The sequence below is a fragment of the Hyalella azteca genome, unplaced genomic scaffold (genome assembly GCF_000764305.2).
Source record: "Hyalella azteca isolate HAZT.00-mixed unplaced genomic scaffold, Hazt_2.0.2 contig278, whole genome shotgun sequence".
Taxonomy (NCBI): Eukaryota; Metazoa; Arthropoda; class Malacostraca; order Amphipoda; family Hyalellidae; genus Hyalella; species Hyalella azteca.
In genome coordinates this window covers 304,453-372,628 of record NW_025930633.1, presented here as the reverse complement: position 1 = coordinate 372,628, position 68,176 = coordinate 304,453, and the positions used below count along the sequence as shown (strand labels likewise).

The following is a 68,176-nucleotide window of genomic DNA, read 5'->3' as shown; positions in this document are numbered from 1 at the left end:
ATTTTGTGACGTTTCATCATTGCTGACGCGTAGTGAAGTGTTTTGAGAGTCACGTGAAGGCAACAGAACTTACGTAACGCATACGTTTTTTTTTTTTAGTTTTTCATTTCTCGATGCGTCCTTAATATGTCGGAATATACCCATTTACCCTACTTAAGAAATTGGTTAAAATCTTGAGTTTTTGAGGAAATTAAAAATGAACTGATTCCAAAAAAGCTCTGGTTTGCCACTATGTAGTACTACAGACAGTAATGAGTAGTTGAGTACTACTAGTAGGCAGTAGGCCTAGCCACAGGCCAGTGGGCAGTGGTCACTAGTCTACTAATTTCCTTGACAACTAACAAGCATCAAGCAGTAAGTTAACAGTTAACTAAACAGTATAAACTGAAGTAGGCTGTCTGCTCATTTTGCTGGCTAGTGGCTGATTCCTGATTCCTGGTCTACTCAGGTCTCAGATTTAAACCAATTTCTTAAGTATGATGATGCTAGTATCCAGGATACTTTACTGGTCTACTTATAGGACTCAAAAATGAACTTGAGGGAGAGTCTAAAAAACTCTCTGCTTTGCCACTATGCCTGAGTGTGGCTCAAGTTCATTTTTGAGTCCTATAAGTAGACCAGTAAAGTATCCTGGATACCAGCATTATAATACTTAAGAAATTGGTTTAAATCTTGAGTAAATGAGGAAATTAAAAATGAACTGATTCTAAAAAAGCTCTGCTTTGCCACTATGAGTCTGACCGCTTTGACATGACCGCAACTATGCGCGATCTTTAACAAACGTTTTGTTTATTTGTTTACATTACGATGTTTATGTTTTTTCTGCAAGATATTTTTGGCGGAAACGGTAAAGCAATGCGGATTGCGGAAGTTGAAAATTTTATGAAATGACATGTTTGCGAGGTGCAAACCACGATTTTTTAATCAAACAAAAATTTATGACATTCAAGCCGCGAGATTTCATACCTACTGAAATTATATGATATTAGAGCCGCGATATTTCAGACAAAAATAGGACTTTTCCAGACTAGCCTACTAGTAGGTAAGTGACAATTTGACAAAGCTGACTTCATGACTAGTACTCATGATAGTCAGTCAGTCACGACTCACGAGTCACGGGCCTGTCAACTTGTCAAATGTCACGCCCTAGGAGTAGGGGGCTGGGGCTATGGGCAGCATAGTGGCAAAGCAGAGAGTTTTTTAGACTCTACCTCAAGTTCATTTTTGAGTCTAATAAGTAGACCAGTAAAGTATCCTGGATACCAGCATTATCATACTTAAGAAATTTGTCTAAATCTTGAGTAAATGAGGAAATTAAAAATGAACTGATTCTAAAAAAGCTCTGGTTTGCCACTATGATGGGCAGTTGGGCAATGGGCACAGAGCCTAGCGCCATAGCCTGCCTAGGTGACTACTCAGTACTCACTACGGTAGCTTGCATTCAATGTTCATTATTGTATGCAGACTGTTAACTTGACCAACATGGAGAACTTTCTTCATTATTGACTAAAGAAAAACTTGAAGCCGAAGGCAGATTCTAGGTAGATTGTTAATTGTTATCTTAAGACTTGAACATTTAGTAATACAATAGTGAATAGGCTGGAAGAAAAGTTTATCCCCTTAAAATGTTCCTACTATGGCGCTTTTTCCTCAGATTAAATAGTGAATCACTTATGTATGCAGGTATTGCAGGATGATTTATTTATTCATAGTAAATTTAAAAACTACGCGAGGAAAGGTGAAAAAATCCTTAGAGAATTAACAGAGAGCGATTAAGCCTGATCGGGATGTTACTCCCATAAGAACTTCTGAAGTCGAATAAAACAGTTCGAGGCTTCGAGCTTCATATTAGAATATAATAGATCTCTCTCCCATAGTCTGTACTTTCACCGATATCTTTTTAGGTCTGTTTAAATAATTCAAGTTCACCTGAACAATTGAAATAACAATTCAAATTTATCGAAACTATTGAGTGTCTGCAATCGCAAATGGTAATAACTTTTTAGTAATACTTCGAAATCTAGCAGGAATAACATATATGACAGCTTTTCAAATTAGAAGCATTGTAGTCCATAAACACGAGAACCAGTAATAATAATAGCGGTTCCAGCATTATTAGGCCGTGAGCCTGTCGCCGATTTTAACATCGCGAAACATTCACAGCTTATTGCGGCCTTGAACACGCAACTCACTGCCTCAATTCTACCGCCCGGCCTTCTCGCCGATTCTGACCAGAAACTGACGCACAGAGCTGGGATCGAACCCGCACCCATGGTTGAGTATATTAATTCAACCATGACCACACCTCTCTGCTTCAATACTGGTACTCTGAACTGTTGTAATCACTGGGTCACCCTGCCCCACACATTCATTAGCTGCGAAATGTCACTTTTAGGTCGTTTTATTAAAAAATTCATCTGGAAAAAATATTTTTGAATGCAGGGGAAATCACTTTCTAGAAAAGTTATGAGGTTTTAATTAAAACGAATTTTAATTTTAGAAGTGTTAACGAAATTTTTCTTAAAATTTGCTGGATGTTAGATAGAGTACGCAGATAACTTTTAAAGCAGATATTATGATTATTAGCGTTATTGTAATCATCAACAAATAATCATTAGCCATATTATTATCCAGAACGATAGAATTGTTATTTATTGACATCCTCTTAATGTTGCTGTTTATCGAAAGGAAGAAGGATTAAAATCGGAGAATGCCTCCAATTTCAAAAGCGCACAAATATGATGAAAAATATAATCGGTTAGCATACAATAATTCCCCATAAATGATATGTATCAAATTTTGTATAGTCCACTCAAATAGTATTGATGTGAGCTAGGCCTAGGTTAAATATTTCACTATTAGGTTAAAAGGTTAAAAGGTTTCACTATTAGGTTAAAAGGCCTAGGTTAAATATTATTTTCACACTATTGAAATATTATTATTAAATATTTCAATATTAATAAATATTCAAATATTTATTTAAATATTTCACAAATGGAATCTTTGTGAAATATTTAACGACTTAACATAGGTTGAGAAAAATAAAGAAATAGCATGTATAATCACAGTTTGACTAGAGACCTGGCGTTGATATAATTCACTAAATTATTTCTGTAGAAAAATTTCATCGTTTAACATCACCGATAGAACCATAAACGATGAAAACCGCATAGTTATCGTTTAGTCTTGTTCCTACACAATTGCTTGCTTGACATCTATTATTCAAGAGGACAACAAAGAAAACACTCCGAAGTCGACACCGCTCCTCACATAACAATTGTTTTCACTTTCGACGAGAACGTGGATTGTAGAAGGAACTATGTAACTGTTCCCAAACATAATCTATTTGTTATGTCCCGATATGGCATGTGGTAAAGGTCGTCAAGTTGTAGCGCTTTCTTCTGACCATAGAAAGAATCGAAAAAACACGTCACGTTTTTTTTTCGCAGTGAAAGTACGCTGCGTATATCTAAAAATTGTGGTTAGAAAGGACTTGAAGTCGAGTTTTGGGAAGTTTATTGAGCTAAGCTGAAAGCGGGTTGAAAAGTGAAAGTATAATGACTTCACCATTAGAATTTTATTTGACATCAAATAACTGAAATATTTATTTCAAAATCTCAAATAATTTTGCAAAAATATTAAGTAATTCACAAAACATGCGCAAAATGGATGCTACTCAACAGATTTGTTTTAAAAAATTAAATAAATGTCTAAAGACTAATGCTGTGAAGGTTGGTTAGTAACTTAGTTATATACTGAGAAATGCAATAAAAATAATTTTCCAGCTTCGACAAGCTGGACAGGCTGATTTTCAATGCAATCCACACAGACACTGATTTTCAATGCAATTCTGATTAGTGATTTCTTCTTGAAGCCGAGCAGTTATTGAAGAAAGATTTATTTCACTAAATGCCCTTATTAGCTAAGAAAAGTGAAGAAAAGCTGACCTAAATAGGTAAAGTTTTTCCTAATAGCAAGAGTACGAGAGAAATTTCACTGTTCATGGATCATTGACCATTACTTTCCATTTTACTTCGTCGCATTTTCTGACGGTCGCTGCGAAAACATGTCGTGGCTGCTTGTGGCGTCAGAATACATTCCCGCAAACAGAGCATGCATAATAAATTTTATGCGTGAATATACTTTCAACGTTCAGCCACCCCTCGGTCGCTCAGTACACAGCTGGCTTATGGTGTTGAGATGTCATTATCCCTGGCAGCGGTGAAAACATCGATCTTCGCAAAGGAAAGCTGGAGACGTCGCAGCAGAATATAATTTGATTCGGTAGTTATAAGATCGCAATACAATAGAGAGCTGTTGCCTGTGTCCGTGGGGATCCTAAAGTAGAGAGCTGCATCATCTTCTCCATATCGCCACGACATCAAGAAAGTACAGGCGGTTGGGCACTGAAGGAGTTGCAGTCTTGGTGGCGACTGGCGACAGCACTTCAGAAACGCTGTGGCAGTAGTCGGGTGAAGGGGCTCGAAATGAGCTCGAGTTCCTAGTGATATTCCGGTGGGCATTTTAGTGGAAGCGAATAAAATATCGTTTTATTTGACATGTTTCGGGTTAGCTTCTATTGTGGAAAGAGAAAACCAAATAATTTCCGAACCTTGAAATATCGTGTAAAAATTTGGTGCCAGTTGTTGATGAACGTTAAATACTTAACACTGCTGATATGAAGTCAAGCATGATAAAAAAATTCTGTAATTTTACATAACATCTTAGATACGAAGATCATTTCATTCTATATAAGTGATCTAGTAAAATAACTACGAAGTTCTTTCACGCCAAGAGTATTAATTTTAATTTGAAGTTATTTTAATGCGCCTTTCTAATTTTGAAAGACAAAGAAAAGAAAGCAGTCAAATGTTAATTTATTGCAATAGAGTAGGACACGGCTATCACAACATACCAATTGTAGCCCATCAGCGTCCAGCTGTACATATATGTCGCCTTTAAAAATGTTATTTTTTTTTTGTTTATGTATGAAGCTCATCGAACCAAATATTATCGCCTTTAATTTCAGACCACGCTGTAATTAGGTGGACAATTACATAGCTGTACGTCACCAGTTAATTTTTCACTGAATAAATTTCAGCTGTATAAATTTCACTGAAATTATTTCAGTGAATAAATTTCAGAATAAATTTCAGCATTGCTGTATTTTGCACTCGCAAAAACATTGGTCGTTCAAAAGGACTAGAATGATGTGATCCGACCTTGACTCTATATTTTAGTTATTATTTTATTTTAACTTTTCGTTCTTTGTTCGTTATTTTAGCACGAATTTAATTACCAATACGTGCCTTTTCGGGTTTTTATTTATGATACTTTATATATTTCACATACGTATATTTGGCAAATTTTATGGATTATTTTCTGACGCATTTATATGATCGATTGCCATGATCCGACCCTGACTCTTTAATTGAATAGAAGTGTCGGAGCTGAATAAATAGGCCCATGGCCTGTTCCCAATTTTTGTACTTTTAGTGACAAGATTCGCAGGAATTTTCGACGTATCCTTCACTGTATTATAAACTTTATGTCATAAGCATACATGGAGCACACGATAGACTGTTTCTGTCCGATCGTTTAAAAACGCAACGAATGAAACAGGCCAAAGAAACTTCATTAATTGCGACACTCCACTGTGCACTGTTGCCCAGTCTGATACGGACCCATTAATACTGACACGTTGTCGTCTCCCTACTAGAAAATCTCTGCTCCATTTGAGTACAGTCAGTCTGTACTCAATTGTACAGTCTGATTCGCCCTGTCAGTCTGACAGGGCGAATGGTGTAACTTGAGCTTCTTTCCAGTCGGCCGGCAAGATCCCTTCGTTCAAGGTTTTTTTTAATATACTGTCAAAGAGCCGGCTAGGACGGTTGCTAACTCTTTGAGCAATCTGGGGTGGAAGCAGTCAGGTCCACATGACTTGTTAGGATTCAGAGCCAACAGGCACTTGAGAACATTTTCTTTTTGTACTTCAAAACTTGTTAATTTCGAGCCTACTGAGGGCCCTTCAATAGCTGTAATGTTGCATAAGCCTTCATCTGTAAATGCACTGCTAAAGAACTGATTTAGAACGTTAGCCTTGCCCTCATCAGAGGATATCTTTCGTTTATCTACTTTCAAATCAGAGATACCTTGTTTGTCCGGCACTCAGAACTAGCGTAAAAAAAGAAGGCTTTCGAGTACAGTTTTGCATTTTTCTGCAATATATATCTCAATGTTTTTCACTGCAGTGCGACAGCTTTCTTTAGCTTTATATCGAGCTCTTGTGTATAGATTATAATCAGTATCACTACGAATCTGTAAATATTGCTTGTAGGCTTCATTTTTGGTTTTCCGCTAAGCTAGAACTATACTGTTCTGAGTCTGTTCATCCACTGAGTTTCTTTGAATCCACCGAACCTATATTCTTATTGCAACTTTTCGACGCCCCGACAAAATACGCCCCGTTGACATGCGTCAACTGCAGACATAACCTTGTCCATAAGAAATGACCATGACTCAGCCACATTAATGTCCGTAATACAGTCCGATATATTCACTGCATTCAATGCTGCACGGAGTTAATCATAGTTGCCTTTCGCAAAGTTCTAACGCTCACGCTTTCGAGGCGTCTTTTCTGTACAGCACTCGATAGTAAAAAACAATGATGGGCTTTTGCCCAACGGGGTCTCGTGGCGAAGCTCATCTAACATTGATTTTTTAACACTAGTAAACACTAGGTTTAATATATTGGGAGTCTATACGCTCATATAATGGGTTGGCATGATAACGTGCTAGAGCCTTGCCGCAACACTCAGTAATAAACGTAGAGTCAGCAGTACGGGAGCGCAGAACTAAATAAGGTTAAATTTTCTTCTTTCTATATCTAGAAACTCACGAGTGCTTTCGCTGGCAAGATCTGAGATGACCTCTTTGCGGCCCTTAACTTCTGTTTTATCGCACTTTTCTGTTTTGTTCAGACAAGCTTTCATTTCCACCAGCTCGTTCCGGAACGAGTTTAATTCGCTTCGCAACGCGCTCAACTGTTTTATTTTATTTTCTTCTATTTCGGCCCTATAGCCTGAGAACATAGAAGAGCACTTTTCTTCCATTAAATTTTCGCTTTTTACTGCACTAAGTGCAGGCTGCTGGCAGTCCTGACAATACCAAAGTACTGTCTCGTTTTTGCGAATAATGGGGCACCCTGCATTGCTCAGCTTCGCAGAGCTGTTGCAAATGAAATCCCCTCAACGATCACAGGCGACTATAACGTTAATGTTAATACACAATTTGATTATTTTTAATTTCTTTATATTTATAACCCGGTGACTTTGATTATCAATATGTGTGTTTTTACATCGGTATTGTTATCGTTACTAATTTCACAAATTTATGTGCCCGCTTCATATAATTTTTTTCAAAAATATTCAAGAAAGTTGCTGCAGCGGCTAAGCGCGACCACTAGTCTCAAGCGCCATGTTTGGTGCATGTTCACAGCCCTCGTGGCGCCACTTTTTCTGAACCAAACTTGATGCCAATCTGTGAGTGAAATTTTTTACTTTTTGCTGTAATAATTATCACAGGAAAAAGTAAAAAATAACACGATAATTATAATCATCGTGTTTCAGCGTACACATAACACGATGTATCGTGAGTTGAAAGAATTCTCTGAAATCGAGAGAATTAGTTAATGATGGGAGGAGAAAATACGCCTGGGGACTTATCAACTCAGTACTTCGTAAAAAAATTTTAAACAATATATAGCCGTGCCAAAGTTGATGTATGCTATCATACGATATGTGTTATTTCTAAAACATAGGATTGATTTAAAGTTAAACTTTGATGAATTATGGATATGAATTTATGGTAGCATGAATGTTAGAAATTTAGATGCGAAAATACATTCATTAAATTAAATTTTTGCAATAATATTTCGTATTATTAATTCCAATATATACGCTTAAAAACCAATATGAAAAATGCATGCATGAAATGTGCACACCTACTATTAAAAAACACTACTAATCTTACACTTAATATTCGTAACTTGCACTCAATAAAAAAAGTATAACTCAGTACTCACTGCAGTGAGTGACAGAGAGCGCATTTTCTCGTCGACGAAAACGTGAAGTCACGGACGGACCGACGGACGGACGGACAATTCAAGCATTCATTTAGTCACGAAAAAAAATGCTAACGCGTGAAGCAGTAACAGATTATTTGTTATTTAATTTACTCAGGGTTAAGAGTTAAAACTCGCGCGATTTCGGCCCATCTCATGATAACTTCACGATTACAGAGTTGTATTCAGGTCAAAATCCTAAGCTGATAATAAATAATGTATTTCAGAGCTGTGACAATGTCATCTTATGCAATAATATAATGGACACAGACTATCACGTTCTGCATGCTCGCATGCTTCATCCCATTGCAGTTGCAGAAAAAAAACTTGAAAGAAACTATTTGACCTAAGAGCATTCGTTTAATTTATGTCTTCGTATCATCGAAAAAATTTTTGCCGTCACGGTTTATAATAACATTCTTGATCGAATTTCAAAGGGAGTATGCCACTTCATTGTAAGAATATACAATGTATATGATACCGTGTGAATAATCTTGCATATATATTCAGGAAGCTGTGAACAGACTTGGCACTCTGAAAATAAGTCGGATGATAAAATTGTCATTTTCCGGACGATGATACCTGCATGGTAATTATAAGCAGACTAAATATTGTTAAACGAACGTCTTTAAACGGGGAAACTAAAACCTAATAGTCGATTAATCTTGACTAAATCAGCAATCGAATCGAACGTTAGAATGGAAATTAAATATATGATCGAGTCGCAGCTGTTCGAATTACTTGAAAGTGAAACCCTAAATCTATTTGTATCAAGAAGGCGAGGTTTCTTGAAGAAAAACGTTGCAGGGGGAGATAATCAAAAGTGAACTTTATTAGTTAACCCTCCCTGCAGCGGTCGAAACTGGTTCTTTGGCAAGGGAACATGGGACGAATAAAGTTACGTTCTAGGTTATAACCTAGTCAAAAAATATAACTCAGTACTCGCTGCAGTGAGTGACAGAGAGCGCATTTTCTCGTCGACGAAAACGTGAAGTCACGGACGGGCAGACGGACGGACGGACGGACAGATATACGGACGGACGGACAGATATGGCGAGCACAATAGTGCATTTTTTCCATAAATGAGAAAATGCGCTAAAAATTAACTAGCGAAAGGTATCATCAGTAATGGTGAGGCAATAGATTTCATGTTCATCGACCAATTCAGGTAGTATTCAGAAGGATTAGTTGGCGTTACTAAATAACAAATAAAATTAAAATATGATTGTTTCGAAAAATACATGTTTGCATTTTCCCCTCATAATTATGCCAATTTTGAAAATTTACAGGACAAAGATGAAGGCATCTATGAAATTAATTTCCGCTGTTCTTCATATTTTGTTTGTTCTTCATTTGAGTTACGTGCGTGCATTTAGTTACGTGGAAGATGAATTGCTTCAAGAAAGCGACCTGTTCAAACGTCTCCAAAAATATCAGGTAACACTTGCAATGAAAAAATTTTTAATAAAACTTTAAGTTAGTATCAGATAAGTAGCGATAAATTGTCGCATCTTCGTGTCTTTTTATTTAAAATGTAACAAACTGAAAAAAGTGCTGCTTATTGGTAATTAAATTTGTTCGAACTTGAAGGAACTTTTGTCTTTTCCCCTTCAATTAGAGGGCTTGTGGTCCTACGCTCATCTTCAAGTAAGAGCGTAATTTCATTTTTGAATATAAGGTGAAAATTCTGAAGATATAATACGATAAATGTAAATTTTGCGAATTTGTGTATGGATTTTTTAGAATGACAGAATCGAACAGCGGATGAGCAATTACTCAAATTAATACAAGACACAATATTAATACAAGACTCAAATTAATAATTACACAATATTCAAGATTATGATAAAAAACAATTTTTCAGGACTTGGACCTCCACCACAAACCACTCGTGTCTAATAATGTGGTAGCAAGCGATGCCAGCAAACTACGGGACAATTTACTTACTGAGAAACGCGACGCCATGAGGCTTCCTACTAACATCGTTCCCCATCATTATCATCTCAGCTTGCAGGTGAACTCATCTAAAAGTGCTCTTGGAAGTATGAATTTATCTGGAATGTGGTGTATGATTTGAAGAAGGACGTTTCCAGAGTGTTCTTATTTGTACCTTGTGCTAGATATAATGATATATTCATGAGTATATAGAATCAATAGATTTTATATATTATGAAACAGATACGTGGTTAAAAACTTTGTTATTTACGTTGACTTGTTTGTTATAAATAAGGCAAAATTCTTTACAATCAAAGTCGGAACGCAAACGTCAGTAACTACGTTGTAAAGTTGCTCGGTATCTCCAAGTCCGCTACGACAACAAATTTATATAAAATGACGTGCTTACTGATTAGATATATTATTCTAATCGTGGAGGTATTAAAAAACCAGAAGAGGAGGAAGAAGTTATTGTAAAAAAAATAACAGCTAACAGAAAAATATGCTTAATATATTATTGAACCTTCAGCTATTTACGCTTACAATTTTTTTTAATATGAAAAATCTTTGACCAAATTTATTTGTACCTAGTTTTCTAATCCGTTTACGCCTCCAATTTCATTCTTAATATGCAATTTTTGACCAAATTTAGTTATACCTAGTTTTAATTGCCATTTTTCCGGCTCAGGTGTACCAGTTCATTAACGGGACATTCCTGGGCCACGTTGACATGGACTTCCACGTGGAAAAAAGCACGCGGACAATCGTGCTGCATTCCGCGGACCTTACGCTGCCTCAGCACGAGATGAAGGTTAGCATGAATCCTGAATAGCCATGTTGAATGCTGTAACTAGCCATGTTGAATGCTGCAACTAGCAGTGTTGAATGCTGCAAATCATAGCGTCATGTTATAAGTTGAGAACTATCAAGGGCGGTAGGCCTACCTGGCCTATTTTTTCACGCCGATGTTGCTATGTTATATCTAACAGAACGCTTCAAATATTACCGGTTCGTTGAATTATAGCCCCATAACTGAACCAATACGGCAAATTGTATATTCAAACTAAAATCTGAGAACCACGTAATACACAACACACAAAATTAGACGGTAATACTGAATGATTTATAACTTGGAAAGCCCAAAATAGTCGAGAGATTTTCGTAGATGTATTAGAGGAAAATAAATTACATATATGCCTTCATCTAATGTTAAATGGCTTATAGAATAATATTTATTTTTCATGCCACGAGTGGCTAAGCTCAATAGTTTTGTCATTAATATTAATCTCAAATGAGGTGTGACACATTGTAATGTTTTCCCGATAGTTTAAGGAATTCATATGTAATGCTAATTCGGAACGTCCTAGACGGGAGAATCAATGAATCCTAGACAATGAATCTCAGAAGTCTGACTTTTTCGGGTTGACAAAAACATGAAAAATGAAAAAGTGTTTAAATTCGAACAGGTCTTACAAGCCATCATAATATGAAGTTACAATTCCTACAACAGAGTAAAATGCATTTCATTATGAAAAATTGCCCTTCATTCAAACAGTAAAAACCAGATTACATCGATACAAACTTTCTTAAATTTTACAGGTGATAGGTGTTCCAAACCATAGTATATGTATAAAACTTGAATTTGAATTTCCTTAATTTTCATTCAATTTGACTAAAATTGTTAATCCAATTTACTCAGATTGTTATTTAAATTTACTCATTTTTCTAATTGAATTTAATTAAATTATCATTTAACTTTACATGAATTTTTATCTAAATTTGCTTAAATTTCTATCTAGATTTACTTAAAATTTCTTTTAAATTCATCTAAATGTAAATGAATGTGACATGTGACTGACGGTACGAACCAGACCATACAAATAAAATCAAATTTATATACATCATCATTTAAATTTACATAAAATTAAACAAATGTGACATGTGACTGACGGTACGAACAAGGCCATACGTTTAAAATCAAATTAATATACATCATCATTTAAATTTACTTTAATTTAAATAAATCGGGCAGGTGACTGACCAAACGAACCAGACTATGCGTAGAAAACAAATAAAAAAATAAATTAAAACTTACTTTAATTTAAACAAAATTTGACAGGTGACTGACGGAACGAACCAGACGATACGCATCAGTGACGTCACTGCTATACCAGACGCAGAAATGCTGAACTTGACGACAGACAGCACGCTGCATCCCGGCGTAAATTACACTCTCACTATCCACTTTCTAGGAGCACTTCGGGACGATGGGTTCGGATTGTATCATTTCGGATACTTCGACGAATCCACCCATACCGTCAGGTGACTATTTCTGTTTGCAGCTTGAATGAATGATACGTTCATGGAATAAAGCTACTCTTTCTTTTGTGTTAACCGAATTTGTGAGACATATTAGATAATGTTAACATGAGTAAATTTCATCACAAGTCGATATTACGTTTTCTGGAGCTCGGTCTGTGATGTGGGGAGATTTTAAGATCTCACTGACATAGGCAGGACAGATTTCAACAAATCGTGCGTGTTATTAATACTCAAGAACAAACATGTACTCCGAAAAGTTCGCCGCTAATTTATTTTGTCTTGAATACCGCACAATTTTTCCAGTCCATATTCAGAATAATATTCCACGATTCAGAATAATATTCAGCAATATTCCCCGCTTCCAAGATCGTTCTCTATAATTGTTTATATTTGTACTGCATTTAGTATTATCCCTTAAATTTGTTTTCGAACAACGCGAGATGTTGAACAAAATTAAGTATATATCCTCTTACATCTTGTCTATAATCGTATTGTTGTAATCGTCTCACCATGTTACTTGTTTACTTTAAATAGATACATTTCTCACTTATGCAAGTTTATTCTCTCTTAGAGAGATAAAGTTACGCTTCTGGTGAACTGAATAAATAGTTACTCGATATATATAACATGCCGTGGCGATCACAACACTATTCTGTTAGATTCTCATGAAAACCCAGAAAAACTGTTAATATCTAAGTAAAACCTTAACAAACTTCTAATGTCTTAGTAAAACTCAGAAAAACAATTAATGCCCAATTAAAACCCACAGAAAAAAGGACATTAAATACATTATACATTAAATTATTCCGTGTCCTTTAATTCTTATACATAATTAAAGGACATTATACATTAAATGCATTTATTAACGCCCCCAAACAGGATAGTGGTGGGCACTCAGTTCCAGCCGACGCACGCTCGCTACATGTTCCCCTGTCTCGACGAGCCTTCATTCAAGGCGCGATTTTCCCTGCGCGTCGCCAGACCTACAAACAGCACCTGCATCTCCAACACACCGCTCAGCGTCACTGCTCCTTTGTAATTAATTAGCTATTGAGCAATTCAATCCTCTGTAATTAACTCGCTATTGATCAATTCAATCCTTTGTAACTGACTCACTATTGATCAATTAAATCCTTTTAACTAACTAACTATTGATAAATAAATCATTTGTAACTAAATTATTGATCAATTAAATCCTTTTAACTAACTATTGATCAATTGAATCCTTTGTAACTAACTCGCTATTGATCAATTCAATCATCTGTAATTAACTCGCTATTGATCAATTCAATCCTTTGTAACTAACTCGCTATTGATCAATTCAATCATCTGTAATTAACTCGCTATTGATCAATTCAATCCTTTGTAACTAACTCGCTATTGATCAATTCAATCATCTGTAATTAACTCGCTATTGATCAATTCAATCCTTTGTAACTGACTCACTATTGATCAATTCAATCATCTGTAATTAACTCGCTATTGATCAATTCAATCCTTTGTAACTAACTCGCTATTGATCAATTCAATCATCTGTAATTAACTCGCTATTGATCAATTCAATCCTTTGTAACTGACTCACTATTGATCAATTAAATCCCTTGTAACTAACTCACTATTGATCAATTAAATCCTTTGTAAATAACTCACTATTGATCAATTAAATCCTTTGTAGTTAACTCCCTATTTATCAATTCAATCCTTTGTAACTAACTCCCTATTTATCAATTCAATCCTTTGTATTTAACTCACTATTGATCAATTAAATCCTTTGCAATTAACTCACTATTGATCAATTAAATCCTTTGCAATTAACTCACTATTGATCAATTAAACTTTTTGTAACTAACTCACTGTTGATCAATTGAATCCCTTGTAATTAACTTATTGATCAAATAAATCCCTTGTAATCGACTCATTATTGACAATGTCAACCCCTTGGCACTGATTTACAGCCGACAAAGTTTAGCCTATGGAACTAACTCGTTTATGACGAAGTCAACTTTATGTAACTAATTTACTATCGACAAAGTTAACTATTTATTACTAACTCGCTATTAACAAAGTAAATCCTTAGTAATTAACTCGCTACTGACATGTTCGCCATGTTTGTTAACTTTCGACAAATCTTTTTCAATCAAAAAGACTATCAGTTCATTCGACAGAAATATTTTCCAAGCATATGCTAACATTTATATCTAATTTCTATTGAATTATTAAATTCAAACTATTAAATTCAATTATTAATTCAACTATTAAATTCACAGTCTGGGCTTCCCGGAGTACGAGTGGGACGTATTTAAGACAACAGTAAAAATGTCAACGTATTTACTGGCATTCGTCATTTCTCAGTTCGAGTTCCTCTCGAAAAAAGTCGACGGCATCGAGTACAAAGGTAAAATAGCATTTATTTAATATTTTTAGACATAAAAAGTAATTCAAAATATAAGTAACTTTAATCTGTCATGAGATCTGTCACTTTTTACTTTTGGTCTGGCCGCTGTTACTTTACTCACTCGCCTTTTTGAATATTTAACGAATTTTTTAACGACAACGAATTTTTGAATATTTTATGAATAATAAAAAATCTGTAGCAATTTATGTATATACTAGTCTTCCAGCTACGAAGGGCCTTTTGAAGACAGCAGCCGAATGAATTATATCTTTATAATACTTATTTAAGTTATTATAAAATATATAAACGAACTTTGCAGTGTTCATGAGGGACGAACACTATCTGGAAGGCCAACACGTTCTCGACAAGACGCCCAAATACTTAAACTACTTCCAGAACTTCTACAAAATTCCTTACCCTTTGGAGAAACTGGACTCTGTGGCGTTGGATACGATGGTGGCTGCTGGCATGGAAAACTGGGGACTTATAACATACAAGTGAGTCAAGGGACAAGCGAGTCAAGTCTACAAGCGAGTCAAAGGACAAATGAGTCAAGTCTACAAGTAAGTCAAGGGACACATGAGTCAAGGGACAAGTGAGTCACAGGACAAGTGAGGCAAGTCTACAAGCGAGTCCCTAAAATCACAAACAATCCAGTAGATTGACAATGAAGAATTCAAACGACGTCAATTGCAGAGAGAATCACTTTCACGATGATGACCGAAGTATGTTAAATGGTAAGAAGTCGACGTAAATTTGTTAGTATGGGATCCACTCGACTCTTTAAATATACTGATTGATGATCGCTATGCATCGCTCATCGACTACAGAATAGCGTAAGTCTACGACGTTATTAAGTTATTGCACTTACGTTATCGGACATATCTGTTCGTTGTAGATTTATAGGATTGTACGTGATTTTGTGCACTCTTAGTTATTTTGATTCGAAAGCCGACTGCCTCGATAATCGACACTCCTTCTAAAACAGATGAATGTCGAATTCCTGGATTTCACTGTGAATGACTTAGTTGCATGGTAGCTAATCTCTGAAAATAACTAACAATTGATGAACTAATAACTAATAAGCAGAACTTGTTGACGTTGGTTAAACTTTTACACCAAGGATTTACGTGAACTAAATTTTGTTTATACGTACGTTATCTGCTCATAAATATTTCGGTGAAGAGCAGAGACTCATAACTCTTATGCTGCCTTACTAATGTCGCCGGAACTCTTTTGATAATAATAATAATAAAAGCTGTTGAATATTACGCACAACTCAAATTTTTCTTCCGAGCAGCTCGGACGCAGTGAGAGTGACGAACGCGAGCACCTCCCGGCACCTGATAGCATCGTCGACGTTGATCGCCCACGAAGTGGCTCACCAGTGGTTCGGTAACTTGGTCACTGCGTCGTGGTGGTCAGGCTTGTGGCTCAATGAAGGATTTGCCACCTACATGGCACTCAAATGCATTCAAGAAGTGAGTAAATCCATTGCCAGAAGAAAGTAACATTACAATAGATTTTAATTTAACTAAGTTTTACAACGTGTAACGGGCCAACGGCACATCGTACTTAAAACGGATTCTGTGAAGAAATCATATCACTAAATAATTCAGTTCGATCGACTTTGGGAATTACAAAAAGATTCTGTAGGAACAAAGTATTCAACGCGAAATTGGAAGATTACAGATCTGTGATGCATTTACACAGTGTATTGAGACTCATGCACGTACGAAACTTCTTGAGGAAGCAGCTACTTTTTTTCTGTCACGGAATTGTGGAGGTACAAAATTTGTGCTATAAATAACGTGTAAATGGCTAGGCTTCTAAGCATTTACTTTACAGGTTGAACCGGTTTGGGACGCCATGAAGCTCTTCATCAGTGGTCACCAGATGACGGCGATGGAGTTGGACCAGACACAAATGTCAACCCCGATCGTACGAAACGTTTCATCCATCAAGGAAATTTCGGCCACTTTCAATCCCATCACTTACAACAAAGGTTCGATCCTATTCACCCACAAAAAATTCAAAAGCTAAATTCTGTTTTTAAACTTTATTCCACTCTAATAAAAATAATGTTTTTTGTTGATAATTCAGACTTGTTATAATTGTAGGTGCTGCCCTCATCCGCATGATGGACCACTTCCTAACCGAAGCCACATTCCAACGAGGAGTGCGGAACTACTTGAATGAACTGTGAGCACTGGTGTTTTTAGGCTGACATTTAAATACTATATGTTAGGCTGACATGTATATACTATATGTTAGGCTGACATGTATATACTATATGTTAGGCTGACATGTATATACTAAATGTTAGGCTGACCTAACCTCAAGAGAAATGAAAATTTATATCATTTTTGGAGAGGACTAGACTGGTGGGTTCCAGAAAATACATGAATGGCTCAGATTGACTCTAACGGCTCCTTGGTCACTCTATAAAATCTTGAGTTCTAAACCTATCTAATGCTCCTCCTATTAGCATATATACAAAAAATGCTATAAATTTGATATTATCATGCATACCTATGCAAGAAGTTTATGTTTAAATAAAATTAACATTACGACGATTTACCTTTGCCATCACAGCAACTTTTCGAAGAACCAAAATAAAGATTTCAATAACAAATTTTCAAAAATTTATCTTGATATTGGAATAAATTAAACAATTACGTTAAATGTTGCAACATAATTACGATTTTCTGATAACTAGGAATTAGAGCTGGAGTTTATCTGATATTTCTGAGTATTAGATTTGATGCTGACGATAATTCGTTAATTTTAATTTTTGCTCTGCAGTAAATATTCGAATGCCGAGCAAGACGATTTATGGAGACATCTAACAATAGTGGGTCAAGAAGATGACACGCTTCCACCAGATGCCACAGTTAAAGATGTAATGGATACCTGGACCTTGCAGAAACATTACCCAGTAGTCAACTTTGTGCGCCATCCAAATGGTTCTTGCACAGTTTCTCAGGTGAATAAGCTACCACTGTAAAAATTACAGTGAATTCGTGAGAAGTTTATTGTGCTCATTACCATAGGATAACGGAGTTTTTCTTTTATACAAATTCAATTGAAGACCGAAGAATGCGTTTTGTTTAGGATTTTCTTAATAGTTTCTCTAATGAGTAGAACGATAATTTTTAGTACTGACATTGGTAGATCGAATGACATTTTGTCTTTCAATGCAGCTTTCCGGATTAAATTTTGTGTATTGTAGATTACTCACTCATCCTATTAACTAATATCGTGATATCGGGAATTAATTGTTTAGTCCCTAAAGAATTTGAAGGAACACATTACAGTTTTTATGAGCAATCAGGAGGCTGGTCCTCTGCAAATGTAATAAACTTCGCCCCCATTCCACTTCAGAAACAATTCTCGGATTCGAGAAACAGTTCCTACCAAGGCCTGTGGTGGATACCAGTATCCATCATTACCGAAGGATCCATTGACATGGAAATGACCACTGCAACCATTTGGATCCCACCTTCATCCAAAGAAATGTTCGTAGCAGGTTTACCAAATTTGCCGCGATGGGTTCTTCTGAACAATAAGCAAGCAGCTTACGCCAGGGTAAACTACGACTATAACAGCTGGATGGCTTTGGCTCGGCAGCTGAAACAGAATCACTCGATATTTTCTGCCATAACCAGAGCACAACTTCTCGATGATGCTTACCATCTCTTCACTCTTGGAGGTGAGACTTGATGCGCTAGGTTCAGGGTAAGCTTGACCTGATGGTGAATTAGAAATCAAATCCTCATATGCTCTTTATTATTGAAATTGTGTTGAATTTGAAAGCAGATAATGTGTTGCTAATTGGTCATAAATGTGTTTCAGAATTAAAAGATCCTGACGTGCTATTCACGTTGATGTCGTACTTGTCCAATGAGGAAGAATACTTGCCTTGGCTCATTACTATGAAGAACATGGAACAAATTCACCAGCAACTACTCAATCAGCCTGAGTTTTTCGAGTTAAAGGTAATTCTGAATGTACAAAGTGATAATTATTATGAACAATGTTCGTCATGAATGTAAAACCGAATGAAGATATTTTACCAAAGTTGCTGGTTGTATTGTGAATTAAGATACACTTAAATAAATATTCGATGCTGTAAACATATATTGCCTGTTTTTCTTTCTGTTCGCAGGAATACCTTTTGAAGTTGTCGGATAAATTATACTTCAAGTTTGGGCTAGACCGGGAAAGTCATTCATCTTTCCAAGGCTTGTTCAGCTTACGTGCGCAGAAGTGGGCCTGTGCTCTGGAGAAGATGGAATGTGTACGCGATCTGCTAAGCTTTTTCAATGACTTCCAGGCAGCAAAAGATATTAGGTAATTCAGACATTAGTTAAAACATTCAGGCGGACATGATATTCGGTCATTATCAATACAGTCAGGCAATTAATAATAAATTCACGCAGACCTGATATTCATTCATTGTTAATACAGTAAGGCAATTAAGGGGAGCGTCTGCCCAAAAATTTATCTTGGTTATTTACAGACAGATTACTCTGAAACTTGGTACACTTATGCAAAATAGAAAAAAAACTCGCTTTTTGTTCATGTGAATTTTTCGAAAAAAATTGAAGAAAACGTGAAATTCTTAGAAAATAGCCAAAAAGGGGGTACTGTAGAAATGTATCTAGTTGATTTTCAAGCTTCAACATCGAGACACATATTATTCGATGCGTAAAGACCATATCTCAAATAGTACCATTCGGTTTTTTCGAAATTCAAATTTTTGTGGGTGTGGGGGCATTTCTCGTAAATTTTTCGGAAATTTTTCAATTCTCCCCCCCACTCTCCCCTTTTTGCGGAATAAAATTCAAACTATGATGAAATTAGAAAAAAAGGCGATAGTACTTTTAAGCTTTTTCAATGACTTCCAGGCAGCAAAAGATATTAGGTAATTCAGAAATTTGTTATTAAATTCAGGTAGACCTGATAATTGGTCATTATCAATACAGTCAGGGAATTGCTAATAAATTCAGGCAGACCTGATATTCACTCATTGTTAATACAGTCAGGCAATTATTAATTCGCGCAGGCAGACCTGAGAGGTCTCACTTTTCTTGTAGCGTTCAAATTTGCATTGTCCACCACCTCCTGAAAATGCATTTATTGATAAGTTTTGTAAAATATAACTTTTTGGCGAGTGAAGCTAAAATCATTATGTCGCTTACTTTCAATGAGCTCTGCGATGAGGATTCCTAATTTCTTCTGAATCAATTTCTGAACTCGAATGCCTGAAAATAATTAAAATATATAAAAGTAATCTGTATTTGTGGACAGAGTTGTTCCTAGTCATCTTCGGTCCTCCGTTCTGTGCACGGGAGTCAAGGAAGGAAACTCAACTCTGTGGCAGTCGCTCTGGGCCGACGCGCTGGCCATCAGGTTCGACTCCAGGAACAGATACGCGCTCCTCAAGGCACTCGGCTGTTCCAAGGAACCATGGACTTTAAAAAGGTTAATTTCAACACTCAAATCTTGTGTTGTGTGACAAATTTTAGTTACTGTTCAGTAAAAAACGGTTTTTATCATTTCAGTTAAAAAGAATTCAAATTTATGAAATATGTCAATTTTTCTGTGTGTTGTAGATACCTACAAGAAGGGTTCAAGAACCACGATTCCCTCGGCACTCCTGGACTCTACACGATCGTTAATGCCGTATCCCAGAACCCAATAAGTCACGACTATGCTTGGGACATGATAAAAAATATGTCGCAATTCAAAGAGAGGTAATTATTCAGAGTTGACGTAAAGCAATTGGCTTGATGTCAACATGTGAGTGATTAAATAAATTTTTGAACAACCCACCTTGACGCGAGCAATGTGCTTCATTTGAATATTCAGTGTACTCAACTATCTTTATATAATTTGAAGTATTTGCCTTACCACTTTGTTTGTTCTAATATGATTTTAATCATACTTAAATTTAGGAAATATTACCATTTGAATTATAATGCAATTGGATACATTTGAGTTGATTGTTAAGTATCTGAAGAATCTGTCGCGTATTTTACTTAACTTAAATATTCCTTTAACCACACTTAAATTTATTTCATTTATCTCTTTGAGTCATAAAGCAATTAGTTCAATACGAGTTGAAAGTTACGTTGAATCAATACGCTAAAGCGTTAATTCCAAACAAATTTTTAGAAACTAATTTTCGCTCCAGGTTCGGTTTTTGGCCCCTGAAAGCTTCCGTGGCGAAAGTGGCAATTTCTTCGCTCAGTCAGAGAAGACACTTGACGGAGGTAGGTGTTCAGATTTCAGAGACAAAATTTAAAAGAATTTATTAAAACTTATTTTCTGGTAAGGTAAACTTTTATGTACACTCAGGGGAATGGTCCCAACAGTTATGAACTTATTGCTCTTGTATGGTTTATCTGGCCTAGTTTCCTAGTTTAACCCTGCAAAAGGACGTATATCGTAAAAGTGTGTATATACGTACGTAAAGTATGTATTATATCTACGTTCTGGAAGTGGAACAATTAATATTTGACAGAATCTCCATTTATATTTCTGTTTGAATAATTTGTATTCTATACAACCTGTTTATAATAATTATTCTATTTAATAAATTGTTCACCTCGAGCAGCTTGACGAATTCCTCGAAGCTACGGACTATACTGACGACCAAAAAAAGAAGCTCAGGAAGCTTGTTTCGTTCAACATTGAATGGCTGGAGAAGTTCCAGGCTCCGATATCGAATTGGTTCTCGAAGCAATATCCGTTCGATGATATTAAACCTGAACTGATGCGACCTCTGCCTAGGATGTCTAGTAGGTCACCTAGGAATGTTAAAATACAACTCATCCGCCCTGACTCACTTTGACCACATCGCTGACTCACTTTGACCTGACTAATTTTCACCGCTCAAATGTCTCACGTTAAAAGCTTAAATGACCCACTTTAACCGCTCGAATTACCCACTTTGACCACTTAAATGACTCACTTTGACCGCTTGAATGACTCATTTCTGACCGAATCAATGGCTCACTTTGACCGTTTAAATGACTCACTTTCACGATTTAAATGACTCACTTTGATCGCTTAACTGACTCACTTTGACCGCATCACTGACTCACTTTTACCACATCGCTGACTCACATTAACCGCTCCACTGACACACTTTAACCGCATTACTGACTCACTTCTACTGCAGCAATGGCGAATCAGGATCATCAGGATAACCCGTTAGTTGGAGGCTAGTGCAACCTAATGGTTCAGCAAGTCTAAGGGTGAGGCTGATAGTGTAGGTACTTAATGTTCATTTCATCAAATTGTTCCTAATCATGAATTGCTATTTAATTACATCTTTCAATTTCAATATTTAATTATGTCATTGTTGTTTTCTAAGACCATAGCAAATAAAAAATAAAGGAATTATTAATATGCATACATAGTTTTCATGAGGAACTTTTACGAGTTAAATCTGACAAATTTCAAAATAAATTGAAACAGTTAATGTTGAATTAAAGATCGACCATGAATTGCGTCGCAAATAAGCTTATGGTGCTTTCCATAATAAATATATAATTTATTCCAACGAAGTTGATTACTTGAATTGAGTTTGGAAGATAAGGCTTAAGACTTATGCCTAATTTATATAAACTATTTATGATTTAAATACTAAAAAAGATGAAAAAATAATATAATATTATTTAAATATTTAATAAAATAACAATGATTAAATGAAAAAGTTTGAATATACCTTACACTGCGGACTAATTGATTACTTGGGGAAGACGTTGACAATTATCTAATTGTGTTATAGGAATTGAGACGTAACGCTGCCAACAAATATTCTTTCTATCTAGCCATTAATTGTACAGGTATACCTCAAGCCATTGATTATACAGGCCAACCTCGAGCCATTGATTATACAGGCCAACCTCGAGCCATTGATTATACAGGCCAACCTCGAGCCATTGATTATACAGGGATACCTCGAGCCATTAATTATACAGACATACCTCGACTTCCCAACACACTTACTTGCTCCTACGAATATGTCTCTGCTTGCAAACCAAATGTCAGAACCAATTCGGTGCTTACGAATTTAATTGTGTTAATACACATTAAATATCAATATAGATTCCACATACGAATATTTCCTCAAACGAACACAGTCACGGAACGAACCAAATTTCGCAGGTCGAGGTATCACTGGACTCTGACGACTTATCAACCATAGGAAATTATGGAGTTAAGAATTATATATCAATATTAAAGCCTTCATGTTGAAATGTATTCCCTCTCAATTTCAATTGGTTATTTTTCTTGGCTATCAAACTCCTAACGATCTAATTCATGAAGTGACATTTCCTGGTTAAAATTTCAAACTTTTCTATCAGTTTTTCTTCACTTTAATTATAATCAGTTCTTCGATGGTCCCACTTTTACACAAAAAATTAATAAACCTAAGCTAACTTACGTAACTAAAATGCCGCATCAAATAAACTTTGGAAATAGGAAACGTGAAAACATCCACTGCATCAAATCTGAAAGAAACCGACATGAAAATTTTATTTCGGGTGCAGCTTAGGTGCAGTGATAACTAAAATTTTGTCAGATGATAGCAGTGGCGTGACAGCGTCTAGTCTGAGGGCGACGGGAAGCGTGAAAAGCATGTGCAGAACTTCTTCTTCTTCATCGTTTTTAGAGTAATGAGGTCTGCTCTCCACTACAATATCTCTGTCGCCCACCGCCTTTATTCTGATGTCTTCAGTGGCGTAGCCGTGGGTTGGAAGAATAATCTGCGGATATGTGCCAAATTAGATAAAAAGTGTATAGAAAATTAGTAAATCAAGTGCATATATAACATAATTGGAATTCTAGACTAGTATTCCAAACTTCAAATTGAGTCTCATCACATTTGAAATATGATCATGAAATATATTTTTCGTGCATGTCTTAATATAACATAAACCATGTGTTTCAGGTCTCGACATCTTCCAAGACATAAAAATGCTTGGCACAAAATTAAACACATTTTACACCGAAATATCAAACAGGAAATTCCGTGACTTTAATTCCCCAAACACTCACATAGAATCTGTCGAACTGTTCAATAACTTCGCTGATTTCTTCGACGACATCGTCTCGTCTGAGCTCCAATTGTCTCTGTACAGGCGACTGGTCGTCTCTGCGAGCCTTTATTTCCTGCAATTCGCTGAGCTGCCGAACCTCTTCAAAGACATTATCATGCATGAAAAGACCTTTCAGTTTTACAGACGGATAAAACATCACGCATCCTCTGCAGCTATCACTGCCAGTACCACAACACGGCGGTATTTGTTTCTTTGTAGACACGAAGTTAGGTAAGGAACTGCCGAACATGTTTATGCAGTCTCCAGGTGCCATGTCTTGCGGCTATGTGGTTTGTCTGTAATTAAAAAAATTTTACATTTGAAATTTGAAATTACAAATTCGAATAAAACACTGGAATGAATTTTTTAACATCTTTTTTTACGAGAGAGAGAAAAAAACTTATTTTACAACATTGGAATGTATTTTTGAACATGGTTTTTTACGAGAGAGGAAAATCATATTTTTTATCAAAAGATCGATGACAACAGAACAAGATGGAATGCAATGGCAAGCGCAACAAATAAATACAATGAGACTTGATTAGTTATAATTATTTTAATACAATAGCGTCTATTGTAGGACAGGACGTGTAGGAATTTGAAGGCATAATTAATTGCTCAGTATAAAATAAATAATTCATAAATTAGCCAGTATTACGTCAGAAAATAATTATTTGTTATACAAATCACAAAACTACATCGCTTTATTTCATTACAAATCTAAATCGGTTGACTGCAATCTCGGCAATTACATCACAGGGACTGATGAAATTACAAAGCTGAATCATGCAAATTTATGTTAAATAATCCTAAAAAAATTGAACGGATATATAATTTGCTTTGTAGGTTCTGCCATTTCACAACATGAAAACAATACGTAGGAGCTGTGTTCAATGGCATACCTAAAAAAATAATAAAATTAAAAATGAACTGAAGATAATTTGATAGGTCTTACCAAGTCATTTAAATCAATAAAAAATGCATCATGCATTTTGGTGCGCTATGAACCTAATACTACTGTTACTACATGTTCAAGGAATGGATAGTCCACAAAATAAAACTGAGTTAGTATGTATAAAAATGAACAAGAGAAAATAATTTATCCAACATTACCTTGTTGAAGATGTTTCCCACTATCAGTGTTGATTTTTCACGATAATTTGCGGCAGCTCTTAGAATGAATACAGGCGTTGAATTTTCACTTGTTTGATTTGAAGAAACTTGGCTATAGTCTAAGAAATCCTCGACGTTGCAAATGAGAGCTGAATTTTTTTTTAAATCTCAAGCTAAAGCGAACTTTTTAGCAGAACTTGTCAACAAAACAGATTGAAGGAACCGAACTCACTGAACTACACTCGACTACTGACAACGTTTGCGAGCGAATGTTGGCTGGTGCAGACGAACGCGGTATTTATATGTGGCGGCAAGGAGGCACCCGCCTCGGCATGACGTCATTTAGGTGTGCGTCATGGAGCGGTACACACTTTTCGCCCACGCTAACGTTGGTTCAACCGAGCTTACCGGTTTGTTGAGTAATGACGCATAATTGTCGTGTGACTCACATTGCTCAGAGGTTACGTCGAACAAGAACTAATAATTTTGTTTGCTTTGATACGAGACTTAAAGATAATGTGTTGAATAATTGATTTGAAATTTTTAACCTTGCTTCATGTTGATCGTGTTATCGTGTAGAAAGTAGGAATAAATGGTCTAATAATTGTAAATAATCTAATATTAAGCCCGGATGAACGATGCTCAAAGAAAAATAAATATCTTCAATGTTGAATGTAAAAGTGATATTGTGGAACAATGAACGTTTCTTCCATCGCCCCCTCTTATTATAAATATTAGTCTCGCCAGTTGTTCGAGGTCACCAAGCGAATTCCAAGCACTCGGGAACTCTAGACCAAGGCGCGCAGTTCTACAATGTCTCCCAGCATGGGCTAGTTAAGGCATTATTATCTCATTTGTACGTTATAAGAAGTATATTACTGTCTCAGGGAAAACCCCTAGTGCAAGTTTGTAGCTGTTGGAAGCGGCCTTGGGAAGACGTATCGCAAGACGAGACCGTCACAACACCAAGCTTGGCAGCAGAAAAAATGCCAAGGCTATGTGAACCTCGCTCGCGTTTTGCGTCTCTTTCCTTACATGTAATCGAAGGCAAGGCTTGCAATTGCATGATATGGCAACAGATAGATTTTTGTTTTAAACTGATCATTAGGTAGACTGACTGACATAATTAGGTAGACTGACCTAACAAACAATATATCACTTTGTTCACATACCAGAAATTATGAAGAGAAATTACATGTTGTCTAATAATAAAATTCATGTTGATAACTATCCCCCAAACTTTATAGTCAATCATTGCATAGATAAAGGAAAAATATAAATTTAACCGACATAAATAAACAGCAATTAGCATCAATAATTTGAAAAAAATATAACTCAGTACTCACTGCAGTGAGTGATAGAGAGCTCTTTTTCTCGTCGACGAAAACGTGAAGTCACGGACGGACAGACAAACGGACATGGCAAGCACAATAGTGCATTTTTTCCATAAATGAGAAAATGCGCTAAAAATACATCAAATACCGCAATAGCGAACGACCATAACGGGAAATAAAAAATCCAAATAAATTTCATTTTATTAAAAACGAGCGGAAGTTTTAGAACATCAACAGCTTATTTTGATTCCGCGCAGAATGGTAGATTAGCCTTTACGTTAAATTGGATAACTGGACATGACCTATATCATGTCCAGTTATCACCTGGTTCATGACCTATATGGTATGTTCATGGTATATACCATACCAGTTCATGGTATATGGTATGGTCCGCTGAATGAGTAACGCCGCACTATCGTACAACTTCTTTATTAGGCAACTTATTACAATTGCCTAAATCAAATTTTAACTATACCATCAACTAATGCCCGAAAAGAAAATAACTTTAGAAAGCATATCGAAGCTTAGTTCGTCAATTTCAACATTACTACAATTTATCGGAATAATTAGGCCTACTTTACGGAGTTTCTTCAGATATTTTTAATCACAAGCAACAATATGCTATTGCCGCACCAACAAAATTCAGATCTCAAAAGAACGCACAGCCTAATATTCATAAAAATGAATAAAAGAATTGAAACTTACCATAAACGAATATTACTTGCAATTTTAATTGAGAGATCTCATCGCTCATAAGCAGCCAGGCAACACATATTATTCTAGAATATATGTCATCTATGAAAGTGTGTAAGAAAAACGTTTGTCTACCAGGTACCACATTTAGAAGCGAGCCAAGCTTGATACGACTTAGCTAAGCGGATATCAAACATTTCAGGAACAGCACAGTGCGTGCGTTAGCAGACGCAAAATACATTTTAAGAATCATCTATGATTGCGGATATACGAGTTGACAAAAAATATTCTATATTCTGGGAACTAATATTTATGATGAACAAAACTGCCATTATAAGTATTTAGAAATTCACGATGAAAAATAGAAGTTACCCAATCAGCGACTTTAAAGAAACCATATGCATCGTAATTTAACAATGTTCGATATTGGCAGTATAAGCAAACTATCACACGCAGACTGAGCACTAAGGCACATTATTTATTACAAAAATGTTAATAGATTCAGCACTTTAAACTGCAAGGAACAAGGGTGTCGGTGTTTAAAGAAGCGAACGGAAACTATCAAGTTTCGATTCATTCACGCTTCTATTTTTTATAACTTTAAGCTGTATAAAAAGTGAAAACTCTACGCACTATCCTAAAAAACTAAGGCCTCGCTACGTCCTTTCAGTGGTACCGATCACAACTCATGACAAGTTATGTGTCATGTCAATAAATTCACGTCAAACGCTTCGTTACCTATATTTAGGCATTCCGATCCCAACAAAATGCACTCAAATACTTGACTTTTTACTTTATAGAAAATAAATTCCCCAAGATAGCAACTAGAAATAGTTGACTAAACATAATTCACAATGCCAATGGGCTCATAAACTTTGCAAGGCGCATTTATAAATACCTGTAGTAGGAGTTCAGTTCAGTGGCAACGAATCAAGGGCAAACAGTCCTAATCAAGAAGATGAAACAAAATTATACAAATCCCTTGATTAAATTAAATTAAACATCTGAAACGAAGCACTGAAAAATTCCAATCTTCAACAGAAATATTACCTTGCTTTCAAATACATAGGCATAAGAGGCTTTCCTAAAATAATAACGTTTCTAAAAAAAATTCCACATAACGGTGCACACTCAACAAAGAGGACGTTCTACTTCAAATTTTAACTTGAGTTCATTAACAACTTTTCTTTGGAATACTTTAACAAATGCCATTATCAGTAGCTTTTTTGTTATTTTCCTTGTCAGTCATCAGCTATCCAGACAAACTTACATATAAAACGAGTACAAGAATAGTAGCTTCCAATCAAAAAATACCTATGCTCCTTACGCATACATACATAATACAGTAAGTCAGTAACTTTTCTGATCCAACATTGTGTTCTCTCAAACATTAAAACTGAGAGCGGAATTATAATTTCCTTGCACAGTCAAGCAATGTGTAACTAACTAGAAGATGTGGATTTAACAGTTGACTCGTCGGTTACTTGCAAAGAACTAAGACGGTCAACAATTTGAGACTCCGTAGTGTTTGACATTTCTTTCAGGGTAGATGCCGAATCAGCTGTCTTCGACTTCTCTGGGAGTTCAGATTTGGGTTTCTCCATCTGCTTGCCTGATTCTTGTTTTTCAGGACATGAATTCTCCTTGTCAGTCTTCACGCCATCGTTCAAGTTTTTGGTAGTTTCCTCTCCATCGTCAGGGAAACCATCCATTATTGTAGACACAACATAAGCCACGGCATCTTCAAATGCTTCCTTGAACAGCCGAGCATCTTTAAAGGGAGCAATCAAAAATTCAATGTTAACCAATGTACAAGGAATGTTGAAGAAATTAAATCAAAATTGATCTCACAGTAGACCCAATTAAAATTTACTGAGCAACATACAAGGTTTTTAAAAGTAACATCTATTTGTTCAAACTTATTCATTTCATGATTGTCAACTTTGCGATATCCTCATTCGAATCTTTTCTGGAGTGTACCTCATGTGAGCAGTTTTCCAATAAACAAAGAATATACCTACATATCATTTAGGTATAGGGGCAAATTGCTCACAAAATCTCAATTTAATACTTCAGGTAATTTGATACTCACTTTCGGCATTTGCAAACCGAATTGCAAACATTTCACTTTTGGCTTCTTCATCAGCGAAGTCAAACATGACATACCAGACGAAGGCTCTGTCACTGCCACAGTTGGGATGTAGCTTCATGTAAGGCGTGATGTAGTGGTTTGCCCGCACCTTCAGGGTCTTTTCTTGCCTCATCAACAGGCGAACCTGATACAATGACAACAATATTAACACAAATCCATAAATAACCAATCACATTTGCTATATGAAAATATTCCGCAGTTACTAATAGGAAATTAATTTCAACTGATACTTGAAGAATTCACATTGGAAAGAAAATCTGAATAACTTTCACCAAAAGATCTAAAACTCTCTATTTCAAAATTTTGATGAGATTTTCTCAGAAGCAAACAAATATAGATATAAAAATCATCAATTGCCAGCCAGTTGAGAAATCAAAATGGCCTATGTCACATGCAATGTCTTGTTCAACAAATTCAATTACAATAAAACTGAAAAAGGAAATGCATATCTCAATCATAAGTATAAATTGAGTAACATTAATAAAAATTAGAAATTTAAATTTTATGATTTGCTTTCTCCATAGATGACAATAAAATTTACCTACAGTTGAGTAACAAATAATAATGGAGAAAGGTATACAATTAAAAGATTTACCTAAATGAAAAATTTCAACTTACTGTTGTCTTTTCCTCGTGCTTCAGCAGCTTAACATTACCAGTACCTCGCTCTTTCCATTCACCTCCATTTTCAGCATCACTCACATAACGAAATAGTTTGCATCTCCTAGAAAAATTTAATAATATTCCATCAATGTTATACTTAATGTAAAAAATTAAATTAAGGTTCAACTGTGCATTTAAATCATTTGCAGAAAATGAAATTGTTTGGCAAATAAAGGTTTAATTAACATCTAAGTATAGCACAATATGGTGCCAAATAAACTTGGCTTTTTTTTCAAGATGATAACTGTCAAACATTAACTCCAACCTCATAAAGGTGAAATTTAAGATATTACAAAAATAGAGTATCTTATACAACAAAAATAATTAGCAATTTCTGCACATAAATACATTTTTCTTTCATTGGTATATATGTAATATCAAATCTTCATTACAGGAGCACAGCTCGAGTGTAAAATTGTAAATATGTTCCAAAACAATTGCACAGAAATGATTGAAGACAATAACTTTATGCAATGTCAAAGTTAATTCTCACCCTTTATAGATTTCTTCTTCATCTTCCTCAAGTGTTTTGATATCAACCTCAGGCAAAGTGACGACAGGTTCAAAGTAGGGGTCATGTTCACCATTGGTGCTGTCTACGGACACTGTGCTCACATCAGCTACTCCATGGCTGCTCACATCAGCCACACCATGGCTGCTGGTGTCAGCCACTCCATGGCTGCTGGTGTCAGCCACAGCATGGCTGCTGGTGTCAGTCACAGCATGGCTGCTGGTGTCAGCCACATCATGGCTGCTGATTTCAGCCACACCAAGGCTACTGGTGTCAGCAGAGGCACCAGCAGGAGTTTCTACTGCTGGTGAACCTGCATCCTCAGTGCATTCTTCAATAGTCTGAAAATATATTAAAGGCAAGAAAAATTAAAGGACCAAAATGATTCTGGCTTTAAGAAAGAAAAAAAGTATGATAGGTATAGGCAAGGAAACAATCACCTTGGTGTTGCAGCAGTTGGCTGTTAATTGATAGCTAAGTAATTGGCTAGATTAACATTTCACAAGTTCAGATAGGTGATATAGGAATACAGTAGGCTTTGTGGGAAATTGGTTTAGCTAAAAATTCAGAGAACAGTGTGGGAGTGCATCATGCATACAGATAAAGGCTTACAGCATGTTAATATGATTACATGTTTGCAAATACAAAATTTGCAGTATTTTTTACATTTTTAATTGGCTATTATTTTATTTACAATGCAAGAATTTTCAAAAGTAAATATTAGAGATAGCTATTTGAAAAAAGTATCATCAAAGTCTGATGGATAGAGCAAAAGCAGCAACTTTTCCAGACTTGTTTTTTTCCAAGTCTAATAAGTACACCAGTAAAGAATCATGATGACCAGTACTATCATATAGACATTAAATAAAAATCTAAAAAAACCTTGTTTGCCACTATGCCCTGATGGCATAATCATGTAATCTCTCATGTCATTCAATGCTTGGTTTACATTGTTATCTTGTCCAAGATTACAAGAATTAATCTTTATATTTCTCTTTTGAATCAAGTTTTATCATGCTTTTGAAGTTCAAGTTCATGAAGTAAAAATTTTAATAGGTTGTATATTATCAAAGTAAGTATCACAAAGTAAAATACTATTGAATGGAAGGTCGAAAACATACTATTAATTTATTGAAATATTAGAGCTTCAAAGTGCAATATTTTAAATAACTTTGAAAATTTACGGCTCAATTAAAGAATTTCTTAAACAATTAGGTATGAAATAATTGAACAAGCTGGAATCTTGTCATTTTTCTGTCTTCAAAAATGGCAGGAAAAATCTACCTAGCCTAGGCATGGTAGAATGGGGCTATAAAAGGAGGGAGGTAGTAGGAGAAGCAGCTCAGAGCGTGGCGGACAGCGCTGCGTACGGACGTGTGTCAATAATCTGTGAAGGAGTCTCGCGTTGGAGGCTGGGTAATCTGTGACGAAGTCGTGCTGGAAACCGGAGTTACTTTGAAGCCGATACTACCCGACCTGCGAAGATTCTACTGTCCTAATCTTGATTTACCGGCAATCGTTCAACGACTAGTCGTGCTGGAACCCGGAGTTATTTTGAAGCCGATACTACCCGACCTGCGAAGATTCTGCTGTCGAATCTTGATTATCGACAATCGTTCACCGATGAGAAACCTATGTACACCGAGACAGAATTTTATTCCGGAATCTAGTATCTACGGCAAGGAAGAAGGCATCACTCCAAATAACACGCACACCCGGGAACGCGGACCGAAGACTTCCGAATTATAATCTTCGCCGTCACTTAGCCTGGGGAAACTCGCCACCGCTGCGTATCGGCCTCACGTCTCCAAATATCGGTGATGTACTCCGGGAAACTGTTAGAAACTATCTTATAAAAACTGGGTGAATAGGTCGGGATAGGGTTTTATGTGTATTCTGTCTGAGCTACATATTTTTGGTGTGACAGTATAGTACTATATATCGTGTAAACCGTGCTCTGCCGACTGTTCCATTGTATTAGACTAGATCTTTTCCCCCTATAATACAGTAACTATAGAATTTATCTCCATGTGTTGTCATTGCCCCTTTGCTAACTAGTTCGCTGTTTTGACTAAAAGAGAACCGTATTATCATCGTGCCGTTTACCGCCACTCTGGCATAAAGTCAACCTGACCAATTCCTAATTTGTATCAGATGATAGAAAATCGATAAATTAACGTAATCGTTTTAATACGGAAGTTGAAATTCTGATTTAACCTCGTGGCAACGTTAGAAGTGATTAAAGATCTCGAGCAGAGTTCAATATTAGTGAGAATTAGGAAGTCTTTGACTTTATAACAAACCTACAAACCAAAGTTTTATTCAATCACAAGATCCAAAGAGAGACAGTGCATGTCACCCAGTGAGAACATTGAAAAACATGTCAAAGTTGATAGTAGAAATTGCTCTACCAAATAGTGATAAACTGTTTGTGTAGAAAGAATATTATGGTTTGAGACTTTTAAACAAGTCTGTGAATATATTAGAAATCCTTCAAGTATACTTGTATTTGCTGATTTCAAGTGGTAAATAAATTAATAGATGATTAAGTTAAGAGATGGTTTTAGACACATAAAAACTAATTCTGACACAGCTTGGAATTAGACACACACAGCTCGTTCTGAGCTGTGTGCAAAAATTAAAATTTTCCTAATCAAAAGCTTAATAGCTCTTAATTAATAGCCTAATTAAGTAGTGTTCAATAATCAATATTCAATAGTGTTCTAATTCCAAGCTGTGTCGTATTCCAATACAGCTCACACAGCAATCGGAATTTGAACACAAGATGGTTGGAATAACGAATTAGTAGAGTTTGAAGCGCAGCCGGAATTAGTCTCACTCACTCTCACAAAATGCCAAATTTAGTCACACACAGCGTCAGAATATATGGATTTGGTAGGTTTGCATTCTAAAGGCTTTTAAAAGGAAGTGATAAATTTTAAATTTTCTAGCTAGGTTGATGCAACTTTAGAGCAGCAATATTTCTAACTTTGAAAATCAAAACAAAGCATCCAAGTTCCACTCATGACTGTCTCATGTGAATGAAGAAATATTTTAAAGCAAAGTGCAAACAGGAGTCAGTGGACTAGGGCTACAGGTCCTTTATCAGAAAATTTGAGAGAAAAATAAGGTGAATCTTTCTATTAGAAATATAATGCATACCTATATTATATAGATATAAACAGAACAAAGCTTTAATGATTTTTTCATTGCAAATGAAGCCTTTTTAATTATAATCTTATTATAAATCTCAAGTTTTGATAGTTCAAATGGAGAGAAAGGAATCACAACATCAAACGATTTGAAGCATGACATTTCCACCAACAAAGGAATTTCAGAAATTCAGATTCAGGGTTAAAAAAAAACGATTACGATGCCGAAACCAAACAACTATTGGACTTAATTTTTCAGAAATCCTGATAATTCCTTAGAATATCACCAGAAACCCATTTTAAAGAGCAAGTTTTTACTTTCTCACCTTTTCAGGAGTCATCGTAGAAGCTGATCAAATTTGAACCCTCAGCACCACGCCAAACCAGCGCGCACACTACAAGCTCAAAAACAAATGTTATGGACAAAGCGGTCCTCTGAGAAACTTATTTTTGACTTACTGGTAAGGCTGGCCGTTTGGAATGTAATTTGAAACTTACAAAATGCTATACACGTATTCTATCCCATCATTTCCATTTAAACCATACAAATGATAAGTTTTAAATCATTGGTAACAGTAACGTGGCATTTGTACCTCATTTTTTTATATATTTGACGTGTAATTCGTATACAAATGTGAATGTTTAGCAAAGAATATTTTTTTCAAACTGAAATTTAAAGTTTTTTTTAAGCTGAAATTTAAAAACGAGCATCGTACTTGTGGGTTTGAAAATATGTTTAATCGTATTTAAATTCAAAGAACGAAAACAAATACACAATACGTGAGGTATCTCAACCTGAGTAAGAACAAAGTCTAAGCAGGAAATTGCATTTAGTGCCCATACAAATAATATTTTTTGCTAATGGTCGCAACATCTTTTCCTGTTTGAGTTCGACCGGAAGGTATTGGCGCGAGCACGTTGAAGCAGAGTGCCCGCATGAATTCAGTGTGGGTGCGGGTTGGACTGCGAAGGGGGGAAAGGGAGGAGAAGAGCCAAGCAGAGGCTAGCCGCACCGCTGCGGCAGTCATCTCAGTTACGTTCCAACGTGTGTGTAGTGTGCTGTCGGTGTGTTCGTGATGTGGCAAATGAAGTTGTGTCTGTGGGCGTGGGTGTCTATCCTTGACTGTCAAGGCACTAACATACATAAATTCTATTATATTCCTCCCTAATTAGGTTTTACATGATTTTTAAATGTCTAATATGAGATTAATTTCATCATTTTACTGGAAATCAGGGACTAGCTACAATGCCAGGTTTAAAGGGCCAGCCTTGAACGATAGGTGTCACCAGAAATGTTTCTGTGTGTCACTTCTATGTTCAAATAGTATGGAGTTGATAGGAAGTTTCAAATTTCTGTAAACTAAACAAAAAACAGTAATAAAATTACCCGGTTCATGAAATAGTAATTCAGGATTTCTCTTAAGCTTGAAATTTCGCCAGTTAAATTTCGACTGCACGGTGTGAAGTTCTTAACCGTTATCGTACTACAGTTGAACAAAGGTTGAGCAAGCGGTGGCCGGTGAGACTATTTTAAATTCTTATCAGGTTGATCTTTGCTCCCTGATTTCATAAATCTCCCCAAATATTTTCATTTTGCGTTTTAGTCGTCCACCGGCTCTTTAGGTGGCTGATTTTGACCCCCTATAAACCATGCACATTTTTCACTGTGGTGACATAGGGGAAGTGTTAGGATTACCACCCCCGCGTGTCGTGGTGTGCAGCGTGACTGTGGTAAACACGACTCCCCCTCAGTTTACGGCTCACTGTAGAATTGGACAAAGAAATATGGAGTTCTGTGTATAAAAAATATACTTGCAATGAGCTACGAATTCAACGTGAAGAAAGTGACGGGTTGCGTATCCAACGTGAAGAAATTAGTGACGAATTACACGTAAAAGAGTTGCAAATTCAACTTAAAAAAGTAATAAGTTGCTAATTCATCTTGAAAGAACGCATTCATATAGCAGTATCGTTTATACACATTCTAAATGTATTGTTGCGCCAATAAATTTTATTTAGAACTCAGGTCAAAACAGGAAAAGTTGGACTTTGTTTTACTGCGTCATTTATAAATAGGCCTCAGTTGCTACCGATTACAGTATGTATAATGTTTGATTGTTTCTCTCTGTCACCGTTATTGGTATGAATATAATTGTTAGATGTTTTAAAGTTATTACTTATTCTTCAACAGAAGCCATGATCTGCGTGCTCAAGCTTCCAATTGACGTGTGATTGTGGCTTAAAAAAGAAAGAAAATGTAAAATGTATTCAATTACTCTATGATTTCTAAGAGCATTATAGAGGATTAAGGAGCACTCAAGTTTTTAATTTTTCATTACACATGCTTGCGGATTTCCAGTTAGTAGTAATTCAGACCGGAAAATGGGCTTGGAAGGAGCCTGTTATAGCATCGTGAAATAGACTTGCTTCTGTCGAATAATTATTGGTTACACTATTGCTTGATAATAAGTATTTATGTTGTATCCGATGCTTTGCCCAATTACACCAGCCTTACCCTAAGTTTCAATGGGAAAGGGATTTAATTAACTTGAAAGAGGGTTAAGTCAGGTAGTTAGGACTGTATTATTGTATTGGCTTCTGAAGAACCGGATCTTCTTTTTGCCGACGTTCGACCTTTAGCTTGCACGTTAGTCGTTCCCGTTACACACTGTCATGTTCCGTTACACCTTATGCCTGTTCTATCACTCGTATGACTCGACTGTTGCTCAATTAGTTAGTCTGTTTATTAAACTTTCAGCATATTTTTTCCATGTTAATCCGTTCCTTCGTACATAAAACTTCCATTACACGTTGACCTGCTGCTTCACACGTTGGCCTGTTGCTTCACACCTTGGCCTGTTGCTTCACACGTTAACCTGTTGCTTCACACGTTGGCCTATTGCTTCACACGTTGGCCTGTTGCTTCACACGTTGGCCTGTTGCTTCATTAACCCTAAGTTCATAAGAAAAAATCATCATGCTATTTCTCCATCACAGTCACTATCAAGATGGTAAGATAATGAAAGTGTATGCGGGCTGTTCATCGGAGATAGTCAGGTTTGTCTGAAACTGAAGTGCATATCACCATTATTATTTGTATGAGCTTCAGGCGCAGTATGAGTCGCAGCATGAAATCATGCTTTAATGTCTGTACATGGCATCACTAATCCACTATGACGGCATCGTAAACAATAGAATCCATTGTTGCGCATGGATGTTGGCCAATTGTAGCTTTCTCTTCGTCGCAGAGCTCAAATTTTTGTTGCTGCACGTCTCGAATACAATTCTAGGGTTTATGTTTCGATTTTGCGTTAAATTGAAGTCAAAATGCATTGTCAAAATGTGTGGTCGCGTTTTGGCCTACTGGTGATTCTGGCTGCGAGGTGTTTATAGGTTTTCGTTTCGCCTTTGAAAGAAAGTACTCAACAAATCAGGATCTAACGTTCAAAGTACTTTTATCACCCATCAAACGTTCAAGGTACTTTCATCATCCTTCAGAATCAAACGTTCAAAGTACTCTCATCATCCATCAAACGTTCAGAGTACTTACATCATCCATCGAACGTTCAAAGTACTTTCCTAATTCATCAAACGTGCAAAGTACTTTCATCATCTATCAAACGTTCAATAAACGCTATAGGTAATTATATAATATAGGGTGATTTTTAATCTCTAGCCGTTTGGTTCATGATAAAGATTGCATTGCAATGAGACTGCACTTACTAAGCGAGTCACAGCCTGTGCATTGACGCTTGTTAAGTTTTTCTTAATTACGAGTACAGCAGTAATACATATATGAATGTAAAATTCTAAGAATCTTCTGCTTTGAAAGGAACGTTGTTAGCGAGTAATATCATTCTAAATTGATACTCATTATTTTGTGATCTCTATTTTTATATTCACGTTTAGACTTTCCCGTTTTCATCTTTTTCGAGGTTCATTCATTCCATTTATAGATTATATATTAAATGTTATTCATTCCATGGCTGGTGTGGACTGGAACACGAGACACAACTTAATTGTAAATAACCTCTGTGTACTATACACGTGTAAAACTGCAGTGTATGTTCCAGGAGCCTGACCTCAATGCTTGACAATACTTGAGTGATTTACACGAGTGATATGAACACGTTGCAGTCCCTCAGCAACTTTAGTATGTCATCGTGCAGTGTTCACGTTATTATTTCATTGATATTGTACACTAAAATGAAGAATTGATTAGCTATAGACTGTGAGTGAATTAATATTAAAAAAACAATGCCTATAACCACCACATTAAATAATTCTGTTACTTTCTATCGCATGTCATTGCTTGCCTGCATTATGTCCCCTGATTCGTATAAGTATTAATTATTTTCTCAAAGAGTTGTTTCTTTTAATTATTTATTTATTTATTTCTCTAGTGTATTTCTCTAGTGTACGTGCCATGCCTAGTGCTGACTCAGGCCTTATCGCGTGTTATCGATTATCTTATCATCGCCGAGACGCACTTGGCCTCTACTTTTATTTAATATTATAGAGAAGTTGTTGTCTTCATTAATATTGTAGAGAAGTTGTTGTCTTCATTAATATTATAGAGAAGTTGTTGTCTTCATTAATATTATAGAGAAGTTGTTGTCTTCATTAATATTATAGAGAAGTTGTTGTCTTCATTTGTTTCTCTTCGGTCGAAAAGATATTGGTATCATCATCATGTTTGAGGTTTGAGTTTCGTAGAAAATATCTACCTTAAAATTGTATAACTGTAATAGTCATTCTGTTCATAAATTTTACGCTTAGAATTCTCTAGCATATTTTCTTTTGAGATTTTGAGATTTTTTCAGAGTATGTAGAGTCAACATAATTACAAATTTGAAAAGATTAATTTAATTTAATTTCATATTATTAACTTCATTTAGACATTTTAATTTGCATTTTAAAGTCATTTGCACTATTTTATTAGTTTTTTTAAACAAAACTAAGGGTATATATATTCTCGTAGTGAATAGCTAGAGACTTCAAATTTGGTGGTCGGCTGCAAATAAATTGTTGTATTGTATTCCGTTTTGAATTATTTTTTGAAATATTTCTAATTGACTTGAAATTAAATATTTCTACTCCATTTGGAAAAGAAAAGATGGGAAAAATTCACGATTATAAAATTTGATATGTTTTATCCCATTATCAATGGCGCCTTTAGAAAGGAAAACGGATATTTTTTCCTCATTGCTAGTATCTAGAAGCAATAATGGCAAGAAAACTCTGAAAAATTCGTAGGCCGAATGAATTGTTGAACACTATTGAACACTTTCAAATAGTGTTCAATAGTGTTTAATAGTGTTCAATAGCCACTATTGAACACTATTGAACACTATGGCAGAGTTCCTTACCTTCAGAACGAGCAGAGAGCGGACGTAGCACAGATATGCCCTTTCGCCGGGTCAAACTTGGTCAGGTTGATCTACTTTAGGGCAAAATGTGCATCACTATTTGGAAGAAGTTTCACTCATTCCTCTGAGTGACGACAGTTTTTTTGCTTGCTGTTCTATAGCCTAAACGAAGGTCCAATGGCTATAAGCATTAATCAAGTAGGTGCTTAAATATGAGCTGTAATTAGCTGCGCCCGCACTTATAGATAAAAAGCCATCATCTGTTGAGCAGTGCAATGCGTGATATTCACTCGTAAAAATGAGTGAGGCTTTGTCTAAACAGCAATGCTTTTTTTGACATTGGTTGGGCAAAATTGTCTTAGTTTTGCATGGCAAAACGACGTATTAGTGCTACGTTATTGTGGGTAAGTGTTGTGGGTAAGAAAGTGTGTCACTATTTAAATAATATGACTCTTTTTAAGGAAATTCTATTGTGAATGAATCTATATAATGTCCAATTTGGTAAAATTGCTGAAGTGCCAGAATATTTGGCAGCGCCGAAATCTTACTCATTATTAATGCTATTGTTAATATAGACTAAACGATTCTATTTAACGTCTTTATACTCCGTCTCATCCAGTTGTTCTCTGAATATTTAATATTGTTTAATATTGACTGCCTCAAGTGCACTTCAGATTTGTGAATAATATTTGTAGATGTTATGTCGTCAGTTTCAGATTTTTGGAGACTCCGGCTCTTCTCATATGTTATCAGTGAATGTTTAAGCATATCTTCTTGAGCATTTAAATAAAACATCGGGGTAAGAGATTGTCATTTCCTGCCTGCCTTGAATGTCTTGTCTTGTTTATTGTAAGCTGAGAACATTTTACTTTGAATACATTTGATATTCAAGTTTTTTCCTCGAGTTGAGCCGTTTTGTTTATGTGCATATAAAATCTTTAGTTAATATAGATATTATATTATATAAATAATTTACGGTCATGATCCTGGGATTCAGAAATTGAATTCAACGTACTATTTGGCCCTTATATTGGTTTATTTTTAAGGTAGCAACACTGCGCAATATCGTCATTTAATTCTTAAAATTTGTTTTGAACGATCACGAGATATTGAGAGCACACTTCTTCATAGGATTTATTAAGTATCGCAGCCTAATTTATTTATTTTGAAGACCTCTTCAGATTAAAAAAAAATGATTGAAGTTATAAATAAAAAATTTGTTGTAATCTCGGTTGATCATGCGGCTTTCGATTGAAAACTATCTCTTTACTCAGTAAGGTTATCCTCCCCTTACAAGAAAGATGAGGAATTCATCGTGATGTAAGTTCTTTTGAACCTTAAATATGTGTGAATATCATAATGCTTGAAACTGTGGTGCCCCTGCAGGGGGGACTTCTGACGTGTGTCTGTGCTCGTCAGAAGTCCTATGGGATTTCGCGCTCATAGGGGGATTGTTCCTGAGCGCCCCACCGCTGAGCTCGCGGTGTCTGACTGCAGGTCTCAGTTGTGGGGTTAAGTTATTATGTAGGTAGGATTCCTTACATTACGTTATCATGTACGTAGGATTCCTTACATTAAGTTATTATGTAGGAAGGATAACTTACATTACGTTATAATGTAGGTAGGATAACTTACATTTCCCTTCTCTGTCTCTCTCGTGCGAGCGGCCGACGTCCCGTGTAAGCGACCTCTTGTTCGAGTGTCTTAGTTTCTGTTGCTTTTCACCTGTTCCTCCTTAATTGTCATTTCGTCTCTTTGAGATGATAACGCTGCTTCTTTCGAGCCAGTTTCAGCGGGCTGGACATATGAGACCTTCCACCCATTGTGGGTGTTGAGCTATTTTTGATTTGAGAAACTTTTGATAATTGAGACCTTCCACCTCTTTGGTGATGTTCAACATGACTTTCGGTGCGAGATAGCTAAATAGCTGAAGCGCTAGTAAACATGTGGCCACTAAACTAACTAACTAACTAACTGAAACTGTGGTCCACTTTACCATCAAGTCTATGAGGTCCATCACGGGTGTTAATATCATAATGCTTGAAACTGTGGTCCACTCAACCCTCAAGTCTATGAGGTCCATCACGCGTGTCAATATCATAATGCTTGAAACTGTGGTCCACTTTACCCTCAAGTCTATGAGGTCCATCACGTGTGTCAATATCATAATGCTTGAAACTGTGGTGCACTTAACCCTCAAGTCTATGAGGTCCATCACGCGTGTCAATATCATAATGCTTGAAACTGTGGTGCACTTAACCCTCAAGTCTATGAGGTCCATCACGTGTGTCAATATCATAATGCTTGAAACTGTGGTGCACTTAACCCTCAAGTCTATGAGGTCCATCACGTGTGTCAATATCATAATGCTTGAAACTGTGGTGCACTTAACCCTCAAGTCTATGAGGTCCATCACGTGTGTCAATATCATAATGCTTGAAACTGTGGTGCACTTAACCCTCAAGTCTATGAGGTCCATCACGTGTGTCAATATCATAATGCTTGAAACTGTGGTGCACTTAACCCTCAAGTCTATGAGGTCCATCACGTGTGTCAATATCATAATGCTTGAAACTGTGGTGCACTTAACCCTCAAGTCTATGAGGTCCATCACGTGTGTCAATATCATAATGCTTGAAACTGTGGTGCACTTAACCCTCAAGTCTATGAGGTCCATCACGTGTGTCAATATCATAATGCTTGAAACTGTGGTGCACTTAACCCTCAAGTCTATGAGGTCCATCACGTGTGTCAATATCATAATGCTTGAAACTGTGGTGCACTTAACCCTCAANGTTTGCAGGAATTGGTCCCAATACGCGCTTATCTGTCTTGTTTAAAGAAAGCCTGCCTTTGGTGCAGAAATCTACTGAAGCAGCACCGAAAATTTGGAAAATTTTACTTGATTTGGACCTGCATCGATATACCGATAGTGTCCCTGCTACTACTTATTAGGTGACCTGAAACTAATTATAAGAGTGTAACTGCAAATAATTAGTAGAGTGTACCTGCAACTAATTACTAGGTGACCTCCAACTATTTATTAGAGTGTGCTTGCAACTTATTATTAGACATCCTGAAACTGATTATTAGATAACCTGTTTTTACCCGCGCGTCAGAAGGCAGGTTGCGGGCAATATTCTTAGAAAACGGAAAAATTTTCATTTAGGCGGATTCTGAGTTTTTTTTTTGTGAATAGGGAATTTAAAAGAGTGAAAGCAACATAATTAATGCCATCAATAATTGTTTTTCTTACTCATTTAATGACTAGTTAATTTAATTCGAATGTTATTAATCACTTTAAAAAACAAATTTCTGGGAATATCATTCGATTTTATTTTCAATAGGGAAGGCACTTACGCATTTGGAATTTTTTTTTCCAAAAATCTTCCGAATATTTATTGCGTGAAACGGAGCGTGGTTTTAGCTGCATGGCTGATAGGCGATATCGCCTGAACGCGTTCATGTACAAAAGAATTTATCAAAATCAATTTATTTCGAGCTTGCTCATCTGATCATAACTACGCATCTCGCGGCCGTATTGCTGTGTTTATTAAAATATTAAATGTTTGGGTAATAATAATATTAAGTGTCCGGATAATATTAGGTGTCCATGTCGTAGTTCGATTTCCTGCGGAGCTTGACAGGCGTTTCCTTGTGTTGAAGTTAGGCTTTCGGAAATAGTGGTCGCATCCGCGGGAATTTTGCACAAGACGAACATATAATTAAGCGTTGAATAGATTTTTATTTTACTTATGTGGAATAAATTATTAGATAAGATTATTTTTAAGGTTTAAATCACTGTGGTATAGGTATATATCTCTCTGGTGTGGGTATATATGTTTAAATGACTGGTGTAGCGGTCTAAGTAAGAAAGCAGTAACTCGATCGGCATTTGCCAGCTATTTGTGTATATTAGGTAGCGAGAAATTAAATTACAAACTAATACATAAACTACTTGTGAGGTTTCGTAATTTAGCATTTTTGGAGTTTGTAGGATCACTTTCGACTTGGATATTTCAGTCTCCCGAAATTTCTTTGTTCGCTCGAAATTTCTGTGTCAATGCGTTTTCGTAGCTAGTATACCGTCATTAGCTCTTCTTGCGATTCGGGACAGATTTTCACGATGGCCAATGATGGTTAAAAAATGGAAAACAAACAACAAAATTTATATGAATAATCTGAAGAAATAGTCAACTTTCGAGGCTCTTGAGAAGATTGAAGCGAATATGGGATATAATGTGTAAATCTGTTCTGTACCTTAACAACTGACTAGTTATTTCATCGAGATCTCATGGAGTCAGATAAAGTAGAAAATTTGTACCCGTTGCGAACACCGGGATTGCGAACTGAGGTCGGGTAGATCCTGCTGAACAATTCAAGATTCAACATTACCTCTTACCTTAAGCGAAATCTATTTAAAATAGGCAATTTCTGGAGCTGGAAAAATTTCATTAACTTATATACGTATATCGGTGGTACGGTCCCTGACTTACATGGCCATCAATGGTTATTAAGAAGTTGCCCGAATGATGAGGAAGTGCTTCGTCGTTTTCAAAAGTGATGTCAACCGCTCGTTCTTCATTCACATTCTCGTCATGAATTGTTGGAAATCCTGGTGCATTTATAACGTAACCGCTCATCTTTCATTCACATTCTTGTCATCAAATTCTGATGCGTTCGTAATTTCATCAGGTCTCCATGCCAACCAAGTTCAGGATGCTACTCAGGTGCCTGATACGCTGCTGTACGTGGTGTGACTTTCGACTCTGTGCAGAGTTGACGTTACGAAATGTTGACGCTAGGCTGACTTGACGTTACGGAATGCTGACTCATTGCTAATTTGCAGTAACAAAATGTTCATTCGTGGCTAATTTGACTTTGGAAAATGCTGATTGTCGAAGAACTTTACGTTATAAAATGACCATGTTATGATGTTGTAACAACTGCCAATGTGATGCCTCCCTGTGGAATAATTGTGATCTAGCATTATGATGAGGACCATCTTCAACATTTTAATCAGTAGAAGCACAGAAAACGACGTATAAACTACACAAACATGTGACGACGTAACGACCTACACGTTTTTGTGACGTATTGCTAATTTTTTGTCTGAAATTCGCTTCAAATCATTAGTGGTGAAATTGAGTTTAAATTTCCCAATCACTTCTATGCACATTTATTAAAGCGCATTTTGAGATTTGTATAATTGATTATCATGGTAAGCTGACATTTTATGATTATTGTTGCAATCGTGATTCATTTTATCTTCCAATTGCAGATTATGAATTTCAGTAATTGATTTAACAAAATGTTTCGTTGGGCAAAATCCAGTTTCAAGGGCAAGAAAACACCGAAGGAAAAGGGGAAAAAAGAAAAAGAAACCGCAATCGTTGAAAAGAATAAACACAAAAATATTTTTACAGCATGCACGAAGGCAGGAACTTTAGAACCGCCGTACGAAAGAAGCAGTCAAACCTCAACTGTGTCAAAAAAAGATCAGCATTCCGATGATAGCGCAGACTCCATTCAGCGTCATGCAGGCAGTCGCGCTACGAAGCCCAGAGCGACAAGTTTGATCGTGCCAAGTGAAGATAAAGTTGATAAACTTCGAGTTTCTCAACTTGAAAGTGACACCCGAAGCTTGGTTGAACTTAAAGGTGACAATGATAATAATAAACGCAGCGAACTAAGCCTCAATAGAAGCGTTCATAGTCATTCCACCGAGAAAAATGATGAAAAATTAGGAAAAACACAGAAATCGATGGATTTGAAGAACAGATCGTCGGAGACCTCAGACGCTGCTGAAAAAATTTTGGAGGTGAATGGGCATGCTGGCGTTCCAATTACCTCAACCAAAACAAAGAAAACAAGTGAAGGACCGGAGGGAAAAATCGCAGTTTTATCTAATAAAGAACCTGAAGATTCCGAAGCTATCCAAGCCGCAGTGAATTATCACTGCTTAGCTTCGCCCGGGGCCACTAATGATGTCGACGGGAGTGGGGGAAACAGCGATATGCTCCGGCCAGGTAAGGGGGACTTTTCCCTGGTAAATGGGGTCATGGAGAAGAGCAGGGTTGGGCCGGTTAGCAGCCCTCACAAGGATGACCTTCCTTTGGATCGATTGCAGACTTCAGTTTGCGGTGGGCAGCCTCGTGAGCACAGTGTAGGTTTGCCTGTGCCTTCATCTGGTGGTGCGGCTCCTGAAAACTTCACGTCCAAAGTTTCCTGTGAAGATCAAATACAAACTACCAGGAATTTGCACACAAACGAAACCGATGCGTCAAAAGGCTTGAATAATATTTCTGTTGAAACAAAAGTTTTAAATAATGATCTTTCAGTTGCAAGTGCATCATCATCATCGGCCATCACGAAAGTCAACGAATCAAAAAAGCACGTAGATGTTGGTAATGAGTCTCGCATTACTGATGAGCCGTCAGCAAATGCTGAGCCAGAAATATCCTCCCTTGACAACAGCGATTCAAAAGCTGTGTCGAGCATTCTTTCTGCTTTAGAAGACAACATCGTTAGAAATTTTGATGAGTCCGATGCAAAATCTCCGCTTCCGAAAATAATATTGAAAACGGAAAGTGATCATAACGGAAAAGTGACCTATGAAGTTGGAGGCGCCAGTGGGAATGAAGTAAATGTGTCATTCAGTGATAACTTCAATCATGAAAGTGAATTGTGTGAAGTTGTAGAGGCGCCGATAATAAAGAAGAATTTCACTCCTCTCACAACCAAGGATGAGAAGAAAAATATAAAAGAAAATGTATCGTCAGAAGATGTATCATTGAATGGCCTAAGTTGCAATAAAAACAACGCAGAGAAAGTATCTGCGGTGGACAATATTTTGGGCGATATTATTGTGGACCCTGACGTCATCGGCGCGCCCCTCGGCAAAGAAGTTCTTAATGTGTCCACGTCAAAGGATGGGCTCATAACGCGGCAAACTGGAGGGGCAAGCGGGAAAGAGATAACCATAACGATTAAAAATCGTACGGGCGATGAAAATAAAATACCTGTTGAAGAAGAGGTAATTAAAAAGGAAAGGTTTTCTCCCCTTGGTTCGGAGGACAAACTTGCTTTGGACAAACTACCATTTCGTGAAAAGTCGGTTATCGAATCTGCAGTGAAACGCAGATTCGGAAACTTGTCAATCGAGCCTAAGTTAGAATCTGAAGCAGACATACTTTCTACAAAAACAAGTTCGGAGCAAGAATTGATTGTGGCTGACTTGAAGGAAAACTTAGACTCGCTATGGTCTGATTTAGATGACTCGTTGCAATCAGCAATTCAAAGTGCTAAAAAGAAGACTACCTCGCCCACGTCAGCGATCAAGAGCAAAGTGACAGATCGAGAGCCGAATCATCACCCCTCAAAAGAGCTCATTGATAGACAGACGACTCGTGGAGCCGAGCAAGGCTCCCCTGCTCAGGTGCTCAGAGCTCTGAACTCAATCAAGATAGCATCATCCCTCTCCTCGAACCCATACACCTCATCTCAGTCGTCCTCAGCTGCTTCTTCGCCTTCTAATCGTGTCTCTCTTCACACCACGAGCTCGTCGACACGAAATTCTGAGCCTACATCTTCTCCTCTCGCCGCCTCCACTTCCTCTCCTCTCGCCAGGGCGCCTCGGCAGGCACCGGGACAAGTGCGTACGATTCTCATCCCTCGATGCTGCGCTGCACGGCAGGTTAGAATGTCATACGTGTTTCTTGATATTACTTTCATTACTTATTTATAGCAATGTTTACAAGTTTCTTTGTATGACTTGTTGTTCGTTATTTGATATGAAGTTTGATATTTATTTGATTTATGTGGAGTTCGTTTGTTATTTTATATCATCGTTCTCCAATTATTATAACTATTGAGGTTGTGATATTATAAAGGGTATTATATAATTATAATATGTAGGTTTTAGTAATTTTTGTATTTTATTCCGATGTTTTTGTATCCTAATTTCATGAGAACCAGTCCTTTAAAGTACTAATAAACAATTTATACTGCCGCTGTTAACTCGTCAAAAAGCACACACGCTAAAATTCAATAGCATAGCATTTATTATATAAATAATTCCTTAACTACTATAAACTGACATTTTGAACCTAATTAGCCTCGGTTTATTTAACTGGATGCGTATATTTAGACTGAAGCAAGCCTCATCCCAAGCATATGTTAGTAAAGATTTATTATTATTTTCAAAAAAATTTTACATAGAAAGCATATTTTAACCCCAATACTTTAATGTCACAGAGGCCGATGTGAAATTAAAAAACTCTTTGTGTGTACATTTCTAGAAAGACATCTAACTAAGTTATCGCAATTTACGGAATTGTAACATATGGATTTTATTTAAAATTTCAGACATTTAACTAAGTATATAATCGCAATTTTCGGAATTGTAGAATATCGGTTTTTATTTAAAATTTCACATTGACTCACTACGATAAAGATTGTTTAGTGTATAGCCTCAGGGAACTTGATTTGCTAAGTGACCTTTACCTTTGCTGGACCTTGCATGCAGTGCCGAGTCTCTTCCTCTTGGCCGTAGTAAATGCTCTGTGAAAATTCACAATAAAATGTTAAGCGTCAACTGTCATGTGGAGAAAATATATGCAAGCTGTTTAATTTTTTCTGCTTATGTAACCCTTATATGCGGGTATACATACTTTGTTGACGTCATTTAGGCCGAGTCTTTTAAATTTATTTAAATCGGGCCAATCATCTATTTTAAAATCGAGAGGACATAATCTGATCAAGTTAAACAGGTGTAAGTTGTTCAAATCTAGCTTATTTAATCTGTTTAGCTATTTTAATGAAGCCTTGGTATGGTGTATAAATTTATTCTATTCATAATGGTTAAATGAAACTAACGTGCGTTGTTGAAATGGAAGTATGCCTTTCAAATTTTTTAAATCAAAACGGCGCTTTTTTTAATTTTTTTCGACAGTTTTTATTCGTTAAGCTTTGAGTTTGTGCTCTGATTTATTGATTATTTATGTACAGATCTTTTTAGAATCTGGCACGTATTATCCAATTATCAACGTTCATATTTCCCTATTTGCTGCCCACTTCCTTCATCCATTCTCGCATTCGTTCATCGGATCAGTTTTTACATCACTTCCTCTGCCACGTACGTCGCCGCGCTATGTACATATATATTTATTGTTCGTATTTTATTTATCTTCAATATATGTACTTCATTCGTGTGGAGTGAGGCGATTTTTTGTTCATTGTTGTCGAGATAGAAATATTTGAAACTTAAGTTCCGTTAAATTCGTTTTACAAAAAAAATAAGAGCACCACCAATAAAACTTGACAGTTTTTCTCCAAGGTTCCTAGTTTTAGGGTAATTTTTTTACTATATTCTAAATTAAATATAGATAAACAAATTCCAATCAAGAGGCGATGTTTTGTTCATTGTTGTCGAGATATAAATATTATAAACGTAACTTCCGTTAAATTCGTTTTATAAAAAAATAAGAGACACCAACAATAAAACTTGACAGTTTTTCTCCAAGGTTCCTAGTTTTAGGGTAATTTTTTTACTATATTCTAAATTAAATATAGATAAACAAATTCCAATCAATATTAATTTTATTTGACGACTTAAATAATCGTTGTATAAACTTTTTTCGAAGAACTTGATTTTTTAATGAAAAATAATTTATAACAAATTATAGAAACCTAAAACTAATGCGAAAAAATGTATATGATAAAACGGTCGCCACACAGACGCCACAGCAAATTTTTCTCTAACAACATTTTTTGATAATTAAAGACACTTTATCTAAAACCTGTGAAAGCAAATTACATGCCGGTGAAATATATATGATAAAACTTTGATGCAGATGCACTCGCTCTGCAGTGCCAGCGACCTTGGGAACTCTTTGCTTCTTTGTATGCGAATCTTCGCTTCTTTGATTGCCGTTTAGATTGCCGTACATGCAATTTATTGATGTTAATTGTAACGAAAAATGATATCTTGAGTTAATTAGTGACTGAATGTCATATTTGGTTAAAATTTCAGCCAAAATTATGGACATGGATACAATCGAAATAAAATTGTGTTATTGGCACTTTTAATCAATAGAATTCGACTTAAAATTTGATTGTTATTGCAACTAAACTGTCACTTACGAATATTGCCTTCAAACTGTCCATCTCAAATATTTATTGAGACTTGATTGTACGAATATTGTAAAGAAAATTTCCTTCACGAATGTTGAAACGAAATTCTTTAGTAACAAATTAGTTATTCTGAACATCGTAGAAAACGAAATTTATCATAGCATATTTTTGAAGTTTGTTGTTAACTGTATCAACATTATCGATAAAATAGTTCATTGTTTCGAATGATGTTGTATGCGATCATTTTATTTGTAATTTAACAACTTTAATTTAAAATAGCGATCAGCAATTATTCATATCCGAGTGCCGTGGTTTAAACTTTAGAGAATTAGGCATAAAGTTTATTACTTTAAATTTTCTTTTAGATTTCATTTACATCGGAATGTAATTTAAATATTATGGTGTTTTCTTAGCCTAATTTTCAATGAGATTAAAAAACAAAATCTCGTAATTTCTAATCTATAAGGCATCTCGTATCCTTTTAATTATTTCGAAAATAACCTACGTTGTTTTAAGAATACTTCGTTTCAACCCACTTTTAGCATTAGCTCCCATTTAATCCCGGCTTGAATAAATTTAGGACACCAAATTGAAATTCACATTTAAATTTCTTTAATTCGCCGTATTCGCCTCTAGTTTTATAGTGCCTCAAAATTTCACCAGTATAGTGTCTCACAATAAATAGGTGCTCGAGTGCTCCTATTTATTTCAAGTGCAATGCATCAGACAGACCAAGAAAACACTAACTTAACAAACTTCAACCAATATGCATTAGATATTATCAATGGCCTTTGTAACTTACCACGCATTTAAACATTTAAAATTAAGACAAGATTTTATTCCAGGTCTGTTGACTGCTACCCTATAAAAGAAGAACCTTCATCGCCCGTCGAAAACGTGATCGTGGCCACTCAAGTCTTGCATGAGAACGTTCCGTTGCGGGCCACCCTCGCCGAAGAGGAGGAATTCGATGACATTGAAATTTTTGACGAGAAATTTACGCTTGAAACCAACGAGAAAGAGTCCTCGGCCGTTTGCGAAGATTCGTCGGTACCAAAACCACCCATCGCAACAGATTTTGTTAACAAGCGTTATGAAAAACATGAAGGTCAATCGAGCGAAAACGGGGAAAATTCACTGGAGACAGCTCACCAAAAATCACCCACGGATTCTGAAAGGAGAAAGATTCGAAGTGAAAGAAGCGGTTTTGTCGCCAGTCTCATCGGAAATTTTGAGTCGTCTTCACCGGTGCGAAAAAATTCTTTCGATAAGAACAGGCACAGATCTTCTAAGGATTCCTCACCTTCGAGAAGCGAAGATGAAGAACACGGTCTAACACGTTCTAGAGTTACCAAAACATTTTCAAAAGAACATGGAAAGGTTATGCCAGTCGAGGAAAAAGTCAAGTCAGAGGTTCCGATTAAACCGGAGACATCACCTAAACCCGAAAAACTTGTGAAAAAGTTCAAATCGGCTAAGCCTGTTGTTGTGAGCGCGAAACGAGACACATCTCCACATTCCGAAAAGACACGAAGCGTTTTAAAAGGAATAAAAACTGTCGAAAAAGAAGAGGAGCCAATACTTGTTTCGTTTGGAGGGAACAATGATGAAGCTCAGTTTAATAAATCAGAATCGAAGCGAGCTACAACGACTGCTGAATCAGACAACGAAAAGAATATAATACCCGAAGAAGTTGTGCCAACGGTGAAAATAACTTTAACCGAAGCGAGTCCAGAAAAGAAACTTTCTGTTAATAATGACACTGACCTTGTGTTCGCAAATGGAACCAGTGATGAACCTAGCAAAGATCGTGTTGTTGTTTTTGTGTTCAGGGATCCTGAAGAAGATATCACTATCGAAACAGAGAATAATAACATAGAGTTATCTTCAAACGATGAGAAAACAATTAATGTGCAAGAAGAATCAGAGACACAGACAGCTGATTATTCAATCAACGTTTCGTCGGAAAGTGACAGTAACGATAAAGAATTGCACGAAAATATACCAGAGTCCAAATCCGAATCTAAATGCTCCACGGAACCGCTACCGAAAATTGGTTGGTGTGTGGAGCCTCCGACGTCGCCTTCAGCATCTGCCTCTTCCAAAGAACCTGAGCCAGGAAATGAAATTACCGCAAAAATTCAAGATACAATCTTGGACGCGCAGTGCAACGATGAATTACACAACGTGAACGATGAATGCCGTGACTCAGATGAAGAAAATAGGCTAAAAAAATCAGAGAATCCTCCTTCACCGTTTGATGAAGAGCCCAAGCAAGAGTCGACCCTCTCGAATTCATCGTCCCAAACAATAAAAGCCAGCGAGAAAACAAGTTTAACCGTCAACACGGTGCCCGTGGTGGAGGAAACTGAGAAAGAGATCAAACCTCCGACGATTGTCGAGCCATCGACGGATTGCTACCTCAACCCGTGCAAAGGTAATTAGATACGTGAATTACTACAGGGACGCATCCGGTCAGTCACTCAGCTGTTTGAATGTAATTACAGGTACATTTAGTCTAAGTTTCCCATCAGTGATTAACGTAAACGTTTATTTCAAAACAATATATATTAAAATATATATATTAAAATGATATAATATTAAAATAGACTAGTGTCAGTGTTCAGGATTAGGTCATTTGTGGGTTCCCGCAGATTCGATAAATTTCATCGCTGAATTTCAATACCTAGCTTTGGCTCTCAAACTCTAAATTCGATGCAATTTTGGCAATCTTGACCATTCGACTGCACCAAAAATTAGCTAATTTTGATAGTATTTGTGGAATTAATTATTACTTTTGTTTTTAAAACGGTCGGACAGTTGGCTAGGATTTATAATGGAAAATATCGAAAAAACTGATTGTATTTTATAAACATTGCTGGTTTTTGTTACCAGAAATGAGTGACCAAACTTGGGAAAATTATTTGAATTTAAAAATATACCTATATATATTTACTTTTCAGTTTTGTCAGTCTGAAATTTTTACTTCTTTACAGAGCTTTTGGCTACTTCAGTCAACAAATCCTCTCAAGGAAATTCTTCTAATCCGTTCGGCGATTCCGAAGAAGAATCGGAAGAAGCCATCACAGTCGTTGTCGACTCGTCAAAAAATCCTATCAGTAGTCCTTCTAAATCCCTTAACCCTTTTGACGATGACGAGAGCGAAGAATTGGCAGAAAATGGAGGCATATCAGCGATACCGGAATCCCTTAGATCGACTCCTTCGCCATTGCCGCGAAACTCCATACCTCCGAAACCAACTCCACGAGCCTCAAAATTGTCTATTGGAGGTTCCAACCCTTCACTCTATTGCCTCGATACTAAGAACTCAACCGAGAGTCTCAACTGGCCTTACGCCCTGCGCTCCCCTCTCAACGTTTCAACCCTTTCAACGAAGTCACTGAACCCTTTCGATGAGTCCGAGGAAGAGGATGACTCTCGAGGAGGGTTCCAGCGATACCATAAAGGCAACGCGTCGGTCCGAGGAGGGGAAGGGAAATTCAACACTGTGGGCAAGGGCAAATTCAGAGGCTCGCTGCCTATGAGGCGCACCAAACGCAGGGCGCCTCTGCCTCCAGGAATGGTAATTTCAAATAGAAAATATTGATCATTTGTTTATTGGATGATGTTCAAGAAAGGTATTGATCACCTGTTTATTGGTAGATATTCAACGGAAGGTATTGATCGTCTGTTTAGTGGTAGATATTCAAAAAGGTATTGATCATCTGTATATTGGTAGATATTCAATGAAAGGTATTGATCATCTGTTTATTGGTAGATATGGTATTCAACGGAAAGCATTGATCATCTGTTTGCTGGTAGATATTCAACGGAAGTTATCGATCATTGGTAGCGAAGGATATGAAGATGCAACTATACATTTTGTGTTTCTTTTATTTTTTGGTGACAGTTGGGGTGGGTTTTTCCTTTGATGGCATGGCTTAATGAACTTAGACTCTGTTAATTGGTCGTTGAGAATCACTATGCTCGCTAAAAGCTTGTTCTCGAAAATCGACGTCGGCATGTTTTTAGATCCATGGGTGGAATTCTTTCAGTATAATTATTCTAATAATTATCTAAAATTATTTCCCGACCATGACAACAGTCCGTGTGCATGCGGTCGGTCATGGGAGAATTGCTTCTGTGTTTCAGTTTTATTAATTATCCGAGAATCCAAAATTAAATCATGTGTTTATTACAGCAAGCGCCCTCGCCCAGTCCCGCCCACGGACCTCTCACGTCCTCTCCTTCAACTCCTGCCGGATAATCGTCTGTTCAGTGGTAGATATTCAACAGAAGGTATTGATCACCTGTTTATTGGTAGATATTCAACGGAAAGTATTGATCGTCTGTTTATTGGTAGCGAAGGATATGAAGATGCAAATATACATTTTTGTTTCTTTTTAACGCATTTTCTCATTTATGAAAAAATGCACTATTGTTTTTCTTTTTTTGATGATAGTTGGCCTGGATTTTTCCTTGATGGCATGGGTGAATGAATTTAGACTCTGTTATGTGGCGTTGGGAATCACTATACTCAAAAATCGACGTTGACATTTGTTCTGATTCAAGGGTGGAATTCTTTCAGTGTTATTGTTTCACTAAGTATCCAAAATTATTATTAATAAAATTAAAATTAAATTATTATTATGACAAAGGTCCGTGTGCAGGCGGTCGGTAAGGGGAAAATTACTTACATGTGTTACTTCTATTAAGTATCCAAAAATCCAAAATTAAATCATGTGTTTATTACAGCAAGCGCCCTCGCCCAGTCCCGCCCACGGACCTCTCACGTCCTCTCCTTCAACTCCTGCCGGATTCCTACGTCTCAATCACTCCAGCCTCGGCCAACAATCTCCAATCTTCGCTCCAAATAATACCGGCAGCTCCCGACAATCTCCCTTCTCTGATTCCCGGAGAAATGGAGATATGGAGCAATCACCCGTGCTGGGGGACAGGAAAGCTGGTAATCGTAGCGGGGGAGCCTCCCCCAGCACGAGCTTCAACGGACTTGGAGCCCACCCTACGGGGACCCGGAGGTCCACGTGGGGGAGTAGCCCCCGTAAAATTCCCCCGCCCCGTCCCCCTCCACCCAGCCCCTCAGCTCTCAAGACTATTAATAAATGATTCGTGTCGAACTTTTTTTATCAATTAACTGAAATGATTTTCTCTTCAAGACACTCAACGATTTTCAGTTAATTGATTTCAGTTAAGACACTCAACGAATGACTGGTCCCGAATCACTTGCCAATTAACTGAAATAATTATTGCCCTTTTAATTTATTAATAAATATTCACGGTCATTGAGCTTAAGTCATTGGCAGTTGTAAAATACTGAAATAATAATTGACAAGTCTATGAATCCTATTAATTGTAATGTTATAATAAAAAATAAAAATTAAGGTGAATAATTTTAGTGGTGACGTTTAAAACAATTCACTAATTGGAGGTATGAATAAGTCAAGTAACTAATTTAATCCTAAGTAATTCTTAGGATTAAAGCAATTGACATATGAAAAAACACAAGTAGTCCATTTTATTTGTTGCTATAAAAATATTTTTCAATTATTTTTCAGTTTTAATGCAAATGTTTGGCGAATGCTTCGTAGATTTTTAGTTCTAGTGTTTTTAATTTTTTTATGAAGCCTTAGATGAGAAGCCGCAGTCTGTTTAATGAATAATATTACAGTATGAATAAATAAATAATGCGATGCGAATAAATTTGTTTCTTTTTAAGGAGTTACAGTTTTAAAATTTTTTGTAGTAACTTATAATTTCAAAAACAAATTATTTATATGACTTATATTCCTCTAAATCCGTATACATGTTATTCGTGGGATAAACATTTTATTCGTGTCGAGTTGTTCAGAAACTGAAATTTTTTCGTGTAAAGCTGATCATGTTGTTCGAAAATTTACACTTTTCACGTGTCAAGTTTTTTGAAAATTCCAACTTTTACGTGTGGAGCTGTTCAAGTTTCCATTCTTTTAATTCGCAGAGTTTTTAGTCATTTCATCGAGCCTTTGTTTTAAAACCTCAAATGAGTATTATTATTAATTCGAAAAATAATAATGACAATTTATCAGATGGGCGGTTTAATGTTTTGCTATAATTATACATCTATTTTAAAATCCAGTCGATGTCAGCCACTTATGTGGTCTTTGGGTTGGATAAGAGACTTATTCTTGCAACTTGATCACTTTTTACGAACAGGCATAACTTTTATTTGTTATTGCACTCGGTCTTAATACATAAAAGTAATGTTTAAATCGTTCGTTTCAAAGAAACCAACACTTGCTGCTTATTTAGAAGAGTACATCTTTGTTGGATTTTTTATTAAGTGCTTCATCACTTGACGGTTATTCTGTCATGAGATGAACTGTTTTATTTAACAAACTAAACGTATAAAATATTTTCCGGAATTTTTGCCGGCAGCAACATCAATTTTAGTTAATGTATCAATTCTACAAAAATTGAACTTTTTTCGACGTGTTGAAGATTAAGTCTGCCATTTGATCAGAAACTACGGTCTGCAATTTGAGCATAAAATGCAGTCTGCCATTTGATAAGAAACTACGGTCTGCAATTTGAGCATAAAATGCAGTCTGCCGTTTGATAAGAAACTGTGGTCTGCAATTTAACCACAGAATGTGGTCTGCCATTTGATCATAAAATGCAGTCCGCAATTTATCCACAAAATGTGGTCTGCAATTTGAGCATAAAATGCAGTCTGCCATTTGATAAGAAACTGTGGTCTGCAATTTAACCACAGAAAGGGGTCTGCCATTTGATAAGAAACTGTGGTCCGTCATTTAACCACGGAATGTGGTTTACACAGGCGACTGTGATGCGTAATTTCCGTGTCTTACATGCAGTATACGTTTAAGTCTTAAATTCTGATGCAATCCTTCACAGAGGCGAAACGGTTCCACAAAAAAAAATTGCCCTATCCTAATATTTTGATCATTTAATATTTATTTAAAGTTCCGATTCGTTCCCTTCATATGTCATAAGCTCATTATTTTCACCATTCACCGATGAATTATTAATATTTTTCATGAATCAGAGTAATTGTGGAACTGTTTCGTGTCTTTTAAGGCCTGCTTCTGGTAATCGAGTGTCTTATATTTGTGCCAATTAAGTGTTATGAAATCAATCTCTGACCAATTCATAGTGATTGACTTGTTTCACCGCAATTGTTTCAGTTTTATAATGATATTCTGCGATAATTGTTCATATACGCACTTAAAAGTTAATCTTGCGAACAATTGATCGATGGAAATTCGTGTGTAATAAAGAAGCTTAAATCTAAATTTAAAACTTCGTTAACGTCCAACCAAAAACACGCGTATTTTTGTAGAGGGGCATTATAGTCTGCGTAAATTATAAGCGTATAGATCTGTACTAGAAATGCGTTTTTATTCGTAGGTTGCAATAATTTCTAGAGCGCTAGATGCGCACTGACGCATAAAGTGCGTTTTGTATTCTAAAGGGGATTAATTAATTAATTAAGGGGATTAATTAATTATTCTAAAGGGGGTTCCTGGGATTAATCGAAATTTAAAACTCAATTTCTACTCGTATGCTTAACGACATTAACACCCAATGAACTGTTTAGAATTAAAAAAAAATAAGTACCAAGCTCGTGTATTATTCAGTTGAGTGTATTATTGATAATCATAGCAATGATATATGTTAGCATTTCGTTGATCCCGAGTATTCTCATGGAAGAAGATGTTGTGTTTTTGCAATAATTTCTTATTGCGAATTCTATTTAATTTCTATTCTATATTAATTCTTTTTATTTTCTTGATAGCCCCATTACACAAACTTTAGCTATACATTTAATTACCACGTATCTTCAAGGGATACGTCGCCTTAGTTTACTTAAGAATTTCCAATTCAGTTTTATTGCAATTATTATTGTTATTATTGCAATAATACTTATTGTCATTGCTATTGTTATTGCAATAATAATAACTTTTATTGAAATTATTATTTTCTATTAGGATTTGCACTTGAAAAAATATAAAGAATAGAAATTTGTTGGAGTAGAGACGTAAAAATGTGTAATTTCATAATTTATTACCTGCTATTTCCGGTAACTAAGTCTTATGGGTAAACTTTTTTAATAATTGTTAAGATAATCACACAGAATGTTAAGGAATTTCCTGTGTACGGATTTACACCAAATTTTATGACTTGACGTCTGTAAAAATTGAGTAAGGTTAAGTAGCCCTAATCAAATCTTTCTTAAATGTAACATAAGCTCGTTTCTAATACCAAAACTATTAGATGATTCGCTCTTTAATTAAATAAAAAATTCTCACTACACTGCGTGGAATATCGAGTGCCAATATCATCATAATTGGCTGTTATCATGTTATATATAACATATAATTCATTCTCCATGAATTATATGCATAAATTAGAAACTGTGACGTATGGTGGATGCTCGAAACACAATTGACTCTTAATCACCTCATGCACTCAGAGAAATAAGTGAAAATTTGCCCTAATAGCGATGCACTTCCCGCTCTCGTATGGGTCAACTTGACTCAGGTTGGTCCGGAAAATGGCGTACTTGTGCTATGTACGTTATCTGCTAGTGCTGTGCGTAAGAAAATGTGCTTTTATTAGGACAATGTGACGCGTTCATTTTTCTAAGTGCATGTGTAGGGGTGAATATTCATAAAAAATATAACTCAGTACTCACTGCAGTGAGTGACAGAGAGCGCATTTTCTCGTCGACGGAAACTTGAGGTCACGGACAGACGGACGGACAGACAGACAGACGGACGGACATGGCGAGCACAATAGTGCATTTTTTCCATAAATGAGAAAATACGCTAAAAGGCATCGCCAGGATAGCATTCTAGTGCCTTAGGAATAAGTGCCTCGATAACTCGCTTTTAGAATTTGTTGTATTATATTTATATCGCTAAGTGTTTCTTTCCTGAATTACGTTCATACCATGAACGTGTTTCCTATTTACATAGACTAGAACTCTGCTGATTTTAACGCTTTTTAATTAATACGTTCTATGTGCTTTGTAACCTTATTTTGGTTGTGTGTTGGTAACTCGTATATCTATATATATGTATATGTTCTCACTATATTATTCATTATAACGGGACTTAAGTTTTGCGGGGTTGGGTCTAGTCTCTGATATGCTGTATAGTTCCTTATATGTTATGTAGTCTCTGATATTTTTGTGCTGCTATAATGATATATTCTCAGACATTTGGTTGTTTTTCTCGTTCATTCTTTGATTATAGGATTATATTATAGTCCTATGTTGTGTTCATGCTCGAGGAGGGGGGCCCAAAAAACCGGACTGATTTAAAAAAAATGATTTATTTATCCAAAACATTTTCTTAGAATTTTCTGAAGTGAATCCAAGTAACTTGGGACAGTTTCGCAAGCTCGTCAATAGTTCTACGTTATCTTCAGGCATTAGGCCACTAATTTTCTTAAATTTTCTTCAGCGCAGTACGTGGATGAACGACCTGAGCGAGGTTGAACGTCAAATGACATTCCTCTTTTTTTTTTTTAAGCGGGAAAACCGCTGAAAAACTTTCGTTCTCCCCACAGCATCATCCTTGTAGGCTGTCTGTAGCATTTCCATTCCAGTTTTTCACATAAATAGCAAAATTTGATGGCAGCAATTTGTTCGCAAAAATCAGTCATCATCAAAAACGCATGAGCGTCACGCGCACCATTATCACAACAAGTGTCAGCCGTCATCAGCGCGCAAAAAAAGCTTCAAGAAAAATATTTTGCAATAACGGAACTTATTGCAAACTTTTTTTGCAAAAACATCGCTGACACTTTCAACATGGCCTTCTAGGGCAGCGATGCGTGGCACACTAACTGATGTAGTTCAGTAGCATATGCAAGTACTGGGAAGATGCGGTACTAACTAAACTTCGGCCACCACACAGGCAGTCCGGTTTTCTTGGGTCTCCCCTCGTATTAAAGAAGATTACCGTACGTGATTGCTTTTTGGAAATTTAAATTTTACTCCCAATTCAAGCACGACACCAGGACACCAGGAAATAAATTTTTGGGACTCAAAGATTCAGAAAATTAAGAAAAATTATTTGTGGATTTTGATAGCAGCAGTTAAAAATTCTGAGTGACATTGACAAGAGTTATGTTATTGCTCTAGCAGAGCAAGGCTCTACGATGCTGTCAATTAGCAGCAAAATTAAAATTAGATAAATAAATTAGATAGATTTATTTATTGATGAATCAAGTAATCAATAAATTCGTTACTCGTTATAAAACGATCAGCGGATTGTTTTCCAAGATTTTCGCTTCTTTTGATAATGCAGAAACAGAGCTGAGATCCCCATCCCTATCTTCCAAGGGGAAAATGTCGACTGATTTATAAGCAAAGGTTATCCAGCTGAAAACGAATAAGAGCGTGCAATTTTTAACAAACCTGGCTTAAAATATAAACTTATATTATTCATATTTTATTGCTTTACATCATTTAAGCGTAGACGTCAATTAAAAATTAATTTTACTTCTATACTCGTATTGGATGAATCTCACTTCGGTCATTCATTCTTCAACTGCTAAGTTTGCTACACTAAATTAACTATTCCATTCGCATTTCCTGCAGTTGGACTGATTGAAAACATCAAGCCTGCAAGCAAACTATTTTAAATTTTATGTACTTTCAATTTAAATTGTCTGCGAGTGAAATACGTGAAATGAGGTAGAAAATTATGGACTGGAATCTGTAATCCGTTTGACAAAGTTCAAAGAACTCCTCAAGATTTTAAATTACCTTTAAATCTCACACAACTTAGCCTTCAAGGTCACCATAACTGTGGCATAGATGGCGCTCAATGGTCTTTATTTCTTCTTGAAATTAAATAGTAATTAACACAGTAAAAGGTTTTAAAAGCTGTGAAGCATTATTAAAGGCACATGAAGTTCATCTAGTAGCCTCACTGAAGATGTAGATCATTTAAATAATTGCCTACATTGTTAAGAATTTATCCTGGAACTATGCTATTTAAAAGTAGTGCTATTTTCTAAAATTAAGTGAAATTTAAAAATGAGAAAAATACGAGTCTTTACAACCTCATTCCAAAATGATCTTTATATTCCTCTGCCACTTACTAAAAACAACTCATTGAAATGTTCATAATTTTGAAAAATTGTAACATACTTTTAAAAAATTGTAAAACACATACAATTTTCTGCGTTTTTTAGTTTAAATGCGGGGCTTTGCGTATAGTCCGAGTATCAGTCATTAGGTATCAAGAAGAAAGCATAAGTTTGTATGTGTATAGAATAGAAGTGTCGGCACTGAAGAAATAGCCCGTTGGCCCGTTGCTGATTCTTGCACTTTTCATTACTTGATTCACAAGGGATCCGGTTTTTTGACACGATCTTTCCATAACTGAAGATTGTTTCAGATAGCTGCAGGACTTATTGCCTGGTCCGTAATTTGCTAGGCATTTTAAGTCTGAACATATGCTCCTGCATAGCTTCGTCTAGTCTGTTCTTGAAGGCGTTCATACTCGGAGCGTCAACGATGCTATCAGGGAGGCTGTTCCACATGTCGGTGACTCGAAGCGAGAAGAAATGTTGTCGCATGGTTGTGTTACCACTCAGTTTACTCTTTTAAATTTTCAGTTCAAACTATTTATGCATCAAGAATTAAATACATCAAGTAATATTTCAAAGATGCTGTACCTAACTATTTTTGGGAAGTATAAATGAATAACAAAGCTATTTGACAAAGAAAAAAATCAACGATAAAATGTCAAAAAAAAAAAAGATTTTTTTGCGATAAACGAAGTTGACATGATTAAAATCTGCGCCCGATGCTACGATCTTAATTTAATACGTCAGATCTCGTCTATACATTTTTCTCAGACAAATAAATTCGTCGAAAATTAAATTAAAACAAAATATATAGTGACACATACCGGAGAAGGTTCAAAGGTTCTGCAAGGAATCAAATACATTGCAAGCTTTTCGCCTTTTTGACCGGTGAAAATGTAAGGATAAAACAATCGATATTTTTTCTTATATTTCATACAAATTTAGTAATCAAGAACAAACATAGAAAACTTTACGTTTTATAAATGTATTAGTTGACTAGAATTTTTTTAAAATCATTTAATCCTAAAAATAGTAAATCGAACTGAAATTTAGAAGCGATGAAACTTCCAAGAACATTCAAAATTTTTATTGATATGTTTCATCGGAGACCAGCTCCATAATCAAACTCGTCGTATTTTCGATTAAATAAATATCTGCATGCGTGGAAATCCTGCTCGAATGAACAAGGCAATTTTGAACAAAGCAATATAGTCATTTCCTCCTTAGAGGCAAAAAATTCACACCAAAATAAAAATTCGATAATTAATACCACTAGGAGTGAAACCATTTAATTAAAAAAACAGCCACCACCGCATAATATGAAAAAAGCTGAAGAAGATTTCAGGTTTTGTTTAATGAAAACGCGTATTCTGATTTTGACCAAGAAGAACAGAAATAGTGTGTCCTTTTTTCAAGCATCTCATATGAACCAATTTGCCCTGCAGCAGAAATGCTGTGCCTAATCCAGGACAAGAGTCAGGCAATATGCCTGGCAATTTGGACCTTAGTTCTGATCTAAAGAGCGTCATTTGCAGTCTGGATTGCTTCTGCTCCCGCACAGACACTCTCAAAATAACATACCTGCTTCTGCGATCTGAGATCCCTATTAAAAGTCACAGGAGAGCCATCCGCGGTCAAGTCTCCCAATAAGAGAAATGAGTGAGACTTTCTGACATCCCTATTAAAATTATTAGGTGGGCTTATCACTTCGAAAAATGAGTGAGAATATGTCCAAATTGTGATGCAGTTCGGCCCGACAGAGTAGCGTATCAGTGATACTTGCAGAAAGTGTTACTGCTTGGGCAACTAAAGCGATTTTTTCAGTATAGTCGAGAGGTTATTCTCAGAGAAATGAGTGAGACCTTATCCAGAAAGTGATCCTGAATCAGTTTGGCACAGCAAAAGGGCGTCTCAGTGCTACGTGCAGAGAGTGTCACTATTTGGACAATTTGAACGATTTGTTTTTCTCGGTATGATTGAGAGGGTACCAGCAGTTATACCAGAGTAATTGAGAAAAAAAAACGACATTTAAAATAGTTCACGACTTAGAAATACACCACTTTCTTTTAATTAATTAATACTCGTGTGACAAAACTCGACTAATGATGACTGATTTTCTCATATTCATAGAAGACAAATATTTTACTAGTATATACGCCTCAAAACTTGAAATTTTCTTGCAGTTTTTGCTTCAGTCCCGCTGAGGGGAATTTTTTTCAGGGCAGGCTGGCTGCGTGCTGTGCTTGCTTTACTGGGGCATCAAGTAGTGTAAGCTATGTGCTTCTGTGCAGACTATAAGACACAAAATAAACAAAAATTATACATGATACAACTAGAAACAAGCTTCAACACTGAGAAAATTGTACGGGTCATACTGCCCAAATAGTATCTCACTTTCTGCACGCAGCGCTGATGCGTCTATTTTTCGTTATATAGCATGCGGATTATTTTGTTACTGCTATTATATAGCGGCATGATAATAGCGCCATGTATCCATTGACCATAAATAGGATGAAAACAATTATTTATAGCTAATATTTTAAATAATTCCATTTCTATGGAATTCAATGGAGCTTCGCAATGTTTACGTTAAATCAAATCATTATTATACTGTCTCAATCTCAACATCGAAACGCGCGTATCAAAGTTGTAATACTTTTCTTGTAAACCATTTGCGATTGATTACATTTTCATTTAATAACTGTACTTCAAAACGAACAGGCAAAAATAAATTTTGGCTGTTAAATTTATTCAAATATAAATTAATAAGAGACCATTTAATTTGAGCTTGCATGGCTTGTAGATTCAATCTTTATTAATCGTAGGTCCGGGTAAAGAAATGCCAAATTTATCTTCGAGCTTGCTATTGAGACTGTTTTTACTGTAGGGAACTCACTTGCACATTATTTACACATAACCCCACTATATTTTTGCACACATATATAGTTTACAACATAATCCTAAATTGCACACCGGCATATCATAAAATTACGCTGAACGTGATATTAAGTGTCAAGAAATACCGTGTTGTTTTGAAGTTATTTCAGGGACTAATTCAGGACTAGGGACTAGCTAGAGAAATTAGGGAGCTGGATAACGGGATTAAGGATAAGCCAAATCTGAAATCCTAAATTGAATCTTGACGTAAATCCCAAATGTGGGAAGTCTAGTCGGTCTCACCTGACAGGGTGTGGTTTGGAACGACCAGCAAGCTGTGGCAGCTCGTTTATTTGACGGCCTAAATTTAACCCTTCTAAATGAGGCGCGTTAACCTTTCTTGCCCTTTAACCTTTCTTTAACCTTTCTTTAGATTAGGTTCTTTAACCTTTCTTGCCTCCACCAATTGGGGAGCGAATGCAACCTTAAGCTTCTTTATTTACAATTAATATATTTTTCGAATAATATCAACAGATGCTATATCAAACTTGAAAGAAGCAATACATTATTGTGTTAGTTTAAGTTAGAATAATTTCAGCTATTTTTCTGTAATAACCAATTTCAGCAGTATGCTCTAAGGGGATTGAATACTTGAGCCTCGCACAGCTTGAGCGTGACAGCTGACAGGGTGCGGCGCGGGAACTTACTTATTTGAATTGCGCGCCACGTGGCGGCCATTAGTCCTAGGAAGGTGGCGCCATGCGCAATATGGTGCGCGAAATAAATCAAATTTGTAAAAATTAAAGAAAGTCCAGTTTAAGCAAATTCTTTACATATAGGTGAGAGAAGTCCCTCTCTTTCGTGTCAGAGTTATATATAAAAATGGAGTAAAATTTTAATTATATCAATATACACCAATTCCAAACTCAAGTTTCAATTTTATGTCCAATCCTTTCCAACCAATATTGCAATGCCCTACTGTTCTCCCACTGAAAATGCAGTTACAGGTCCAGGTAATCCAGGTAATATCCCGACACGACAAGTATTTTGGATACGAACCCAATAGCCCCTATGTTGTACTGCTAGGCTCATAATACACGGAAAAACATAAATTCGACAAATAGATGCAAGATCATGTCTTTTTAGCGCATTTTTTCATTTATGGTAAAGGCGCTTTTGTGCTCGTCATGTCCGTCCGTCCGTCCGTCCGTCTGACCGTCCGTCTGTCCGTCCGTCCGTCTGTCTGTCTGTCCGTGACTTCACGTTTTCGTCGACGAGAAAATGCGCTCTCTGTCACTCACTGCAGTGAGTACTGAGTTACATTTTTTCGTTATATCGCGTGCGGATTATTTTGTTACTGCCATTATAACGCCATGTATCCATTGGCCATAAGTAGGATAATTACAATTATTTATAGCTAATATTTTGAATGATTCAATTTCTATGTAATTCAGTGAAGCTTCGAAATGTTTAGGTTAAATTAAATCATTATTTTACTGTCTCAATCTCAACATCGAAACGCGCGGTATCAAAGTTGTAATACTTTTCTAGCAAACCATTTGCGATTGATTACATTTTGATTTAATAACTGTTTTTCAAAACGAACAGGCAATAATAAATTTTGGCTGTTAAATTTATTTAAATATAAATTAATAAGAGACCATTTAATTTGGGCTTGCACGGCTTGTAGATTCAATCTATATTAATTGGAGGTCAAGGTAAAGAAATGTCGAATTTATCTTCGAGCTTGCTATTGAGACTGTTTTTACTGTAGGGAACTCATTTGCACATTATTTACGCGTAATCCCAATATATTTTTTCACACATATATATAGTGTACAACATAGTCCCAAATTGCACACCGGAATATCATAAAATTACGCTAAACGCGATATTAGTGTCAAGAAATACCGTGTGGCTTTTGAAGTTATTTCAGGGACTAATTCAAGACTAGGGACTAGCTAGAGAAATTAGGGAGCTGGCTAACGGGATTAAGGATAAGCCAAATCTGAAATCCTAAATTTAATCTTGACGTAAATCCCAAATGTGGGAAGTCTAGTCGGTCTCACCTGACTGGGTGTGGTTTGGAACGACCAGCAGCAAGCTGTGGCAGCTCGCTTATTTGACGGCCTAAATTTAACCCTTCTAAATGAGGCGCGTTAACCTTTCTTGCCATTAACCTTTCTTTAACCTTTCTTTAGATTTGGTTCTTTAACCTTTCTTGCCTCCACCAATTGGGGAGCGAATGCAACCTTACGCTTCCTTATTTACAGTTAATATATTTTTCTAATAATTTCAACAGATGCTATATCCAACTTGAAAGAAGCAATACATTATTGTGTTAGTTTAAGTTAGAATAATTTCAGCTAATTTTCTGTAATATAAGTACATAATTATAAAAATTCAAAACCTTTAACGAATGAATTAGTTTATTTATTAAATACATATTATTTAGATTTAATTTCTATACATTCGATAGAATTCAGTTTAGGAATTTTTAGTAACAAACTTTAATTACAAGTAAATATAACAGTTTTATTCAAATCCGTCAAAACTGGACAATTTTTCAGTCATATGTAAATTGTTTTTGTATTAATTTGAGGTAAGAGCTCTACAATAGTCAAAGTCGTTAAACTGTTACTCCTACGTTGACATTATTATCTGAGCATAATTATCAAACCGCTAGAGTTTTCTTATTAATTAATGTAGTGATATGATAAGAAAAAGTTATCATATATGAAAAGAAAAAGTTATCATATAAAATAAATACAAAAATATAATTCCAGTCCTGTATTCTCTTAGCCATTCATGCAGTTCGACATTTGAGGCAACATGCTGTCTATTATATTAATATATATTATACCTAAATTTCTATTTTTAAATTTAATCCTCGGACGATTGCAGTGGAAAAATTCAGATAGCAGTTGACAACTAAACAGGAGTGCGACAACCAGTTCCATTATTTTAAACATTATATATGAAAATAAGCAGAGCAGTTATTCGTATATTCCTAGTTTTCTGTGAAGATTATTCTGTATTAAATCTACGGACTTTGGTGTGATAATTAAAGTTTAAAATGCCTGTAGAGTGTGATCGATTTACATTTACTCAGGAAAACATTCATTCTTTCACTCATTTTGAAATGTTTGATGAGACAAAATAACACTGACCGTTTTAAATATATGAAAACTTTGGAAATTTTCAATTTGGTGCATAACATGTGCTGGATTTATCCCGAGGAGCTCAGTTTCCGTTAGTCCCATTCATGAAATAATGATGCCAGGAATAAGTGTTTATTTTCAGCTCAAATAATTTTCTCTCCAATATATTGCTGCTCCGAAATTATTACTGACGGAAATATCCTTCAGCCAACTTTAATGTCTGTCACCAAGTAAAAGAAACAGTAATCATTGACAGGCAGTTCGATTCAAGGACGTCGTTAAATTGTGTGCATATTCGTCGCTTAAGCGGAACAAATAAGCCTCAAAAATTATTTCCAAGCACCTTCGAGGCCTAAAAGACTGTTTTAACAAATGATTATTTTTATTAATTTGTTTGGATTAGTTTCTTCATTACGAGTAGTTTTCGTTTTTTTGCGCCGTCACGGAGTGTTATGAATATGTATACGACAATGCGAAGAGATAACTAGTTAATTAAATTTTTATATAATTTCTATTCTCTGTCCAGCGAATAATTTCATCTTAATTAATTACTTTGTATTAATAAATAATGCAATAATATTTTATCCCGTTAGCAGGTGGCTGCGCTCACCTCGCTTCTGGTAAGACAGTCTGACAATTGTTAAGAACTTGTTATTAAGTTTTGAAATATTTAGCAGGTATGCGTGCTTAATATTTTTAAAATTTTATGTCTTATTGACAAAATTGAGTAGGAATATTCAGCAAGGCAAAAATTTTTGTGAGCAAAACAGTATTAAAGGAAAGTATGGAGTTTATTAATTATTTATATAGCATTTATGATACTCTAGAGCTATAAGTCTGGTCTTGGATTATAAAATCACTGATAATGTAATTAAATCTGATGCAAAATTGAATACATAATGCTTATTTTACTAACAAGAACTCGAATCGGTGGGTAAAACAAAAATTTTGTGCATGAAGACGTTTTTCTTTTAACCAATGACAAATTAATTCAACCGATATATGTAGCTTAAATCCTAGATTGGGCGAATATTCTATCGTAGGTGCGTGGAATGCTTCATTAATAATGGGTTGAATGATTTTTTGTCTAATTTAAAAATGATTTATATCTTTAATTTATTTAAGAATCTTTTTACGCAAAATGGAAAAGACTTGATAATTAAGTTTGTAATAAAATCACACAGCGTAGCTATAATAGGTTTGCCAGGAGAATTTCGGTTTAACCAAGCTGCATAAAATTGTTTATTAATTATGTTTACCGTTTTTTCAAGATATTGTTATCTTTTGATTAGCAATCGTGTATAATTATGAAATTTATCACAAATTTGGCTCTCATTCCTACAATTAAATGCTAAAAAGGTTACAATTTGTTTGTTTCCGTCGATTCAACCATGATAAAGTTCTGGCTTGCTCTATGTGAAGAGTATGGGAATTGGTTGTAATTTTTATATTAAATTTAAGCAATATGTTCATATTAGATAGGCATTTTTGGTGTTCGAAATTTTGGCTCATAAAATTGTTTTTTGATAGAGATAAAATTGCAAAGGGGAAAAGTTTACGATTTAGAGTTCAATAAATCTGCAGCATTCGTTTTCAATACATTTTAAAATGAGGTTCTTGACATCGAAGCCCTGCCTTAGACTAACTTCGATGTCCAAACTTCTCCTATATCTAGAAATACACAGCAAAAGTTTTTCTCGTACTCAATCCTGCCTAAATTTTGCGAAGAGCGCCTGAATTGCGAAATTAATCGGAAAAAGCCAGCAACATGCCAGAAAATATATTATCTGATATCTTTTCTTTCTTCATATTTGAACGGCTGTCATTCTCCTCGGGATTTTAAAAAGTTATTAAGTAAATTAAGAAGACGATGAGATGTACTGCCACAGCTTCATCGATGACTGAAATTGTTATCATGAAATATCATGAGAGATATTCATTCAGATTTTTGTATACAATAAGTGAAATTTGATATAATGCATCAATTATTAGAACAATAA

At 35.9% G+C, this 68,176-nt stretch overlaps 4 protein-coding genes across 4 annotated transcripts; 2 read left to right on the top strand and 2 right to left on the bottom strand.

Annotated features, from left to right (window-relative positions):
* The first annotated feature begins 9,421 nt into the window (after nt 1-9,421).
* LOC108676742 (aminopeptidase N) lies at nt 9,422-22,435 on the top strand. Its single transcript, XM_018164874.2, has 18 exons — nt 9,422-9,559; nt 9,987-10,136; nt 10,746-10,868; nt 12,177-12,379; nt 13,259-13,414; nt 14,647-14,774; nt 15,094-15,271; nt 16,075-16,255; nt 16,623-16,779; nt 16,895-16,976; nt 17,580-17,760; nt 18,159-18,486; nt 18,630-18,772; nt 18,943-19,127; nt 20,088-20,261; nt 20,393-20,533; nt 20,974-21,052; nt 21,397-22,435. The coding sequence occupies exons 1-18, from the start codon at nt 9,431-9,433 to the stop codon at nt 21,631-21,633; spliced, it is 2,955 nt and encodes a 984-aa protein (XP_018020363.1). The 5' UTR covers nt 9,422-9,430; the 3' UTR covers nt 21,634-22,435.
* Nucleotides 22,436-22,470: 35 nt separating this feature from the next.
* Nucleotides 22,471-25,293, bottom strand: LOC108676743. The gene is made up of 3 exons (XM_018164875.2): nt 25,004-25,293; nt 23,850-24,186; nt 22,471-23,557 (listed from the first exon to the last, which is right to left on the bottom strand). Exons 2-3 carry the CDS (start codon nt 24,162-24,164, stop codon nt 23,327-23,329), a joined length of 546 nt encoding a protein of 181 aa, XP_018020364.1. The 5' UTR covers nt 24,165-24,186; nt 25,004-25,293; the 3' UTR covers nt 22,471-23,326.
* Nucleotides 25,294-26,525: 1,232 nt separating this feature from the next.
* Nucleotides 26,526-33,905, bottom strand: LOC108676741 (ran-specific GTPase-activating protein). The gene is made up of 5 exons (XM_018164873.2): nt 33,835-33,905; nt 30,339-30,697; nt 29,801-29,906; nt 29,123-29,306; nt 26,526-28,801 (listed from the first exon to the last, which is right to left on the bottom strand). The coding sequence occupies exons 1-5, from the start codon at nt 33,847-33,849 to the stop codon at nt 28,473-28,475; spliced, it is 993 nt and encodes a 330-aa protein (XP_018020362.1). The 5' UTR covers nt 33,850-33,905; the 3' UTR covers nt 26,526-28,472.
* A 10,736-nt stretch (nt 33,906-44,641) lies between these two features.
* LOC108676739 lies at nt 44,642-53,278 on the top strand. Its single transcript, XM_018164871.1, has 5 exons — nt 44,642-46,415; nt 46,507-46,573; nt 49,857-51,448; nt 52,008-52,594; nt 53,213-53,278. Exons 1-5 carry the CDS (start codon nt 44,642-44,644, stop codon nt 53,276-53,278), a joined length of 4,086 nt encoding a protein of 1,361 aa, XP_018020360.1.
* The last annotated feature ends 14,898 nt before the right edge of the window (nt 53,279-68,176 follow it).

Bases quoted from the DNA above. Each gene is read 5' to 3' on its own strand.
- LOC108676742 (XM_018164874.2), top strand. From the start codon at position 9,431: ATGAAATTAATTTCCGCTGTTCTTCATATTTTGTTTGTTCTTCATTTG. The intron at 14,775-15,093 runs GTAAAATAGCAT...CGAACTTTGCAG, and splicing joins CGACGGCATCGAGTACAAAG to TGTTCATGAGGGACGAACAC. The intron at 15,272-16,074 runs GTGAGTCAAGGG...TCTTCCGAGCAG, and splicing joins TGGGGACTTATAACATACAA to CTCGGACGCAGTGAGAGTGA.
- LOC108676739 (XM_018164871.1), top strand. From the start codon at position 44,642: ATGGATTTGAAGAACAGATCGTCGGAGACCTCAGACGCTGCTGAAAAA. The intron at 46,416-46,506 runs GTGTCTCTCTTC...TCCTCTCGCCAG, and splicing joins TGCTTCTTCGCCTTCTAATC to GGCGCCTCGGCAGGCACCGG. The intron at 51,449-52,007 runs GTAATTAGATAC...ACTTCTTTACAG, and splicing joins CTACCTCAACCCGTGCAAAG to AGCTTTTGGCTACTTCAGTC.
- LOC108676741 (XM_018164873.2), bottom strand. The intron at 29,907-30,338 runs GTGAGAATTAAC...AAATTTTTCTAG, and splicing joins GAAGAAGAAATCTATAAAGG to GAGATGCAAACTATTTCGTT. The intron at 29,307-29,800 runs GTAAGTTGAAAT...TCATTGTATCAG, and splicing joins AGCACGAGGAAAAGACAACA to GTTCGCCTGTTGATGAGGCA.
- LOC108676743 (XM_018164875.2), bottom strand. From the start codon at position 24,164: ATGGCACCTGGAGACTGCATAAACATGTTCGGCAGTTCCTTACCTAAC. The intron at 23,558-23,849 runs GTGAGTGTTTGG...ACATATCCGCAG, and splicing joins AACAGTTCGACAGATTCTAT to ATTATTCTTCCAACCCACGG.